This window comes from Quercus robur, chromosome 4, assembly GCF_932294415.1.
Source record: "Quercus robur chromosome 4, dhQueRobu3.1, whole genome shotgun sequence".
NCBI lineage: Eukaryota > Viridiplantae > Streptophyta > Magnoliopsida > Fagales > Fagaceae > Quercus > Quercus robur.
The window spans coordinates 17,538,854-17,610,942 of NC_065537.1; the positions used below are offsets into that span (position 1 = coordinate 17,538,854).

The following is a 72,089-nucleotide window of genomic DNA, read 5'->3' on the forward strand; positions in this document are numbered from 1 at the left end:
CTATATGTTCACCATGTCCAAAAGAATAGATGGAAAATGTGATTGTTGAGATCCTGAATGGCAAGATGAGAAAGGTCAAGAAAATAGAATTTGAAATTTGTGAGAAACTCATCTGGAATTTCAGGTCATGTGCAAAGAAGACCCTTGATTTCACCTGTAACGAGTGTGACAAGGAAAGGAGAAGGCACAGAGACAGAGTAGTGTGTCTTTAGGTGGTGAGAAAAACGTTGTGAATGTTAACATTAATATTTTAGACAATTTTATCAATTCAAATTAATATATTAGATAGCTTTATCTTCCATTCAAGGGTAGTTAGTTTTGCTGTGTAAAGTGTACTTTCTAAAAACTATCATTCGTCTATTGTTGTTACCATAAACTGGTCACTTAGTTGCAAATTTCGTGTGCGTTTGGCTCCAAATTAAAAAGCCAATTTTTTTTACTATTCAGTTTATTTTTGTTACTATTTATGCGTCTCATTACACTTTTTGGTACTATTTATGGGTCTAACTGTACTATTTCAATTAACTTTTACCTTTATCTACAGTTCTTTCAGCAAAAAGTTTTCAATTTCAACAAAATAAGTGGATATTCCAAGCAGATTCATACAAATATCATAGTAGGATGTGCTACCTAATGAAATTTGGTTTGGGGCTGGTTTGATATTACTTCCATCTTTTCCTTATCTAAAATCCACTATTTTGGAACAAGATGGTTAATTTTACCGTTTCTTGTACTGCCACATACAGTTTCTGCAGTTCCTACATCATTTATTTAAAGTTCCAGTCAAATATTTTTCCTTTTCTTATGTTTTCCTGGCAACTAAATAAAGATTAACCATATCTTCAAGTAATTGTCTAAACAATTGCGTAACTCATCTTTAGACCAATATGAGATAAGCAATTGTGTAGAAAAGTGCAGTGTTCTAGTTGGAGTGATGTGTTGATCCTGTATCTTGTGCAGCACAGTTCCTCCCAAGTCATGCTCTCCAAAATTAAAGCAAAGACAACAACACTTTCATAGTGCTAACTCAAGAAAGGCAATAAGAAGAAATTGCAATATTCAGGCATCACGACTATGATAGTGGTACCGCATAAAATATAGTTTCTAGAACATGAAGAAATTGCAATATTCAAACACGAAGTCTGATGCATTTGCAACACTGGAAAGGCAACTAACAAAGCTTGCCAGATTCCTCAAAGATAATTTCATACAATTACTATCTTTTACTTTTAACAATAAATCCTATTCTAGGATATCTTAGGCCACAAGGATACAAATACTGCCTTGGAAAAATTATCTCCAAGATAAAAATAAATAAAAGAGAGACTCCATTTGCACTAAACTCCAACAAGTTAGCCATATTCATTACTTTTGTCAGTTTGTGAGACATTTAACAATATTGGACAGATTGAATTTTGATGAACAAAAAAATTTAATTCAACAGGACAAAGTTTAATGATTACATGAGCAGCAAATATAGAAACAAGCCTTGTATTCAGACTAAACCCAGCAAAATATGACAATGCAGCCAAACCAAAGAATAAGTTTCAAAAATAGAAAGCACAAGATCATATCTGTAGAAAGTGAAAGCTCGAAAATGTGTTGAAAACACAAGAGGTGTTTAGACCCCTAAATCAAAGTTACAACTCGATAGATTTTACACTAACTTAATTCTAAGTGCGGAATAGTGTAAATGCGAGCGGATAAACAAACAAGCTACTCTAACACATATTCATATAAACACAATAGTAAAATGAAATGTAAAAGAGTAGGGAAGAAGAATGCAAACATAGATAACACGCCAATGTGTTATCGAAGAGGAAACCGAAGAACTTTGCGAAAAACCTCTCCGCCGCCCTCCAAGCAGTAATCGATCCACTAGACAATCAGTTGGGATACATGGGTTAGCAAGAGACCCTCCAAGCCTAATCTACCCATTGTACCTAAGCCCTCCAAGCTCCTAGTACAACAAGGTTTCTTGGAACCGTGTCTTGTCTAGCTCTCCGAATCCCGCAACAAGCTCCATATTGCATCTGTCATCCTTAGCTTCTTCCAATGCTTCCCAGTAGCACCAAAACCTCATTTGAAACTTTGAAAGGGTGTGATAAGTGTTTGGGCTATCAACCTCTCAATGGAATGGAAATGGAGAGGTAGGAGTTGAGGAAATCCACAAGCTTATGTGTAGAGATATATGGGTATGATAATCTCTAACTCTCAACGTGTTTAGCTAGGGTTTTCTCTCAGAAGCACTCCATAACATTTGTGGGTAATGAGGGTATAAAAAGTGTGGGTACAGATAGTGTGTATCAGATAGTACAGTCTGGCAGAACAGAATGTTTCGCGGGTGTCTCGCGGGAAGGCCTTACCCGCGAGCTACTCGCGAAACACAACTATCTCCATCTGTACTGACTCTTTGAATTCCAGTCATGTGCAAGGCGCATGCTTTACTTCGCGGGATGCTTAGTAACGAGCTACCCGCGAGAAATCTTCTGGCTTTAATTGCTTGAATCTTCACACTCTTTCTCTCTCTATCACATAACCCTTACAATCAAATCCCACAATAAATACAGGGTACAAAAGATTGAATAAACTTACAATCAAATTTGGCACAGAATAAAGGCCAACAAAATACATATTTGTAAATCATAACTTTACAATCTCCTCCTTTGGCTATTCCGTGACAAAACCCCTAAAATGGACTCTAGACTTAAACGTGAGTTTGGGAACAATGGCAAAACTCACTCACATCTAATCTAGAAACTGTGAAGCACTTGCACGTTTATACCTATAACTTGAAACACTCGCACACAAACAAAATTTTCATTAAGCTTATGACAAGTTGAATACAAGGTATGAACATGAGCAAGCATAGTGCGATCAAGTATGTAAACATCAGATATCATGTGAACAAAGACTTGATCAAACAAGTTCAGTCATTAAAGAATGACTACAATGAACGTTTAGCAAGTAAGCGTTCATCTGGACATGCAAACAAAGAGTAATCACTTATGATCACTTGTATGTCCAACACACAACCAAAGCAAAATACGAGAAGTATATGCATCTAGGAACAAGATCCTACTAGGGCACAAGTGTAAAGTACTCAAGACATATTGGCAATATCTTAAAAGCACAAAAAAGTGCTACAAAGCATTGAGATAATCACAAACTGAAATTAAAAACAGATTATACTGAAGTTTTAAATGAAAACAGTAAAAGCGTAAACATAAACCAGCAGTTATAGAAGCTAAAAGTAAATAGAAGTAAGCCGTCCGTGAACCAATAACCAATGTTTCTAAGCCTATACCTATGCTCCCCTTAACACTGTGCAAGCTCTTCCTCAGCTCCCCCTCAAAATTTTCTCCCCCTTTTTGACCAAAATGGCCAAAAAGGCTAGAACTGATCAGACTCTAAATCTGATCCTTGCGCCGTGGACAAGTCCTGGATCTGTGAAGACAATGCAGTGATCTGTCCCTGGATGTATGCAAACTGGGTTGTGGTGTGCTGCATATGGGAGTCTAGTATGGTGAACATCTGATCCATTCTAGCTAGAAGGCGATTAAGTCTGTCTAGTCCTCATGCTGGCACAAAATAGGATGGCTATGCTGAAGTCTCTGGAGCAAAAGTAAATCTATCAATCTCTTCCTCTATATCTCCACCCTCATCCTCAACACGTGCTTGAGGTATGGTATGCACATCTGTCTTGGAACCCTTGATGTGAACTGTACTCCTAGTCACTATGTGTGCACCAATGGGATAATCCCTCTGAACTATTGTTAGACCACTTGAGAGTTTGAGCCTTTTCTTCGCAATTAGGCCCATAATCAGTGAAGGAAAAGGGAAAACTGTTTATGAATTTTGCTTCTCAATGCTTTTCTTCAACAGATGGAAGATATGTCCACATATATCAATCTCCTTATGAGTAAAGAGATCGTACAGAAACTTTGTCCTTGGAGCTGACAGTGTAGTGAGGTTGGTGACCGGATACAAGTTATAGATCATCACATATGCCAAAGCCCTCATCTCTGGTGAAAATGGGATTATATTCATGGATGACTTCTTTGATGTAACACCAAGAATTTCCACCATCTCCTCAGTTAATTCCAATCTATCTTCATATTGAACTGAGATTGGTTGAGAGGGAGGACGAATTTCCAAAAATTCTTGAATATTATCCTTTGTAATCACAAATTCTTTATGCCTCACCCAGCAGTCTATATGGTCTCCTTCCATAATAGCGTTTGAGAAAAATTCTAGTATGATCTCTGAGTAGACAACCCCAACTGAGTTCAACAGTTTGGTCCAAGTCCTTTCTTTGAACACCTTAGGGATGAAGGTGTCTTCAAGGGTTTCTAGCTGGACCACCCTCTCCATAATAATGGTTGCTCTTTTGTAGCAGTCATTGTATTTCATATCAGCCTCAGCAGACTTGAAATTGTCAGAATCAGTGCGAGAGCGTTTTGTGGATTTCTTGGTCGCAGAATGTTTGGTAGGAGACATCTGCACAAATATCACAGAGAGCAGAGCACAAAAACAAGTGCACAGACACAAGACAAAAACATAAAACATGATTAGAAACATGTTAGTTTAAAACAGAGTAAATAAACTCAAATAGCATGCTAAAGGAGTTAAAACAAGTAAACATAAGCACAATGCATGAATTAAGTAATTGTGTCTGTGTGTGTCTAGACAGTGCATATGCTAGTGCATGTGTGTGCATCATGAGATGCATGAGGTGTGCCTAGAGGGCCCTAGTGTGTGCTTGATGTGTGCATGGCATGGTATTAAGGCAAAAAAAAAAAAAAAAAAAAAAAAAAAAAACACACACACAGTGAAAACACACAAACAATGACCAAAACATGTCTAGCATGTTTAATCAAAAGACAAAAAAGCAGATATTGAAACTCATTTGATTTCAAATCAACACAAACATGTCACTAGAACATTTTGACAAACACCTATCGTGCAACAATGCATATCAACAATAAATAATGCATGAACATGATGAAATATGTCTCAATACATGCTAAGAATGCCACAAAGGGCCAACATAGATGCAAATACATCAAATGGGACTCAGCCCAATCAAAATTTTGGAAAACTTTTCACAAAATTGAGAAACCCAACCCATTTTCAAAAAAATCCCCAATTTTGAAAACCCTAAGCTAAAATCTGCAAAATTGAAAGGAAAAATAGAAAGCAATGTTTAGAAAAACATACCTTGAAGTGATTTTGCAGAGGTTTTTGCTTGAAAATGATGGGGTTTGAGTAAAAATGATTTTGGGTTGAGAAGGGTTCGAAGAGAGGTTTAGCGAGGGAAATGAGAGTGTTTGAAAACCTGTCACATCTGGTACATAAAAAACTGAAAACACGCGTTTTTTGCGGGTTAGAGAGTAGCGACGCAATTGCGAGAAAGTCACGAGACAGACTGAAGCTTTCGCGAGAAGCCCTTAGTCGCGACACAGGCGCGAGACAGTCGCAATAGCCTTTGTATGAACTTGAGAAAAACTTTAGTTTTTGCCTAAAAACATTTCGCAAGAAGAATTTAGTCGCGAAATACTCGCGAGGCAATAGCGAGACTCTCTATATGAAAATGTGACTTTTTAATTTCCCTCACATTTTGCGGGAAGCTCTAAGTCGCGAGCTTCTCGTGAAACCACCTCTGAACCAGTTTTTGAGGAAAAACACAAAAATGCATTTTGGACAAAAACTAAAAGCACGAAAGTATAAAATCACTTTCAAAACATATAAAACACTCAAAAATCTTTTTGGGTTTGATCAACAAGTATTTGAGCATACACATCACATTTGAAAATGTACAATCACACAAATGAGATAAGCATTATCTGAACAACGTCTTGTGTGTTGTGTGTGAGTATCAAATGTGGAATAGCCAATAGACCAGAGTAAAGCTTCAATGATCAATTCAATCAAGTCATACACAACTGATACAAAATCAAGTGGTCAATCTCAATTATAGAAATGAATATATATGATCTTCCACAAGAGAATGATTACAAAACTTAGAAACTTTTCATTTGGCTTCTACATAAATCATAACAATTGATCCTTTTTGGATTATACATCTCTTTTTGAGATCAATGCTTGAAATTTTTGATATTTTAACATGTAGAGTTAGCCTTTGGCTTTTTTAGCACCATACATTTTAATACAAAAGTCACTTTCCCTTTTTCCTAGTCAAATACTAGTATGTGCGACAGGCTTTTGCAACTCATTATCTCTTTTTATTTGGAGATTTACATTTGGAGAGCTCTATAGCAAAAACATAAAAATAATGTGGGAAGTGATATAAGCACAAGTCTATGCAAGTATCAAGACCATCAAGACTATTGACCGATCATTCATGACAAGCTTGAAGATCTATTTAAAACAGTCACACATAAATTTCCAGATTTCTCCCATAAAGATAAATGTGCATACAGAACAAGCTAGGCTCATAAATGCACTATGTCATTAGTACGAAGGTACTAGGCCAAACTCACATGTGATACACACAAAAACAAGTGATCAAACTTTTTGAAGATTTTTCAATTTTTATGGGTTTTTGAATTTTTGAACACACTCAAAAGCAGAATAAGAAAAGTAAGATCAATAACAACAAGAAAAAAACTTGAAAAAGAAACATGCTATAAACAGAAAGCAATGCATGGTATGATGCATGAACCTATGATCCTAAGCATTGGAAGTATTGATGCATGGACATAGGAGATAATCATGCATGAGTACCCCTCTTCACCCACACATCACGTGTGTTTGGAGTGATATCCCTATAGGATTGGGTATGTGAATTGTGACCTTCAAACTTGCTGTTGAAGTTTGCCAAACATGTGGTGAATGCCTCAATCATCTTCATTACATCCATCACACTGTAATCTCCATTTTGACTTCTTGGTTGCCCAACAGCCCAATTCCTCTTGTCATCTCTTGGTCCTCTTGACCTTTGATCCCTAGCATTATTCAATGCTCTCAGCTTATGACAATTAGGTCTGGTGTGTCCTTGAAGTCCACAATGATGGCATACATGGTTTGTTCTCGAACCTCTTTGTGATTTTGAAGGTGATCCCCTTTTGGCTTCAGAACTGACCGTCGATTGGTTGCGAGGCTTGTTTAACACCCTTTGATTAGCCACATTCTTCTTTTTCTCAACCTCTGCCTTCTCCACAGTAGGGGCAACTACAACTGGCTCTTTGGCCTTCGCAAACTTCGCTTCTTTGGAGACATTCACAGCTGAGCTACATTCTCCTGTGTATCCCAATCCAGTTTTATCAGAGAAAGGTTTTTGATGAGAAAGGACTTCATCGAGCTTCTTGGAGGAGACTTGCTCTACTTTAGCATTGGCTTGAACCACTTCAAGCTCAAGAAATTTCACCTTTGTGTAAGCCTCGGTTAACTCATCATTCAACGTCTCAATCTCACACTTGGCCTCCTTATATCTTACTAGGAGACTTCTATAGTCCTCCTCTGCTTTCTTCATCTTCTTCACAACTGCCTTGACCACCTTTGCATACTCTCCTGACTTCACAAGTGGAGAGTTGTAATTCTCTCGAAGACCAGCTGTATCTTCATCTACTTCAACATCCAATTCTTCTACAATTCCCATGGATTCCTCATCACTATGCTCCCTAAGTTCTTGCACAAGCAAATTCAAGTTCTTTGAAGATTCAACATGAGCAATAGTCATAAATGCTGAGAAATTCTCTTCTTCATCACAGCTATCCTCTGAATTTGAATTGGAAGAATCAAAATCACTGAGAGTTGTGGCATATGCCTTGCCCTTCATTCTCAAATAATTAGGACATTCCCTCTTAACATGTCCATGTCCATTGCACTCGAAGCAAGTGATTCCTTGAGTAGATTGAGGCTCCTTCTTGTCTTTCTTCCTGAATTCTTTCCCATCACCCTTGTGAGATGAAAACTTCCCTTTGTTGAAAGGCTTCCCACCGTTTTTCATCTTCAGAAATTTCCGAAAGTTCTTAGCAAGGAATGATACTTCCTTCTCCACATCATTCTCTTCGAAGGAGTTGTCCATTCTCTCGATGATGGTTTTAAGGGCAAGTGATTTGCTCGATTTATGAAAAGGCAGTCCCAACTCATATGTTTGGAGAGATCCAATCAGCTCTTGGATTTTAATCTCATCCAAGTCTTTACTCTCTTCTATTGCAATGAATTTTGCTCGGAAACTTTCCGGTAAAGACCTCAAAATCTTTCTCACCACCTTAGAATCTTCAATCTTCTCTCCGAGATTGAGTTTGGCAATTACAATTTCATTGAGCTTTCCATAGAAAGAGTCGAAAGTCTCATCATCTCCCATCTTAAGTTCTTCAAATCTGGTGGTAAGCATTTGAAGCTTCATGTCCTTGACTTTCTTGGTACCCTCATATGTTGTTTCAAGGATCGTCCAAGCTTCCTTAGCTATCTTCACGTGCGATATCCTGTGAAACTCATTAGGGAACACACCACAGAATGTAGCATTAATGGCCTTACTATTGCATTAGCTAATGCAAGAGCTGCCTTGTCCCATTCGGACTTGGCAGTATTGGGTTTAACATACCCATTCTCAACAAAGTCCCACACGGACCCATCTATAGCACATAAGAAAGCCCTCGTTCAGACCTTCCAAAAAGCATAGTTTCCTCCATCAAAGAATGGTGGGGCATTAAGAGATTGTGACCAGTCCATCACAAAGGGTCAAGGAACACACTCAGGTATTTGAACTACAGCGAGTGTACCCGTTCTGATACCAATTGAAAGCTCAAAAATGTGTTGAAAACATAAGAGCTGTTTAGACCCCCAAATCAAAGTTATGGCTCGATAGATTTTACACTAACTTAATTCTAAGTGCGGAATAGTGTAAATGCGAGTGGATAAACAAACAAGCTACTCCAACACATATTCATATAAACACAGCAGTAAAATGAAATGTAAAAGAGTAGGGAAGAAGAATGCAAACACAGATAACACGCCGATGTGTTATCGAAGAGGAAATCGAAGAACTCGACAAAAAACCTCTCCGCCACCCTCCAAGCGGTAATCGATCCACTAGACAATCAGTTGGGATAAATGGGTTAGCAAGAGACCCTCCAAGCCTAATCTACCCACTGTACCTAAGCCCTCCAAGCTCCTACAAAGCTTCTTGGAATCGTGTGTTGTCTAGCTCTCTGGATTCCGCAACAAGCTCCATGTTGCATCTGTCATCCTTGGCTTCTTCCAATACTTCCCAGTAGCACGAAAATCTCACTTGACATTTTGAAAGGGTGTGGTAAGTGTTTGGACTATCAACCTCTCAATGGTATGGAAATGGAGAAGTAGGAGGTGAGGAAATCCACAAGCTTATGTGTAGAGATATATGGGTATGATAATCTCTAACTTTTGGTAAGTGTTTGACTAAGGTTTTCTCTTAGAAGCACTCTATAACATTTGTGGGTACAAAAAGTGTGTATCAAATAGTACAGTCTAGCAGAATAGAATGTTCCGCGGGTGTCTCACGGGAAGGCTTTTCCCGCGAGCTACTCACGAAACACAGCTGTCTCCATCTGTACTGACTCTTCACATTCCAGTCATGTGCAAGGCACATGCTTCACTTCGCGGGATGCTTAGTCGCGAGTTATCCGCGAGAAATCTTCTGGCTTCAATTGCTTGAGTGTTCACACTCTCTCTCTCTCTATCACACAACCCTTATAATCAAATCCCACAATAAATACAAGGTACAAAATATTGAATAAACTTAGAATCAAATTTGACACGGAATAAAAGCCTACAAAATACATATTTGTAAATTACAACTTTACATAAAGTTTTGGAAATTTTCAAGTGCCATGCACAAAATGAATAGTTACTAACAGATTGATGCCTTCTGTGAGGTATTTTCCTGCTATTCAATGGTTACCGTTGCTCAAGTTGCTCAAGTCAGTTCCATTGGATAGCCCATTTCAATCAGAAATGAAGCATTCAATACAATTGTTGTGTGCTAGACAGCAACGCAAAATGAAGGTATACATTTTTTTTTATATTATAGAAAATTTTAGTATTCCTGATATTCAAAAATGAGAAAACAAATTATTATATGACAGTAATAGTAGTAAGAAAGTAATGAAATATGGGTGACATTATTTGGTAAAAAGAAGAACATTGGAAGTATGAAGTTCGGTGCAATGGCTTTTCTTTTCCCCTATCGTGGTGCACTAAGGAACCGAAAGAAAGTACAAAGGCCATACCTACTTCGTGGCAGACGGTGGAATCCAATTGCTTTAATATCAATATCATGTGCTGGATCATTAAATTCGTATTGTAGTAATACCTCCCAAAGCTCATATTTCATTATGTGCAGTAAATTGAAAATGCAGTAGAAATTCTTGTACAAGTATTAATTGAATAAGTTCCCTTACAATTCTTCGTTGCCAGTAACAGGTACTTTCTCGTATTTAACTGCCTCTAAACCACTTGGGTAACATGCAGCGGTCTCTAAATAGCACACCTAATAGCAGACCACCAAAACAATCACAACCATGGTAATCCCCAAATTCATTTTCCTGATGGATTCCCTAGCTTGGGTAGTGGTCATTGAATTTGAAGACAGTTGAAGACGTTCAAAGTAAAGAGGATCTGTCTTTGATCGCCTGCTTTCAATAGTTCCCTTAGCAATTTCAGCCTTTCTGCATGCAGTGGAGGGAATTGAATATTAATCCCAGTTTCACAGTCCAATGAACCATTTTTAATCAAATTTCGACCAAGTGATTTAAAATCAAGATACCGACATCCTATCATGCACAGGAGACCAATATCCCTATCATATATTCCTTAAGCAAAAATAATGACTAATTTAGGTAAAGCATCAGCTACATACTTGAAGCCCATCCTGAAACTCATGTTCAGCATTCTGCTATGATTACTTTTCAGCTCATCCTGATATACATAAAGCACATCTCCCACAAATTGTGGCCTTAAGAAACCCGACGTTACCTTTCCTCAATCTCAGTATACTCATATCTAAGACCTTGGGGGTCAATCGGTCTTCCCCAACTCTGAAACCCAATTCTTCCAAAGTAACCTGAATCCTTCACATCTTTCTTGCTCCAAATTTCCCCCACAATACTACTCGAATTCCTTAATGAAATAACTGCCGGAAATCTCAAACTAAACCCAATAGAGCAATCTCCAACAGAAGCATTAGCCAAAATTCTGCACACAACACCACAAAACTTATTCTCTTTCTCATCCCAAGCACCCTCAGCAATCAATGTTAGGACTATTAAAATTCAGATTCCTTAGCAATAAACCTATGAAAACCCAACAACAACTGTACCTTTCTGCTGCGCTGGTCACACCTAACCCCACGATAAGCAAACCTAGAAGGCAAATACTCAATACTCCCACGTAAAGGATTACAATTCACACTACCACAATCACTCCAATAGTGCAAATCATAGTCACTAGTCTCTCCTCTGAAAACGGAACAAACACCATGGTCCAATTTGCTTGGAGACAAATTAATATCTCCACCACCTTCCTGTGCACTCAAACAATCAATCTTATCAACCAAAGCATATTCATAATCTGGATTCTGGGACAACCCCAATATCACAATCGGTTCAAAGTAATTATAATCACTTTTCATATGCAAACATTCTAACGTTCCTCCAATCAAACTACCATAAATGCAATTATTTTTTGAACAGTAAGCTTAAGAACAACGTCTGGATAATTTGAACTAAACGAACCAACATTACTCTTCCCTGATCCGACCATACAAAGCTTCCCAGAAGATTCTGACCAATACCCATTAACCAAAAACACCGAATCGTCTTTCCGATAACTAATTCTTCCCAAACGTCGCTGACCGAAAACAGAGTACTTCCATGGGTCTCGAATGTTCAGGGTGGCTTTGACCTTGTGAACTCCATGGGAGGTGGTGTTTTTGATATATGAGGGGTTGAAGGAGAGAGATATCCCGGACTCAGAGGTTCAGTTGAAGATTCCAATGCTGCCAGAGAAAAATGCGAATTGGAAGCTAAGGAAATCGTTGGAGTGGGAAACAGGGACATTGTCGGAGGATAAAGGGGGCTCGGGATCGACGTCATTGCAGTGCTGGGAGTAAGAGATTTTGGGTTTCCGAAATGGCTTTCGGAAAAAAGCTGTGGCAGTGGGGAAGTTGAGGAATAAGAATAAGAAGCAGAGGAGGAGACTGAGTGTGAATTTCAATTTCTTAGGATTTGGAGAAGAAGAAGAAGAAGAACATGAATTCGAGCCCATTGGCGCGGTGAAAGTGAAAGAGTTTACACACAAAGCCTAAATAAGAGAAGGAAAACTGAAAAGATTGAATTGTTTTTCACATTGATGTGAATTGAAGATTACAAGAATGAAAGATAAAATAAAAAAGAGACTTTTATTTTCAGTTTTAATAACAGAGTGCGGAGAAAAATTGGCGGGAGAAATAACTACTTTAACAACCTATTAAATAAGGTGATTACAAGTGTTTAATTTGTTTCTCTAATTGTGAGTTTGAGCTGACATCGTTTGGACTCTTGCAATAAGTGGTGGAGGCTTCTTACAATAGAGTTTGGTTGGTTCTAAATATTTAGGTTAAATGTTTAGACTCTAAATTTATGTATGTTGCCAAACCGAAAACAAAAACATGTCTAGATTACGTGTTAGACATTGCTCAAATGTGTACAAATCAAGATTCAAGAACAGTAAAGCTGCAGAAAGAAAAGTTCAAAATCTATGAAACTCAACCGATCGAAAGAAAGACTCCACCGATTGAATGTCGTATTTTGTAGATTTTAAATCAGGCCTAAAGTCCGCGAAAACATTTAGGGTTTATGTCCTACACTATCTAGTATAAAAGAAAAACCATAAATATGTTTTAGAAGTTCTTAGAAGTCTTGTGAGTTACTCTTGTGAGATTTGTGAGGTCTTTATAGCTTTCTAACTCAGTAAGCATCTATTGAAAGCTAGATCTACAATCAAGAACTGGTGGAGAAAAGTTGTTGCATAAGAATCAACTACTAACGGTGATCTAAAATCTTTGAGTGGGATCTCAAAGTCACAAACGTGGGTGTTTGTGCTCACAGATTCAATTAGAAGAGTCCATGGATTTGGAGTTGCATGTGGTCGTACGAGTAAGTACAACAAGAGGTAGCTTTAGATTTTAGGGAGAAAATCTATTATAAAACTTTCATTATATCAATAGTGAATTTGTTTACCTTAAGAATAGTTAGGTTAAATCATCCTCAGGTTTTTTACCATGAAATTGTTGGTTTCATTAGTTTGCCTAGGTCATTATATCACTATCTTCTATATATTTCCGCACTTTGTGATATGATTGCTTGAGTTTAACCTAGATCTTAATAATTAACCTAAGTAACTACTTGGCTAATTAATTAGGTTAAACAATTTGAGTTTACAAGGGTCTAAACAAACTAATAGAGTTTTTGTTCCCAAGGAGATTTGTGTTGAACAAAAATAATGGAAATGTTAACAAATTTCCTAAGAGCATTTGTTAATAAACTATGTTAAGAAAGTTTTTATGGGGAAAAAAAAAAATCATTAGTTTTCCTAGGTCATCATATCACTATCTTCTATATATTTTTGCACTTTGTGATATGATTGCTTGAGTTTAACCTAGATCTTAAAAGTTAACCTAAGTAACTATTTGACTAATTAATTAGGTTAAACAATTTGAGTTTACAAGAGTCTAAACAAACTAATAGAGTTGTTGTTCCCAAGGAGATTTGTATTGAACAAAAATAATGGAAATGTTAACCAATGTCCTAAGAGCATTTGTTAATAAACCATTTTAAGAAAGTTTTTATAGGAAAAAAAAAATCATCAGTTTTCCTAGGACATCATATCACTATCTTGTATATATTTCCACACTTTATGATATGATTGCTTGAGTTTAGCCTAGATCTTAATAATTAATCTAAGTAACTACTTGGCTAATTAATTAGGTTAAACAATTTGAGTTTACAAGGTCTAAACAAACTAATAGAGTTGTTGTTCCCAAGGAGATTTGTATTGAAAAAAATAATAGAAATGTTAACAAATGTCCTAAGAGCATTTGTTGATAAACCATTTTAAGAAAGTTTTTATGGGAAAAAAAAAAAATCATTAGTTTTCCTAGGTCATCATATCACTATCTTCTATATATTTCCGCACTTTGTGATATGATTGCTTGAGTTTAACCTAGATCTTAATAATTAACCTAAGTAACTACTTGACTAATTAATTAAGTTAAACAATTTGAGTTTATAAGGGTCTAAACAAACTAACAGAGTTGTTGTTCCCAAGGAGATTTGTATTGAACAAAAATAATAGAAATGCTAACAAATGTCCTAAGAGCATTTGTTAATAAACTATTTTAAGAAAGTTTTAATAAAAAAAAATTATTATTTTGACAGCCTTTTCAATTTCTTATAAAAGTGCTATAAAAACTTTCATAAAATGATTTATTAACCATGACCCTAATTAAAAATAAAAAATAAAATAAATAAAATAAAAAATAAATAAAAAGAGAGGAGGTAATCTTTTTATTGGGCAATGGTGAAAGCATAGGACTAATAATAAGACTCATGTTTTTTTCTTAGAAACACCGTCTTGTTGCGGAACATGAGGACATGACTGTAAGATTTAAACTCGGTGTCAGTATATTTACCTACCACCAATTCTTAGAATTTGGATTTTAGCAGAGAATTGAGTTTCAATTAGAGTTTTAAAAATGCACAAAGACAAAAAAGACGTCATACTTTTGTTTCGACAAGAATATCCATGAAATTCTAGTAAAATCATCTACAAATTAATATCACATAATACCTAAAACCAAGTAGAGTAGCAATGGGTTCATGACACCAAACATCACTGTGAATCAATTGAAAGGGAAAGGTTGATGATATTTCATCTTTGTTCAATGGGGTTCTGTGCATCTTTGCACTTATACAAAATTTACTAGAGGAACAAACAACATCAACTTGAGACAAAGACACAGATTCATGTACATTGATCAAAGCAAAATGCAAAATCCTAGAACTAGGATATATGACCAAAATCAATTGTGCCACAATTTGATTTGATCTGGAGTAGCAGAATTACAAATTTAATGCTTAGGTGAGGTATTGTAAGTGGAATATGCAATAAAAGAGTTCAAAGTAGTTGAAAGGAATGACTAGACTCCGTCCTTACTCGGACCTTTGTAAATGATTCTCCCAGAAGGTAAATCCAGAATTGAGAACTAGTTACCAACGAAATAGTAGAATGCATTATTTTGATTGCACAACTTATTAACAGTCAAAAGATTAGAAGCTAAATGAGGTAAGTTAAGTATGTTTTTCAAGAGAAACTAATGAGTATGAAACTCACCATTGCCTCATGAGTAATAGGAAGCTCCTAGCCATTTCCCACAATGACCGTCATAGTTCCATTAGTTGGTTGCTGCTGTAGAGACAAAGTAGAAAAATTGGGTGTGAAGTGGTCAGATGCACTTGTGTCCAATAAGCCAACAAGTATTCCCTAGAGATTGAGAGGAATTTGCAGCCATAACTGCAAGCGAAGGTGGATATTTGCCTTCATAGGAAAAGTACATTATAAGATAACAATTTAGTGTTATCTGGCCATTCATGCCACCGACTTGGCAAGTTGGTTGTTGGTCGTTGGAATTGTTGACCGGGTGGCTTAGATTGAGAATTTGGGGAATTCCAAATTCGATTGAGGCTTGATCCATAAGTATTTGAAATTTGGAATTATCTTTGAAACCCCATATATAACGAGGCCATGAAACCCCATACTTTTTTTCTTTTTTTTTTTTTCCAAACACTCCAACAATAGGTAAAAATAAAACCCATTCAATTTTTTTAAAGAGTTGGCACATTCAAAAACAAAGCTTTGGCCTCCCCACCTCCAACACAATGGCCAAATTTGGCTCCCAAAATCCCAACTTTGCACTTGTCTTGTACTTTTCCATTCGTCAACATTTCACATCTTTGTTTCAAAAAAAAAAAAAAAGAGGCACTTTTGTAAATAAATAAAAATAATGTGTAATGGCATTTATAAACATACCTATCTTCCACATGAATGTTTGCCCATTTATAGCTCCAATATATATATATATATATATATTTCTCGATGATACTAGTATCACACATTTCTCACACATTTTGTCTAAAGTTTCATACATGATAGACTATGAATAGTAGAGAAAAAATGGTAATCCATGTAATAGTAACAGACAGCCAATCATAATCTATCACATAGAACAATTATGAGAAGAGACAGTCAATCATAGTTTGCCACATACGATAATTGTGGAAAAGTGTGGTACATCATTATTGTTTTTTTTTTTTTTAATTCTTTTTCCTTTTCTCAATTCTCAATACAATTTTTTCTCTTCTATAACATTACTTCTCTTTCTCCACTTCATCTTCCCCCCCCCCCCTTTTTTTTCTCTTTTACAATGCACTCTCTTTAACTTTCGCATCTCATCTTTCTCATCTTCTTTTTATTTTTATTTTTATTTTACTGCTCCCCTCTAACCTTTTCCTCCTGCTTCCTTTTTTTTTTCTTCTTTTTTCCCCCCCTCTTTTACAATGCACTCTCTTTAACTTTCGCATCTCATCTTTCTCATCTTCTTTTTATTTTTATTTCATTGCTCCTCTCTAACCTTTTCATCCTTCTTTATTTGCACTCATCATTTTCTAACTTCTTTCTAAATCCGTCTCTTTTCTATAGTACTTGCTATTAACAAAACCCACTTTTTATTTGGCTCGGAATCAATATGATAGTTTTATCTTGACCCCTCCAAACACAAATTTATAGCTCCGCCCTAAACACCAAACATAAATTCCTAACTTCCCCTAAACACCATGTTCAATTTTGGTAGGTTGTGAGAAATACTACTATGTTAGGGCATTCTTAGGTCAAAGTCCAATTAAGACATCTTGCATGCATTTTCAGTGTCGGCGTGTACTGCCACTTAATGCACGTAATTTGTAACATCATGTTAAATAATAATTAAGTTGTTGCCTCTCTCTCTCTCTCTCTCTCTCTCTCTCTCTCTCTCTCTCTCTCTCTCTCTCATACGCCAAGTTCTATAATTTAATCATCAAGAACCAATGAGTTCAAGTTAGCTCAACTAGTAAAATCTCTAATGGTTGAATAAGAGATCTAGGATTCAATCCTCACCTATATCAAAAATTGATTGGTATCTTGGTCTGATAATAATAACTATCATCAGGAGCAAATGTCATAGGTTGAAACTCTCTAAAAAAAATCATCAAGAACCAAAATCCCTTATCAAGGGACACTAATCCTAAGTGTGTTCCTAACATCAAATACAAAGTAAGGGTTAGTCTAATAAATTTATGAACATATCCAATCGGGTCAAACCCAAACCCGTTTGACCCAAACAGTTTGCCAATTCTAGTTTACGGGCAGTTTCCTCCAAAACACCTTCTTTTTTTAAAATAAAAAAAAAAAATAAAATAAAATAAAAAATAAAAAAAAAAAAAAAAAAAAACTAACGTTGGTCTCCAATGCTTTTTAAGCAACTAACTATTCCATCGTGTGCGTGTGTCTTTTAGTCCCTTGTCCTACACCCAACAATATAACAATAAGGAATCCCTAAGGTTGGTTTCAAGATAATGTTTCTAATAAAAAATTCATGAAAACTATGAGACTGTATGAATCATCAGAAACAACTCCTTATTTCTTTAGAGTTTCTCTCCAACACATTTGTTTAGGGATGTTTTCTCGAGTTACTTGCTTACATCTAGTTGTAGGCTTGTAGCCTCTTTGGCTTCCTAGTGTGTCCATCCTAATTTATGCGCATCATTGCAAGTGTCACATTACAACCAGGAAGTGGGGACCAGGTGAAATATTGCCATCACAATCTTTTCGACTTTCATTTCTTTCATTTATTTATAACAAAATTTTAATTCTCTTCTAATACACATAAATTTTTTTATCAATTTTTATTTATAATTAAAACCCAATTTTATCTCTATCAAAAAAAAAATAAAAAATTTAACGCGATTAATTTTTTTTGAAATTCCGTAAGAAATACTTATCCAGAACAATGATAAAAAGTAAATACAAATTAAGAAATCATAAAAACGAAATACTGTCAAAGTAGTAGGTTTTTTTTTTTTTTTTTTTTTACTTTCTACATTTTTTATAAAAAATTTAAATTGAAGTTGCTCCATCTTTTGTTCATTGAGGCCTACAGAAAATGTTGATCTTGTATATCCCCTCTGAAATGCAACAACTAACGTAATTATCCTGTACAACAACAAAATTAATGAGATTGAAGAATAGATTTAAAATTAAAATCATACTATGATTAATTAAAAAGGAAACAAAAGACAGTAAATACTATATATATATATATATATATATAAATATATATATATATATATATGAGTTGGGTTCAAGTTACATATTACACCACCTAATAATTTGTTACAGAATTCATATTTTGAAAATCTCACCGTTCAATTACATGTTCTATATATACTTAACATTCATGCCAATTTTGGTGTCAATTGGATATTATTTACCATTCAATCCATAAACTCATCTTTTATGCATTATTTTAAACTACAAAAACTTGAAGTTAAACAATTTATTGATGACATGATTATTAATCTTTGATTACCTTGAAATTTTACAAGTATCGAGAATATATAAAGATAATGTAATCTAACGGTGGATTTGTCAAAATTCACATTCAATTAAAAAATATTGAGTGGTGTATTATTACTTAAAATTATACTAGGTATAACTTAAATCCAACTTTTATATATATAGTGTCAAGAACAAAGCACGGGTGTTAAACAAAGAAGGTAACTTATAAATAAATAAAAAAAATTGAATTAAAAGAACATTCAGTAACTTTCATAATTGATCCCCCAGAATAAGGTTGATTAACCAGTTACAGCATAGGGTTGTATTCAAAAATAGATTGCATAATTAATTCCCAGCATAGGATTCATGTTATATAAGTATTTGTTTAATTTGTTTAATAAGGCCATGAAACCTCATGCTAATTTTTTTTTTCAAAACACTCCAACAATAGATAAAAATAGAACCACTCAATTTTTTTAAAGAGTTGGCACCTTCGAAAACAAAGCTTTGGCCTCCCTACTTCCAACGCGATTGCCAAATTTGGCTCCCAAAATCCCAACTTTGCACTTGTTTTGTACTTTTCCATTCGTCAACATTTCATATCAATGTTTCTAAAAAATAAAAATAAAAATGAGGCACTTTTGTAAATAAATAAATAAATAAATGTGTAAAACAAAGAAGGTAACTTATAAATAAAAAAATTTTGAATTAAAAGAACATTCAATAACTTGCATAATTGATCCCCCAGCATAAGGTTGATTAACCAGTTACAGCATAGGGTTGTATTAAAAAATAAATTGCATAATTGATTCCCCAGCATAGGGTTCATGTTATATAAGTATTTGTTTAATTTGTTTAATGAGGCCATGAAACCCCCATACTATTTTTATTTTTTTTCAAAATACTCCAACAATAGTTAAAAATAAAACCCACTCAATTTTTTTAAAGAGTCGGCACCTTTGAAAACAAAGCTTTGGCCTCCCCACTTCCAACATGATTGCCAAATTTGGCTCCCAAAATCCTAAATTTGCACTTGTTTTTTACTTTTCCATTCGTCAACATTTCATATTTGTTTCCAAAAAATAAAAATAAAAATGAGGCACTTTTGTAAATAAATAAAAAATGTGTAATGGCCATAATTGTCAGTATCATACAATATATATTGTATCATGTGTAAAAAGTTTTGTATCATATCAGCGTATCGTAAGTGCTTATAAATCGTACGATACAATGTGCGTATCATATGGATCGTATTGTATCGTAAAATCGTACGTATCGTATGATACATAGACAAATGCTTTAAAATGAGATTTTTTTATTAAAATTTGTACTTTTATTTGAATCTAATAAGTTGTTAGACTTGTTTTTAACACAAAATTATTAGTTTACTTAATTAAGCCTACTAAAATAACATATTCATAAGTTTTTTTTTTTTTTTCATCTCTTTCCTACAATTGGATTACATAGTACACACTTACCCTTTACTTTGATATTTACAAATTTATTTTATATACCACGAATAAAATAAAATTTGACAATATATTTTTTTTAATCATTATTGTTATAAGTCCAAGAAACTAGAATGCCAAAAAAAAAAAACAAGATTTAAAAAAAAAATTATTAAAATAAAAAGAGCAAGAAGAGATAGTATATGTTAATGATGAATGACGATGGAGAAATTTTTAATGAAGAAATAAGTTTGCAAAATTATAAACATGATAATAGTATTGACTTAAATGAGGTTCATTTGGCAATTTGATGAATATGATGAAAATAAATTATTATTTTTGAGTCATTTGTAATATATTATCACTTTTGAATTTAACAAATTTGATTTATTTAGTTAGCTTATTAAATATTATTACATAAGTGATGAATAAAATAGTCATTAGTTGAATATATTCAAAATTTATAATGAATATATCCTTTATATATGTATATTTATAATTTTTTATAAATTTTATTCAGTGTTTGTATATCTTACGATACACAATACGATACGATACACGATACGAAAAAATGAAAAATTAATTCACGATACGATTCACGTTTTGATAATTATGGTAATGACATTTATAAGCATATCTACCTTCCACATGAATGTCTGCCCCTTTGGAGCTCCAATATATATAAATATATATATATATATATATATTTCTCATTGATACTAGTACCACACATTTCTCACACATTTTGTCAAAATTTCCATACGTGACAAACCATGAATAATAGAGCAAAAATGATGATCCATGTGATAGTAATAAACAGCCAATCATAGTCTATTATATAGGACAATTATGGGAACAAATAGTCAATCATAGTCTCTCTGTCTCTCTCTCTGTCTCTCTCTCTCTCTCTCTCTCTCTCTCTCTCTCTCTCTCTCTCTCTCTCTCTATATATATATATATATATATATATATATAGAGAGAGAGAGAGAGAGAGAGATAAGTTCAAGTTACACCTGGTGTAATTTAACAAAAGTTACACCTTTTATACACCGTAGATTGATGAGAAGCCTAATGGTTAGAAAGAGTTAACTACCATATCATTTAACTTAATTTAAGAGCATTTGTTTTCTCTCTCCTCATTCGTTTTCTTTTATATATATATATATATATATATATCATAGAATTTCAATTTATGATTTTTTTAACAAAAATTTATGATGTTTACTCTTTAATGATTGTTCTTTATCATTGGGTTAATACACCAATCAGTCTTTTATGTAATTGAGATTCAAACTCCCAATCTTTTATTCAACGACTAAAAATTTTACTAAATATGCTAACCGAAACCCATTAGAATTTTACTTTACGTTCTATCAATTATAACTTATCATTTTCTTTTTCTCTCTCTATTAAATAACTATAGTTTACAAATCAAACAAGAAGAAACTCGTGGGTAAGAGGATTTTTTATTCCAGAGAGAGAGAGAGAGAGAGAGAGAGAGAGAGAGAGAGAGAACTTTTCACTTTCCATTACAATTCGTATTTCCATTTTCATTTTCCTATAGAGAGCAGTTTCACTTTCCAAATGAAAAACATCTTACTGAATACTAATTTAACTAGCCCATTTCTAAAATGGGGAAAAAAGTTGTCCATTTCTCATTCATTATTAGTTTAATTATTTCTAAAAGCAAAAATAAAAATGGTCCATTTCTCATTTATTATTGGTTTAATTATTTCTAAAGGCAAAAAAATAAAATTTGAAAAGTTCATTTCTCATTCATTATTGGTTTAATTTCGTTCCATCAATTCATATTGTAATTATTTAGGATTCTCAAAAAAAAAAATTGTAATTATTTATAGATAAAAGCAAAAGCAATGCAAACAAGGGAGATACGTGGCTACAGTGATGTGTGAGGTTTCCTAATTGGACTATTCATATGTGAACGTAGTGTGCGTACATGGTCATTTTCAAGAAACTACGGAGACCATATATCCTTTTTGTTTTTTGAGAATGGAGACCATATATCCTTGTCTACATTACCAGCTAATAGCTGAATAGTCAGCTACTTTTATAGACTACTCAAAAAATTCTCCCACAAAAAAATAATGCTTACTACAAATAAATAGATAATTGAATTATAGTTGCTTTTATAGCTGGGGGATTAATAAGGGTCATGTTAATAGGTGTCATTTTAGGGTAATAGTTCTTAAATCAATGCCCTTGCGGCATTCATTAACATTTCCCATGTAAGTATACTAATTTTAGCAATGTCGGGGCCAACTATCTAGAAAGTAATATTAATACTATATGAATTGGGCCTTTCGCCCAATCTGAGGATATCAATCAATCCGAGGATGGTTAAATAAGATTATAATGGGAATGGTATAAGAAGAAGAAATAAAGGTTGTATATGGTAGTCCAAAATACGTCCGAGGAGAAAATTCATCTCGGAAACGGAGATCCGAGGTCAGTAAAAATATCTTATCATCCCAGGCACCCCTCAAGGTTGCATCACAACTAAGAGTCAGGCATTGGATAAGGGATGAGCAAAGGGTGGCAACAAATATCTTTAAAAGTTGCTACCTCCAAATTAAATGCCTCCCAACCAACTCTCTAGTTGTATTAAAGTGGAGGTGATACCTGAATAGTGATCAAGCAGCCTTACAGGTACTAGTTGATGGTTCTGGGAAGTGTTGGATGGGACAAGAAGGAGTTCCCAGAATCCAACCTACATGTGTATGGTAGGGATGATACCAAGATTGTGATATATAGCTTAGGAAGGTCACCTAAGAGGGGGGATCGGAAAAAAATCAAGAAATCTTGGTAATAACATTGTGAATTCTTGTAACTGTGTTCATCAACAAGATATTATAACATAAGCTCCTCAGGTCGTGCCGAGGATAGATTTTCTTATTTTACTTGTACTTCACAGTCTTAATTCAACAACTTTTATTGTCTATCTTTTGGAGTAGAACTAGTTCTTTCACCCACGCTCTATAAATTCATTGTTTGGGCTTGTTGGGCTTAAACCCAATCCTATACTGGGTCCAATCCAAATTCGGTCCTTACAATTGGTGTCGTCTGTGAGGAGAGCTTGATCTATTCTAAAAGAGATTCGGGTGCACCATCTAAGATAGAAAAAGCAGGTCCACACCAGGCAGCGATAGGTCCACACCAGGTGGATGCTAATTTACACCAAGCAGAATCAAGGGGATCCCAACATAGCAATCCACGTAAGAGCCTCGAACGGAGAGGAGATCATGAGAGAAGTGTGCACACAACTCATACCAGTAAAGGTCAGTCTCGAGGGAAGAGCCGTGTTTCCCATGCAAAGAATGATAGAGACATGCAACGTGAAATCGATGAATTGAAGAAGGAATTACGTCACACTTGGCGAAGACATTCATCGCCCAACTCCAAGCTGTCCTCTAAAGAGACAGATGGCGCTAGTTATAGACGAAGATCCAGAACTCCGCCCAGCGAGACTTTCTCCTACGACGAGGAGTACCACCATAGATGTAGGTACAAGAGCCCGCCTCGCAAAGGCCTGGGGAATGATGCCATGAAAAAGGCGCTGAGTCAGGTTTCTAAATCACCCTTCACATGAAACATAGAAGGTGCGAGTCTTCCTCGGCGATTCCATCAACCCACGTTCACCATTTATAATGGTCGAATAGATCCAGTGGAGCATGTCAGCCATTTCAGTCAAAGGATGGCTGTTCACTATAAAGATGAGGCCTTGATGTGTAAGGTCTTTCCATCTAACTTGGGCCCAGTGGCGATGAGGTGGTTCAATGGTTTAAAATCGAACTCTATTAACTCCTTTAAGAAACTCACCCGGGCCTTTGGTGCTCGCTTTATCACTTGTAACAGGGTTCCTCGACCTTTGGGATTCTTATTATCTATGTCCATGCGGGAGGGCGAGACTCTGAAAGCCTACTCAAATAGATACTGGGAAATGTTTAATGAAATAGAAGGAGAGTACGATGATGTGGCTATTAGCACTTTTAAGGCTAGCCTCCTAGCCAAGCATGATTTGAGGAAATCTTTGACTGGTAAGCCTGTTACTAGTATACGTCAACTGATGGATCAGATTGACTAGTACAGGAAGGTAGAAGAAGACCAACTGTAGGGGAAAGGAAAGGCTAAGGTGATTTTTCAGGAGAGGAGGGATTTTAGGTCGGACCGGTACAATAATAACCGACCTTAGAAAGACTTTGTTGGGCAGCCAGGATCTACCAACACCCAGGTAGTTAATGCTATGTTTCAAGAACCAGTACAGTAGGTGCTGGAGAAGATTAAAAATGAGCCGTTCTTCAAATGGCCACACAAGATGGTAGGAGATCCTATGAGGCATAATCAAAACCTTTATTGCCAATATCATCAAGACCATGGACACACCATCGAGGATTGCAAAAATTTATGGGACCATTTGGACCAGCTGGTCCGGGAAGGGAAGTTAAAGCAACTCCTGCATCATTCCAATGGACGTGGAAGCCAAACGGGTTCGGAATTTTGAGGAGATGCTTCTTCAAGACTCCTTTCGGCACAATAAATGTCATATTTGTTGCTCCAGGGAGGACCGGATCTTATCCCTCCAGAATAATGTCGGTATCCCATTACCCAGCCGAGGAGTCTAGTTTAATGCCGAAGAAAGTCAAGGTAAGCAACCCACTAGTGTTAGGTTTTTCGGATGAGAACAAGTTTGGAACCATACAACCCCATGATGATGCTTTGGTGGTTGCACTTAAAATTAGAGGGTACGACGTAAAAAGGGTGATGATTGACCAAGGCAACGGAGCTGAAATAATGTATCCTGACCTATATAAGAGGCTAAATTTGAAACCTAAGAACCTAACAGCCTATAGTTCTCCTCTGGTAAGTTTTGAAGCTAAAATGGTTATTCCGAAAGGTCAGATCAGATTACCCATGCAAACCGGCTCAGATGTGGTAGAGGTGTACTTTATTGTTATAGATGCTTTCTCTCCATATACGGCCATTATGGGCAGACCCTGGCTTCATACCCTAGGAGCTGTCTCCTCCACTCTTCACCAAAAGGTGAAATATCCTTCGGGAGGCCAAGTTTTGGAAATTGTAGGAAGTCAGTCCATAGCCAGACAATGCCTAGTAGCGGCCATCCAACATCGGCCTGAGACAGAAATCTCGGCCACTGCTGAGAGCGACTTATAGCAATCAGAAGCTCCGGCGTTGCCCTCTAATAAACTAGCCAACGAAGCGAAATGTGAAGATCTGAAAAAGGTAGTTGTTGGCAATGATTCGAAGAAATTCTTTTAGGTTTGGGCTCAACTACCTCCACAGGAAAGGGAACAGTTGGTTGGATTCCTTAGAAAAAATGTTGATGTGCTCGCATGGAGCACGTATGAAGCCTCGGGTGTAGACCCAAGTTTTATTTTTCATCATTTAAATGTTAACCCTTCTATCACCTCGAAGAGACAATCATCTCGACGCCCATCCAAAGAGCACGACGAAACTGTTAGAAATGAGGTAACAAAACTCAAACAGGCAGGGGCTATCAAGGAAGTTTTCTATCCTCAGTGGTTAGCTAACACGGTGGTGATGAAAAAGAAAACTGGGAAATGGCGTGTGTGTGTGGACTTCATAGACCTCAATAAGGTTTGTCCCAAAGATCCTTTCCCTATGCTTCGGATAGATCAGTTAGTGGATGCAACGGTAGGCCATCCTCAGATGAGTTTTTTCGATGCCTATATCACCAAATACCACTAGCGTTGGACGATCAGGAAAAGACAGCTTTCGTTACTCCCATTGGAAACTATCACTACAAAGTGATGCCCTTTGATTTGAAAAATGCAGGGTCTACTTATCAACGGATGATGACTAAAATGTTCGAGCCTCAATTGGGCAGGAGCATTGAAGTTTATATCGATGATATGGTTGTAAAGAGCAAGGTGGTGTCTGAGCATGTAGGAGATCTTGCGAACATTTTTGGAATCCTGAGAAAGCACAAGTTACGCCTAAATGCTTCTAAGTGTTCATTTGGTGTAGGCTCGAGAAAGTTCTTGGGCTACATGGTGACTCACAAGGGAATTGAGATGAACCCAAATCATATTAAGGCCATTAACAGCTTGCAAGCACCTCGGAACCCCAAGGAAGTCTGTAAACTAATAGGGATGACTGCTGCTTTAAATCGATTTATTTCCAAGTCAGCAAATAGGTGCAGACCTTTCTTCCTTTTGTTGCATAAATGGAAAGGATTTGAATGGACCGAAGAGTGTGCTGTAGAATTTCAACAGCTTAAAGAGTACCTATCTCGGCCACCCATCATGTCTAGTCCTAAAGTGGACGAGGTTCTGTTTGCCTACCTGGCGGTAGCCTCTCCTGCGGTAGGCTTTGTTTTGATACGAGTAGACAGTGGCATCCAAAGACCAGTCTATTACGTAAGCAAGTCACTTCATGAAGCCAAGGTGCGGTATTTATCACTAGAGAAGGCCATCTTAACAGTAGTGCATGCTACACGAAAACTCCCCCACTATTTCTAGATGCACACCATGGTTGTTCTAACTCAATTACCACTCAAATCAATACTTCGGAGCATAAATTACACTGGGAGAATTGCTAAATGGGGCACGATTCTAGGGGCTTTTGACATCAAGTATATGCCTCGCACCTTTGTAAAAAGCCAGGTCCTCGCCGATTTAGTAGCTGAGTTTGCTGAGTTTCTCGAGGAAATAGATGTGATACAACATGCCATGGATGAAAAATCAGTTGGCCTAGTCTCCACACAATATCCCTCACCTTAGAAAGTATATGTGGACGGAACAACCAACCAGCGGGGATCAGGAGTGGAACTGGTCCTGGTATCCCCTGAAAAGATCACCATTGAAAAGTCCTTAGGGTTGGGGTTCTCGGCTACAAACAACGAAACAGAATATGAAGCTTTGTTGATGGGAATGGCGATGGTCCTGAAAATGGGTGGAAAGACAGTGAAAGTGTTCTCAGATTCAAGACTGGTCGTAGGCCAGTAAAGGGGGAACTGGAAACTTGGGATACAAGAATGCAAGAATATTTGGGTTAAGTTAGGCATATACTAACGAAATTTGAATTCTTTGACTTATCGCATATCCCCAGAAGTGGAAATATCCATGCAAACTCTTTGGCTACCCTTGCCACTTCCTCGGCACAAGATTTGCCCCAAGTGATACTTGTCGAAGACTTATGCACCCCTATCCCAACCAAGAAAGACTTGCTCCAAGTCCATCAAATCAAGTTAGGGCCGAGCTGGATGGATCCTATATTGCTATTCCTTGAAAGGGATATATTGCCTGAAGAAAAGTCAGAAGTTGAGAAAATACGAAGGAAAACTCCTCGGTTTTGGTTATCCGAGGATAAAAAGTTGTATAAACATTCTTTTTCTGGACCATATCTGCTTTGTGTACATCCCGAGACATCAGAATTACTCCTAGAAGAGCTACATGAAGGTATCTATGGAAGTCAGACAGGGGGAAGATCCTTATCTCACCAGGCCATTATTCAAGGATACTGGTGGCCAAGCATGCAAAGAGAAGCACAAGAATATGTTAGAAAATGTGATTAGTGTCAGAGATTTGCACCAAACATTCACCAGCCTGGAGGAGTCCTCAATCCTTTTTCCAGCCCTTGGCCTTTTACTCAATGGGGTTTGGATATTGTAGGTCCTTTCCCTAAAGCACTAGGAAATGAAAAGTACCTGCTGGTCGGCACAGATTATTTTATCAAGTAGGTCGAAGCTAAACCTTTGGCTAATATCAGAGATGTGGATGTCAAAAGGTTTTTCTGGAAGAACATCGTTACTCGATTTGGGGTTCCCCATACCCTCATCTCGGATAATGGCCTTCAATTTGATAGCAAAGCCTTCAAGCAGTACTGTTCTGATCTGGAGATAAAGAATATATATTCCACTCCAGCCTATCCTTAAGGAAATGGGCAAGCTGAAGCTGTCAACAAGGTTATAGTGAATGGACTTAAAAAGAGGTTGGACGATGCAAAGGGAAAATGGATGGAGGAACTACCACATGTCCTTTAGACGTATCGAACAATGCCTCAACGGTCAACAGGAGAGACCCCTTTCTCATTGACATATGGGGCCGAGGCTGTAATCCCTCTGGAAACAGGTTTTCTGACGTTGAGAACAAATGCATTTACAACGGACAGCAATGATGGGTTGCTGGAAAAAAGTCTAGACTTGATTGAAGACCGAAGAGAGAATGCAATGGTCTAACTAGCCTACTACCAGCATAAGCTCAAGCAAGGTTATGATACCAATGTAAAGCTAAGACCATTGGCCCTAGGAGATTTGGTGTTGAGAAAAGTTTTGGGGACTACCAAGAATCCAACTTGGGGAAAATTAGGGCCTAACTGGAAAGGATCGTACCGTATCACTTCGGTGGTAGGAATAGGTGCATACTATCTGGAAGATCTGGATGAGAAAACTGTACTCCATCCTTGGAATGTAAACAACCTAAAGAGGTATTAATATTAATGAAAATAGTCATGTTTAGTTTCTCTTTAATTCATTCCAATCATGTATCATGTGTTTCCCCATCTATTGAAGTGTTAAACAGAAACTAAGTTATGTCAGGTTTCTCGGACCATAAACTCAGTGGAAATTAATACCCTTTGACATCTATTGAAGTGTTAAACAGAAACTAAGCTATGTCAGGTTCCTCAGACCACAAACTTAGTGGAAATTAATACCCTTTAACATCTATTGATGTATTAAACAGAAACTAAGTTATGTCAAGTTCCTCGGACCACAATCTTAGTGAAAATTAATACCCTTTGACATCTATTGAAGTATTAAACAGAAACTAAGTTATGTCAGGTTCCTCGGGCCACAAACTTAGTGGAAATTAATACCCTTTGACATCTATTGAACTATTAAACAGAAACTAAGTTATGTCAAGTTCCTCAGACCACAAACTTAGTGGAAATTAATACCCTTTGACATCTATTGAAGTATTAAATAGAAACTAAGTTATGTCAGGTTCCTCAGACCAAAAACTTAGTGAAAATTAATACCCCTTGAACTGAGTTATGACCAAATTTATAAGCCAAAGTAAAGTCCATGAGCATCACTTAAAGCATTTTAAGGTACCCCAGACTTGGCTATTATTTAAACAAATGGATATTTTCTCAGAGTTGGAAATTTATTAGAATTGATAGATTAAAAATATGTCTTGATAGTACTGTGGATTTAATAGTCATAATCTACTCGGAGTCTCAGTTAAAATATGTAAAACTGTGTTTTCCCTCGTGTCAGCAACTTCGCTCTTTTATGGCATTTGGTTATGTACGAACAAAGAACAATCAAAGTGAAAGTGCATAAATAAAAGATAAAATAATAATAACTCATGTAAATTTGGAAAGGTAAAGTGTACATCTCATTAAAACCTGTTCTAAAGAAAGGGAATTTCATTACACCAATTGCAACTACCCTACAAAAACAAAGAGTTATGGTTTTAATTTTATCTGGAGCTTATTCTTGGAAGCCTTGTCAGCTGCTTCAGGAGGAATCACTTTCACTTTTTCCTTGGGGACTTCTCCACAGGTATGGTAGTTAAAGCTAAAACCTGCTCGAAACTTTGGAAAGTTGCCCTATCCTGTGGAACCTCCGCGGCCTTGTCCGAGGATGTATCTTTTAAAGCTTTAGTTTCTTTTGATTACTCCTGCTGGTTGGGAGGAAGAGGATCCTGAGGCTGGGCTTCCTCGGTCGAGTCAGCAACTATAGAGGCTACCTCACCTTAAGTGGAAGGAAGGTTCGAGGCTCGAATGGCTGGTGGGAAGTAGACGTTTTCCAGCCTTCTCAGGTCGGAGGAAGCCTTAACCCGGGTTCGATTGAGTGCTTTCTTCCAAGTCTGGGCACAATAAGTTCGACAAACAGTAGGGACCTCTGCCCAAAGGGTATCCTCGGTCTTGGCTACGCCGACGTCGGAGCCATGCTATTCAGCCTCTTCCCTAGCCTTCTCGGCCTCTATCTTTGCCTTCTCGACCTCAGCTTTGGATTTTTCAACCTAATCTTTAAGCTTCTAGGCTTCATCCAGTTTCTTCCTAAGGGCAGCCACTTGTTCCCTAGAAGCAGCCAGCTAATCATTGGCATCACACAGGCGCTTCCTTTGATCCTCGGCTTGTCTTTGCACGCTCTCCAGAGCCGAATTAGCACTCCTCCTGACTTTTTCCTCCTTAACCAGCTTATTTCTTAAGTCTTTATTACTCTGATTAGCAATGTTGAACGACTACACGGCTGCTACGCACCTTTTCTTCTCGTCGTCCAACTGCTAATAGCAGTTATTGGTTATCTCTTCAACCCTAAAAGTGGCTTGAACAGCCTAAAAGAAAAGGGTTAGTAGCCTAACAAATGGCAATAATAAAAAATATATATAAAAATTTAAAAATTTAAAAAAAATAGAAAAAGATTACATCATACCATGCCCAAATATCTTTTGAGGTTAAGGAAAACCTCATTCATCCTAAGATTCCGTAGCTCGCCCATATCCTTAGGAAGCAACAGAGCCCCCTCCACGGCTGAGGCGACGTGGCATCCAATACCCCTGTTGAAATCCCTGAGTGATGCATCATCTCTCAAGGGTTCATCGTCGAGCATAAGTGTAGGAGGCCAAGCCTGAGGCTCTGGAGGCTGATTATCCCCCCTTTCCACGCCTCGCTGTGACGCCTAGCTAACCTTTTGCTGCTTCACAGCTCGTTGGGTCTCATCTTCGTGAGTAGGATGAGACCTTCCGGTCTCCACCACGCCTTTGCCTCTCTGCTCTCTTTTCCTCTTCAGATCAATAGGTTCAGGTCTGGAAGGCAGAGATGGCTAAGGAGGAGGAAAAGGAGATTTGGCAGGAGAAGGAGGAAGTTTGGGCTGGGTTGATCTCCCCGGTGCACCTCTTCCAGGTTGATCTTCTATTAATTCCATCAAACTCTTTTGGGGTTTCCTCTGGATACCCATTTCGTCTGATATACTCTCGGGGGATGAAGGCTGGTTGAACACTTCAAATTCGTCCAAGGAGTCTGATAAGTCTACAACCCCCTTTGAATTTTCTTCTTCTTATTTTTCTTCTTCCTCTTCCTCAAGAATGAGTTGGGATGAGGATGCTCCTATTGAAAGAGCGGCCACAAAGAGTGGTTGAGTACGGGGAGTACCTTCAGGAATGGGAATACCCTCTAGAACAACGAACTCCTTGTAGGCAACACTAATACGGTAGAGCCAAGAATCGTTGGCTTTTATCACGTACTTAGGGGCTTGAAATATGAGAAAAATGGGTGTGTACCCGAGAATCAGATGCGCCATTCGTAGTTGACTGTCGGCTTCATTTACGTATATTTCAAACCGTAAAATTCTATCTAAGCTCTCTTTGTTGACTAAGCTGAGCTGGGGATTAGTAGAATGCTTATCTGCAAAATCATTAAAATGGAAGAAATTTTGTCAGAAATAGAGATAAGGGAAAACAAAAGTGAAATGCAAGCTCAGACACATAAATCTACAGCTATACCCCCACCTGGTTTTCCCTCCTTAGTCGGAGAGGGTAAGCCATCGTGCCATTCCCTAGAAAAGATTAAGAAATCCTCCTTTAAGTTTTTGTTTGATGTAGGGAAGCACTAGATTAACCTTACTGCGAGATACCTTGACTTAAGGTAATATCCCTGACCCTTCAGATGGTGTAAGTTGTATACCCAATTCACATCATGATGGGTTAAATTTAGGTTCATTCTCTCGTTTAGAGCTTCTATACTTCCCAATACCCTAAACATATTTGGTGCGCACTGTGTGGGAGATAGTCTAAAGAACCTAAGGTAGTTCCTAGTAATGGTACCCATGGGGATGGTCATCCCTCCCTCTATGAAAGTGATCATAGGGATGACCACCTCTCCTATTTTCCTAGCGTCTACCCATTCCCCCTGGGCAACGTACCTCATGCCCACTGTTGGTGGTATCCCGTACTTAGCCCTAAACTTTTCCATACCCTCCTTGGGCTCAACTAAACGCTTAAACTTACCCATTTTTCTAGGAAGTTTTGAAGAAAAATTAACAAGTTTGAAACAAAAACAAAGAGGTTTCAAGGAAACTTATAGGTTTGAAAAGAAGGTCCTCGGACAAATTTTTAGTATTTGTAGACGCACAAGGAAGTGAGAGAAAATGACAGGCTCAATTTATGAGCTCTAGGATTGTGTGATTGCTGAAAGTAGGAAAAAGAATTGATTTGAAAAGCTATTTATAGTGGCGTAGAAGTTACAAGCGGGAAAATTCCCACTCACAAACCTAGGAAAATCCTCCACCTTTGGATTTACATCCAGCTGTTAAAAGTGGGGGACAAGGGAGTTGGGAAAATTTAATGATGGCACGCTCTGGATGCCGAAGCGTGAGCGTGCCTTGAGCAGGTAAAAAGGCATTTGGGAGCTCGGCTGGGCATAACCATAAGCAAGATGGGTTGAGGATATCAAAATCCTCCTTTCCTCCCGAGAAGCCGGAAAGCAAGATTTTAAGGGGCTATTGTGGGGGCCAACTATCTAGAAAGTAATATTAATACTGTATGAATTGGGCCTTTAGCCCAATCTGAGGATATCAATCAATCCGAGGATGGTTAAACAAGGGTATAATGGGAAAGGTATAAGAAGAAGAAATAAAGGTTGTATGTGGTAGTCCAAAATACGTTCGAGGAGAAAATTCATCTCGAAAACGGAGATCCGAGGTCAGTAAGAATGTCTTATCATCCCAGGCACCCCTTAAGGTTGCATCACAACTAAGAGTCGGGCATTGGATAAAGGATGAGCAAAGGGTGGCAACAAATATCTTTAAAAGTTGCTGCCTCCACATTAAATACCTCCCAACCAACTCTCTGGCCGCATTAATGTGGAGGTGATACCTGAACAGTGATCAAGCAGCCTTACAGTTACTAGTTGATGGTTCTGGGAAGTGTTGGATAGGACAAGAAGGAGTTCCCAGAATCCAACCTACACGTGTATGGTAGGGATGATACCAAGATTGTGATATATAGCTTGGGAAGGTGACCTAAAAGGGGGGATCGAAAAAAAATCAAGAAATCTTGGTAATAACATTGTAAATTCTTGTAACTGTGTTCATCAATAAGATATTATAACATAAGCTCCTCAGGTCGTGCCAAGGACAGATTTTCTTATTTTACTTGTACTTCACAGTCTTAATTCAACAACTTTTATTGTCTATCTTCTGGAGTAGAACTAGTTCTTTCATCCACGCTCTATAAATTCATTGTTTGGGCTTGTTAGGCTTAAACCCAATCCTATACTGGGTCCAATCCAAATTTGGTCCTTACAAGCAATTTGATTCAATAAACTTACACTTGTAATGACATTTTGATCCTTTTAAAAGACATCAAAAAAATAAAATTATAGATTTAAAATATAAAAGAAAATTAATAAGACCAAAAAATTAGCACAACAACAAAAATTACAAATAGTGAAGCTTAAAAAAAAAAAATTTAAATCCAATCAATCAACTTAACTCAAACCAAAATCCAGCCCTTCCAAAAAATTTAAACAAAATAGTTTTGTCTTTACCAAACAGGTGTACACATCACACACAGTTTTGTCTTTACCAAACATATGTACCCTAGTCTTTTTTAAATTAGTCATGTAGGTTGGCTGGAGGCAATTTCAATAGAAGATTTATTCATAAAAATCTCCCTTTAATAGGAGTACAATACTTTTCTTATGTAAGAGTTAAAATTTAGTTCTAATTGATATAAGAAACTCAATTTATTTTATAACAAAAATAACCTTGAATTATAATAAAAATAATAATATATCTTATCAAATACTAGGGCTAAAAACTTGAAGAAATTCTAACAGAGAGAATCTAACAGTGTTTAGCAAGATTGAAGAACAACAATTGCAAAGAGAGAAGAAAATAGAGACAGAGAGATCAAAGTGAAATTGTATTTTGATCTTGCTTAATTACATTCTGGTGCTAGATACAGTATTTATACAAGTAAATCTCCCTAACTAAATAAAAATAACCCTTGGAAGTGCAAGTTAGGTCCGTAAAAGGTGGAGTTGGTTGATCACAGCTTCCTAACTGAAAAGCCTGCCAATCAAGGGAGTTAATATCGTATCGGAGGTTGTTTCGGTTTAGACATAGAAATGATATATTTTGGTACCAGTTAATACTAGTCGTTTCAAAGTTACCCCAAAATTTTATAAATATATATATATTTATATATATATAATTATTAACATTTAAAATAAATAAATTTAGTATCCTTTTAATAATTTTTTTACTAGTATATAATTTTCAAATGAAAGAATCAAGAAACAATAAATACATCTCCTATTTTCTTATCTTTTCACTCATTGGTACTGTTGCTTTTTAAATTTTTCCATTCCATGCATTTCTCTCTCTTACAGTCACTGGTTTTCACATCTTTCAATAAAAAAAATTACTGATATACTCTTTTACACTTTCTTCTCCACTTTCAAATTTCCAACGATTTTAGCTCTCTCTTCTTAGTTTTGTCTTTTGAGCTTTCAGTTTTGTCTCGTCTCTCTCAGTTTTGTAGTTTTGATTCTGAGTTCATTTTGCTACTTGTGTCGCTGTCCATCAATACTCAAGATTCAGTGAGAGGCCGCTGACTTTAGTGAAAAAAGATACAGTGAGTGCATAAGGGCTGAATCCATTTTTGGGTTACAGGTCAGTACTAGACTAGTATTTATTAACAGGCCGAAATCTGGTATTTTTCCCAGTATGGCCGAAACAACTCCAGTATTGCTAGTATTTATTCTAGAACGAAATTGATGTGTTTTGATACCGGCCAAGCTACTGGTGTGGAAAATACCAATGGTACCAGCTAGATACGTAATTCACTCCCTTGCGACCAATACCAACTGATTCTTGAACCTTCAATATGACTCCATTTAAGCAATACCAATACATTAGCTACTTGCTTTAATGAAATGCGTTTGATTGCCTTTGGTCTTCAAATTTAATGAAACAGAGTGTTTAGCTTTATCATCTTCAACATCCCCCCTCAAATGAAAGGGGGAAGAAATCACCATGAGTTTACGTTGCTGAGCTTGAAATAAAGGGGCAGTCAAGGGCTTAGTGAAGACATCAGCCAAGTTGTCCTTGCTAGAGACAAAACGAAAACACATATCCTTTTGAAGAAGCTTTCCACGGACATAGTGATAATCCACTTCAATAGGGTTTTTTTTTTTTTTCAAAATAACACCATTTTGAAAACAATTTTGTTAGTTAGCAGCGTTTTCAAACTATTTAGCAAACTAACATCTCAAGTCTGTGAGACTCAATTTCCCAGTACCAACTCAAGTTTGAGAGACTCGAGTTCCATGTATTGGCAATGCTGAGGTAGAAAATTATCCAAGTGGAACTCGAGTTTTAAACACTCGATTTGCCTCATCCACACCATTCTTTAACAGACCCAAAGACATACCCATAGACACAGACTCAGAGAGAAATAATGAAATCACCCCAAAGACCCACAACAAACAACAAACCCATTTCAACTTCAAGCAAACCTAGAGATCCATAATGAACAACAAACCCATTTCAACTTCAACAGCAAGTAAATACACACAGAGAGACAAAGAGCCATGATGCACCTGATCGAAGCCATGATTGCGACTTGGATGCTAATAACCAATGGCGTGGTGGTTCATCTATGCCGAGATCTCTTGCTTCCTTGTCCTCTTCATCAGAGTGTATTTTTTTTTTTAATTTTGGGTTTGGGTTTCCAATTCGATTATTTTTTGTTTTGAATTTTATTCTTAGGTTTTTTGGGGCTTTGGAAGTTTGAGAAAGGAGAGCGGGAGAAGAAGAGAACGAGAGGAAGATGGGGAAAGAATGACTTTTGTTTGTTTTGTTGTAGAATAAGAAGAAGAAGGACATCCTGGGTCTGGGTCTAGGTCTAGGTCTGGGTACTAGTACCACTCCGACCAAAAACAGAAGGAAAATAGGTATAGGGATATAAAATAAAGAACAAGGAAAGCACATGGAACTCAAGTCTTTAAGACTCGAGTTCCACATGGATTATAAAATCCAGCTCGGTCTTGCCAACTCATGGAAATTGAGTCTCTCAGACTCGATTTGCTATTGCAAACTCGAGTTTAAAAGACTTGAGATGTTAGTTTGCTAAATAATTTGAAAATGTTGCTAACTAAAAAAAAAATGTTTTCAAAATGGTGTTATTTTGTAAAAAAAAATGTTTTCAAAATGGTGTTATTTTGAAAAAAAAAATCCCACTTCAATATGTTTGGTGTGCGAATGAAAAACCAGATTTGCAGATAGTGCAATAGCAGACATGTTATCACACCATAGCACAGGAACATGATAAAGGAATAATCGAAGTTCTTTAAAAAGAATACAAAGCCAAGTTAATTCAATAGCAGTGGTGGCCAATGCTATATATTTTGCCTCAGTGGAGGAACAGGAAACAGTAGACTGTTTCTTTGAGGACCATGAGACAAGATTGGACCCAAGGAAAACTATGAACCCAGTAGTAGAATGACAATCAGTCGAGTCACCGGCCCAATCTGCATTAGCAAAGGCTAATAAAGTCAAGGGACCTGGTGAGAAGTGAATGCCATGATTCAAAGTACCCTTAACGCAAAACACGTTTGGCAGGTTCATAGTGAGTGGTAGTGGGATGATGCATAAATTGACATAGCTAGTGAACACTGAAAGCTAAGTCAGGTCTTGTAAATGTCAAATATTTAAGAGACCCCATCATACGTCTATAATCAGTTGGATTAGAAAGAGTAGTACCCTTACGTGGCAACAATCTAATACAAGGGCAACAAGGAGTTTTTATGGGCTTGGCATTCTCCATTTTGAATCTATGAAGCACATCTGAGGCATATTTGGTTTGAGTCAAGGTAAGATCAAACTTAGTAGGAGTAATCTAAATTCCTTAGGAAGTAATTAAGAAAGCCCAAGTCCTTAAGTTCAAAGGTGTGACTGAGGGCAAATATGAGACTAGAGATCTGTAAAGAACTGTTGCCCATGATAATTATGTCATCAACATATAAGAGAAGATATATGATTGTACTTGAAGCTTGGAAAATGAAGATAGAGCTATCTACAAAGGAAGCAATGAACCCTAGATGAAGAATATTAAAGGTAAACCTCCCAAACCAAGCTTAAGGGGCTTGTTTGAGACCATAGAAAGACTTCTTCAATTTACACACATAGTCAGGATGTTGAGAATATACATATCCTAGGGGTTGGTGCATATAGACCTCTTCTTTCAAGAAACCATGTAAAAAGACATTAGAGACATCAAGTTGTCTCAAAGGCCAGTTGAAGCTAATTGCAATGGCCAGAACCAACCTCATTGTAGCAGGCTTAATCATAGGACTAAAGGTCTCAGTGTAATCCAATCCAGCCTACTGATGAAACCCTTTAGCCACCAATCTTGCCTTATACCTGGCTATAGAACCATCACGAAGACCGTTTTTACCTACCGTTTGGTTGGGTGAAATTTGAGCTTAAACACCCACTTGAAACCAACCAAATTTACATTAGGAGGAGGTGGAACCAATGACCAAGTTTCTTGCTTTTGAAGAGCTTGAAATTTAGCATCCATAGCATCACACCACTTAGGATATTGAGAGGTAATTTCGTAAGTGGGAGGTTTTTTGTAAGAGTAGTCAAAAACAGCTTTGTAGCACATTTTTGGTTTGGTAATACCACTTTAGATCTAGTCTGCATAGGATGTTGATTTTGGATAGTGTTGATGGATGAGGAAATAGGAATAAGGTCAAGAGTAGAGGTAGATGTAGGTACTGTAGGGTTGGGGATTGCAGAATCTGTTATTGTAGAATCTAGTACTGCAAAATTTGGTACAGTAGAAGTGGGATTGTCATGTGGGTGAGAGTTAGGAAAAGGAATAGTGGGAAGCTCAGTAATGGTAGGAAGAGAAGTGAGATCAGGTTGGGTAAAGGTAGTGGAAGGAGTATAAGATTCTAAAAGAGAAGGTTGATTAGTGGAATGGAGATAAGGGAGATTAGACAATGACAAGGGGTCAGAAATTGAGAATAAGAATGAAGATGGGGACACAAAGTTGTAGGAAGGAATGGTGGAAAAGGGGAATTTGGACTCATTAAAGAGCACATGTCTAGAAGTGTATAGGTGCTTAGTAACAAGGTCAAGATAGTGATAACCTTAAGAGACTATGGAATAACCCAGAAAAAAGGCATTCTTTAGATCTAGGTTCTAGTTTATGAGAATTATAGGACCTGAGATAGGGATAACAGGCACAACCAAATACTTTGAGTTGAGATAAATCAAGTTAAGAGTAATACAATTTTTTCCAAGGAGAATGAAAACTTAAGACATAAGTGGGAAGTAAATTGATTAAGGAGATTGTTGTTTGAACAGTATAAGACCAATAGGCCATTGAAATGGAAGCTTGAGACAAAAATGTGATTGTAGTCTTAATAAGATGCCTGTGCTTCCTTTCAACTAAGTTATTTTGTTGAGGAGTGTAAAGGCATGAAATTTATGTATGATACCATTTTGAGATAGGGAAGACCTAAAATGTTAGATGTGTATTTGCCACCTCCATCAGACCTGAAGATCTTAATCTTGATAAAAAAACTGATTTTCAATCAAAATTTTGAAATGGACAAACTTATCAATGACCTCAGATTTACTTTGAAGCAAATAAAGCCAAGTTAATCTAGTAAAAATGATCGATGAAAAGAACATAGTATTTAAAGCCATTAACAAATGTAACAGGAGCTAGACCCTATAAATCAGGGTGAACAAGTTCAAAAGGACTAGATGCAGTAAAATGAGACTTGGGATAAGGAAGTTTATGCATTTTTCCATATAAATAGTGTGTAAAGGAGTAATTAGGATTGGTACACTTATTTAATACAAATTTGAATTTTGGAAAAAGAATACGAAGAACTTGATCATGTGGATGTCAAAGTCTCATGTGCTAAAGGGTTTTTATTTAAAGTAGAAGACAAAGCAACACTGTTGCAATGTTTTGAAGCAAGTGAAAGCTTTAAAGCTTTGTGAGGATAGATGGGATAGACACCATCTTTACTCTTGCCCTAGTAGAGAACATTCCCCATGGCCAAAGCCTGAATAAAGAGTATGTTTTCATCAAAATAACACCAACAATTATTATCATGACAAATTTTATGCACAGATGCAAGATTAGAAGTAATGGAAGGAACCCTAAGGACATTTTTAAGGTGAAGAGCAGAATAAGATGAAGGAATAGTGGAATTACCAACATGAGTGATAGGTAAATTTTGTCCATTTCCAACTGTGAGATGATTTTGGCCATTATAGGGCTTAGGAAAGTTGAGATGATTAAGGCTTGAGGTCACATGGTCTGTGGCTACATTGTCAGCAAGCTAGAGCTGTTCTTGAGCAAGATATACATTAGAGTCAGTAGCCATAGTGGCAATATTGGTAGGTGGATGCTTACCTTGATAAGCATAGTCCATCTGATGATAGCAATCTATTGCCAAATGTCCAACTTTACCATAGAGTTGGCAAGTAGCCCTCACTAATTTTGCACTAGAAAATTAATTGTGTGAGAATTGGTTGAACTGATTCTATGGATTGTTGGAAATTCTTTCTCCTTGACCTTCTCTATTGTTGTAGTTACCTCTGCCCCTTCCTCTATTGTTATAAGACTAATTGTAGGACTAACTATAGCCACTATTGCTGTTTGGCCTTGAGTTTGAAGCAGCTGCCATAGTAAAGATAGGATCTTTAACTTCCTATCCTTCATTCAAGGACTCTTCTTCTACATTAAGCATTGTAGCAAGCCCATCAAAGCTAAGTTGAGTGCTTCTAGTCCTTATAGCAAACCTAAAGGCATTATATTCCTTAGATAGCCCCTTGATTGCTATATGAAGCAATTCTTCATCATCAAGAATTACACCAACAATCAAAAGTTTGTCCCTAACCACTTTAATTTTCTTCAAGTAAACATCCACAGAATCAGTGCCTTTCTTGATGTTATGCAACTCTCCTTTGAGATTCATCACATGAGACCTAGAAATATATGAAAAGCTATTCTCTAGAACCTTCCACATCTCCATTACAGTGGTACATCAAACTGTTAAAGCCAGAATAGAAGGGGAAAGTGTGGAACTCATAAAGGTAAGGAAAGCCTTTTCTTTTGATCTCCAATTCACCTAATATAGATTCAGAATAGTTATGAATGAACTAGAAAGATCCTTAAGGAACTTCTCTGGAATTAACTAAGGTTCCTCCAAGAGCTCAAACATCAAGTAGGTTTCTAAGACAATAGTGATCTGGTGCTTCCACAAAATGTAGTTTGTGTTGTCTAGCTTAATAGTCATCATGTTAGCCATGTTTGATAACAACAGTAGAGGTTGATTGATTGCACGTACAGTGGAACTTGAAGGAGCTGTAGAGGAAGAAGCCATAGCTGAGGTTGATGCTACCACGGTTGAATTATTCACAAAGAACAACTGCTTTGATACCATGAAGAAATTCTAACAGAGAGAATCTAACAGTGTTTAGCAAGATTGAAGAACAACAAACAATTGCAGAGAGAGAAGAAAAGAGAGAAAGATAGAGAGAGAGAGAGAGAGAGAGAGAGAGAGAGTTGTCAAAGAGAAATTGTATTTTGATCTTGCTTAATTACATTCTGGTGCTAGATACAGTATTTATACAAGTAAATCTCACTAACTAAATAAACAAAACCCCTGGAAGTACGGATTAGATTAGTGAAAGGTAAAGTTGGTTGATCATTGCTTCCTAACTAAAAAGCTCACCAATATCAACTAATTCTTGAACCTTCAATATGACACCATTTGAGCAATACCAATACATTAGCTATTTGCTTTAATACAACTATAAGGGACTTGGGCCAGGTGATCGATACAAGCCCACCAAACATAAGCCCAAATACGCAAGGCCAAAACTAGTCTATGGGATGGGAGCTGAACCGAATCCTATGGGGATGGGCCCGGCCCAACAAGAAGTGTATTAGGATCTAGAGAGCAATGTTCGATGAACTCGTTAAGTGTTTGGTCACATCTCAACCCACTACGAACTGTCAAGACAATACAAAATTAATGAGGAAGTAGAGAAGTTCAGAGATTCACCGAGCACTAGAAGTGCTTTTAGGAAGCTTTTGTTAAGCACTGTTTGGCATCTGGAACAAGTTTCAAAAGACTCCTTAAAAGACGTGATAATTCCTTGGGATTCTAGGTGACAATGGGATTGCATAGAATTTGGCGAAACGGTAATAATTTAAACCCCACTTAAAGGAGATTATATAAGGGGAGTGAGCGGCTCAAAAAGGGGGTTAAGTGTAAGAAGTAGGTAAGAAGTAAGTAAGAAGTGGGAGAGAAGATTAGAGAAGAGTAAACACAAGAAGGGTGGACGAAAAAATTGAGAGAGATATACGAGAGATGATAAGAGGCAAAGTCTAAGACGAAGAAGGTTTTTTGGGCTAAAAATCGCAAAAGTACTTGTCGTTAGGCTATCTAGGCTTTGCTTGAGGCTAAACTTGTAGGACTATGAGGAATCCCACCAACAAATAGATTTGTAGCCCAAATTCACACCCATACTTATCTATGTTAGCAGGGTTGGGGCACCATAATTGGCACCATCTGTGGGGATCCTACTCAACCAGAGGTTTTGAGCTAGCTTAACATCATCTAGCTATGGAGGGTTCGCATGTTGGAGAAGGCTCTACTATAGGAAATCATTCGAGGGCTTCCTTAAAGGGTCGTAGGAGGTTGGAAAGGAAGCATAGAAGAGAACAGCAGCATATGCTGGAAGGATATCAAACTAAATAGGATTCAGACAAGGGCTCTTCGCAAGGGGAATGAATCGTGTCTTATATCCCCGAGCGATCTCGTTGAAGCGATCAGGAGTGAAAGCTAGAGAATTTACAAAAGCAAGTTAAGGACTTGGGGATTGAACTAAGAGGTTGACGCTGTAGAAGGGACCAAGATGATTCATCTAACGACCTCGATTACACAGGGTGAACAACATCTCATGGTGGCAATTCACGTCAATCAAGAGACAGATCTCATGAAACCATGGAGCGTTGGCATGAATCCCCCCATTGTGATAGGCACAGGAGTCATAATGCCATGTTGGATGCCATGAGCTAGGGTGCTGAGGAGAGCTATTTGATCACCATTTTTCGAAAAAATTAAGCGTACAAAAAACCGATTTGGTGGAACATGTAAGTCACTATATTTAGATGATGTCACTTTATTCTCAGAATGATGGTTTGATGTGCAATTTTGGGGAGTTGATGCAGATGTTCAGGGCAAGATTCATAACATGTAGCAAGGTTCCTCAATTGTTCAACGCATTGTTATCCATGAGGATGAGGAGTGGGGAGACCCTCTGATCTTATGTGAATAGGTATTTGGGAGTTATATAATGAGATAGCAAGAGAAAATGAGTGGGTAGCCACCAGTACCTTCCAGCTTAGGCTCCCTTAGCAGTCGGAACTGAGGGACTCTCTAACTATGCGTCCCACTGAGGACATGCATCAACTTATGAGAAGGATTAAGGAGTATAAGAGATTGGAAGATGACCGGCTACAGGGCATGGCAAAGCCACAGCCTCTTCACAATATAACAAAGATTATCATCTTGAAAGATTTTATCCGAAAACTAGGAATGAGCCAAGAGTCTCGAGTAAAGGGTTGACATAGCGGGCCAAGGGAGTTAATGTGACATTTAAGAAGCCTGTCTGTAAGATCCTTAAGTGCATTAAGAATGAGCCTTACTTTCGATCGCCGGGGAAGATAGGTGGGGACCCAGCTAGAAGGAATTAGAGCTTATATTGTACTTACCACAATGAGAAAGGTCATACTGTCGAGTAGTGCCGCGTGTTGAAGGACCACTTGGAGCAGCTTGTAAAAGTGGGGCATTTGAAGGAATTTTTGGTCGGCTAAGAAGGGGTAAGCATAGGCCAAGGATCGGGAAACCGAAGTAACAATGCACTTCCCCCTCCCTTGGGAATTATTGAGGTCACTCATGCAACATCCATGGGAGTATGTTTTAGCTATCGAAGAGGCATATTGAGTGTAGTGACCTTACCTGAAGCAGATGCTACATACCGACTTGAAAAGAGGCCCAGGAAAATTTCGATCCCAATCACTTTTGGTGAAGCAAATTTGGAAGGAACGTCCCAACCATATGATGACACCTTAGTCGTGACTTCTCAGATTGGCAAATTCTTGGTAAAGAGAGTCATGGTAGATTAAGGGAGTGGGACTGAGATCATGTACCCTAATCTATATAAGGGGCTGGGGTTGAAGCCCAAGGATTTGAGTAAATATCATGCACCGCTAATAAGGTTTGATAGGAAGGTTGTAATGCCCGAGGGGTAGATAAAGCTCTCAGTGGTGACTAAAGGAAAAGAAATTGAGGTAAATTTTCTTGTGGTTAATGCCTTTTCGCTGTACAAAGCAATTTTGGGACGGCCTTGGATTCATGGTATGGGGGCAGTACCATCTACATTACATTAAAAAATCAAATTTCCTACTGAAGATAGGGTCGCAGTAGTTCAGGCCAATCAAAAAGTAGCAAGGCAGTGCTTGGTGGTAGCAATAAACCATGAGATTTAGCAAAAGGAACAAGTTGACCGAGAGTAGTTATAGCAATTACAGCTTACCGAGGGTTTGACAGGGGTAGATAGTACAGAAGAATTGGTTCAAATACGAATTATGCCATACTCCAAAGGTATTTCCAATAGGAAAGAGCTTGCCGGTAGAAGATTGGGTGGAGATTCTTTTGTCGTTAGTACAAAATTTGGACGTGTTTGCATGGAAACTATATGAGGTTCTCGGAGTTGACCTGACTTTTATTATGCACAAGTTAAACATAGACCATCTGGTCCTACCAAAGAAGCAGAGATCGAGAAGGTTGGCAAAGCCTCACATGGAGTCAGTAAAGGAGGAAGTGGAGAAATTAAAACAGGCGTGGGCCATTAATAAAGTGTTTTTCCCCAAATGGTTAGCTAATACAGTGGTGGTGAAGAAGACGAATGGGAATTGAAGAGTTTGCGTTGACTTTACTGACCTAAATCGAGCATGTTCGAAGGACCCGTTCCTTGTACCGAAAATAGATTAGTTGATGGATGCAATGGACGGACACCAAAGAATGAGCCTTTTAGATGCCTTTCAAGGTTATTATCAAATCGCTTTGGCACTTGAGGATCAGAAGAAAATTTCTTTTATTACACCTGAGGGAAATTACCATTACACAATGATGCCTTTTAGGCTAAAGAATGATGGGTGACATATCAACGAATGGTTACTCGGATGTTCAAGGATTAGATTAGGAAAATTGTAGAAGTTTACATTGGTGACATGGCAGTGAAGAGTAGGAAGAGTGAAGGGCATGTGCGTGACCTGGTTGAGGTCTTTGAGATACTGAGGCAGCACAAGTTACACCTTAATGAAGACAAATGTGCCTTCGGAGTGGGATCAGGCAAGATCTTGGGTTATATGGTAACCACACAAGGCATAGACGTTAACCCTGACCAGATTACAGTAATTCAATAGCTACACCCACCCGGCAATCCTAAAGAAGTGTAAAGACTTACTGGGATGATGTCTGCCTTGAATAGGTTTGTCTTAAGATCGGCAGATAGGTGTAGACCATTCTATCAATTGTTGAAGAAATGGAAGTGTTTTCAATGGATGGAGGAATGTGACATGGCATTTAGAGACTTAAAATCATATTTAGCAAGTCCACCTATTTTATCCCGACTCAAGCCCGAAGAAGATTTATATATGCACTTGGCGGTATTCGACCATGCTGTCAGTTTGGTGTTACTCAAACAACAAAAGAGGATCCAAAGATCAGTATATTATCTCAGTAAAATGTTGGCCAATGCAGAGACTTGGTATTTGCCTTTAGAGAAAATGGCACTGGCAATGGTGCATGCTATAAGGAAACTGCCGCATTATTTCTAAGCATGTACGGTATGGGTATTGACCAGGTACCCATTGAAGTTGCTTTTAAGGAGGTTGGATTTCACTAGGAGGATAATTAAATGGGAACAAGGCTAGGAACATTTGATATACGGTATAAGCGAAGGAATTCCATTAAGGGTCAAGTGTTGGCAGACTTTGTGGCTGAATTAGCTCTTGCACCAGGAGCCTCTGTTGGAATATGCCAAGTTAGGCTTAAACAGTGGCAAGTGTATATGGCTAGTGTGTCTAACATGAAGGGTTTGGGAGTCAGGATTATAATGGTGTCTATTGAGGGATTGATATTGGAAAAGTCACTTAGATTGGATTTTTACGCTTCGAATAATGAAGCTGAATATAAAGCACTCATTCCCGGACTCCGAGTAATGCAGAGGCTCAGTGCTGAGGAAGTAGAGGTGTTCTTACATTCAAGATTAGTGGTGAGTCAAATAGAGGGGAGCTTTGTGGCAAAGGACTACCGCATGTCACAATATTTAAAGTTGTTCGAATCCATATGAGCGAACTTCCAAAAATTCAGCTTGGTTAAAATGGAGAAGTCATAATAGTCATGTCGATTCATTGGCCACTTTGACTTTGTCTTCAGATGAATGCATTCCCCGAATGATCTTTGTGGAGCTATTAGGGCAACCAAGCATAAAGCAACGGGCAGTTGTAGCAGCTGCTTCGGTAGTGGAGCCTAGTTGGTTGGATCCTTATATTGTTTTTTTATCTGATGGGTCTTTGCCAACTGATGTAAAAGAGGCAAAGAAGGTGCGGAGAACGTCAGCTCGTTTTTGGTTATCCAAGGATAAAAAGTTGTATTGGCATTCGTTTGAAGGTCCATATTTATTATATCTCCACCCAAGCAAGACTGTCTACTAGCTGAGTTGCATGAAGGGATATATGAAGGGCACTTAGGGGGAAGATCGCTAGCCCACCGAGCCATAACTCAAGAATTTTGGCGATCGAATATGCAATGAGAAGCAGTTGATTACGTAAAAAAGTGTGATCAATGCCAAAGACATGCTCCAATCATGCATTAACCAGGTGGAAATTTGAACCCAATCATCAGCCCTTGGCCCTTCGCTCAATAGGGGCTAGATATAATTGGATCATTCCCTTATGTGCCGAGGAACATGAGATATGTATTGGTCGCGACTAATTACTTTACCAAATGGGTAGAAGCCAAAGTCTTGGAAAACATTAGGGATGTAGATGTGAAGAAATTCGTATGGAAAAATATCATTACGAGGTTCAGGGTTCCCAGGGTGTTGATATCGAATAATGGGCTTCAGTTTGACAGTAAGGCCTTTCAAGAGTATTGTAGTAGTCTTGGGATAACCAATATATACTCATCACTGGCGTACCCTCAGAGTAATGGGCAGGCGGAAGCAATGAACAAAACAATAGTTAATGGTTTGAAGAAGAGATTGGAAGGGGTGACAGGAAATTGGGTTGAGGAGTTGTCAAACATCTTGTGGGCCTACCGAACAACACCTAAAAGATCAACGGGTGAAACCCCCTTGTCCTTGATGCACGGAGCAAAGGCAGTCATACCAATTGAGGTTGGCTTGTCAAGCATGAAGGTAGCTAATTTTGCATGAAGTAATAATGACATGAAAATGGTTGGGAATGTAGATGGCTTGGAAGAAAGACAAGATATGGAATCCATTCGACTTGCGAATTATCAGCAAAAGTTGGCTCGAGGATATAACAGGAAGGTGAGGCCTTGGGAGTTTATGGTAGGAGACCTCGTTTTGCAAAAAGCAGTAGGAAGTATGAAGGATCAGAGTGCAGGTAAGTTGGCTCTAAATTGGGAAGGACCTATAAAGTGACAGCAACAGCCAGAGAATGAGCATATTACTTGGAAGATATGGAAGAAAGACCTTTACCCCGACCATGGAACATTTGTAATCTAAAAAAGTATTATCCATAAATGTAGTGTGAGATGTGAAAGATATGTCTAAGGTTGTAGATAAACTTGAACAACGAGTGTGGAAGGAATTCAGTTATTTTGCGTTGAGTTATTTATAAGCATTAATAAATTTCTCTAAGGACAAAAACTTGGCCTCAACTTTTCTTTGGTCACCAACCAGGTGGAAACCTTAGTAGGCTTTTCTAAGGATAGAAACCTGGTCTCGATCTGACTTTGGTCACCAACTAGGTGGAAACCTTAACAAATTTTCCTAAGGTTAGTCGACCTAACTCTAGTCACCGACTAGGTGGAAACCTTAACAAATTTCTTCAAGGACAAAGACTTGGTCATGGCTCGTCTCCAGTCATCGACTAGGTGGAAACTTCAACAAACTCCCCCAAGGAGAGGAACTTGTTCTTAACATAAACCTATTCACTGATTAGTCTAATAAGCAGATTGTAACGGTTCTTTCTTAAGAAATGGGGGTTATCTTAATAGAAAGGCCTTAGTTGTGTTAATTAAATATCAAATCCTTTGGTCCAAGAGTGTGTATTAAATCAATCATTCGGTTGGGAACATGAATACATTGCATGTGTTACCGAATGTTTATACTTAGAATTTTTTTGGGGTGCAATGGTGCAATTTTCCTTTAAAATAGTAAAAATGCCTATGTGCAAGGGGCTCGGTCATGCAATCACATTATAAGGAAATAAAATAAAGAATTTGACCAAAGAAACTTAAACCATTAATATTAAGTAAACTTAATGGAATTTAATACACAAAATATTGTTCCAATTAGTTAGATATAGAAAATTTTGGCAAAGCTAAAATAAAAATGAACAAAGAAAATAATAAAAATAAAAATAAAATACAAAGGGGGGAAATACATAGTTAAATGGCTTAACAAAATAAAGTGTTCGAATTATTGGATGCACGGGGCTTGTCAAAGGAACTTCACTAGCAATAGGAGGGGCTGAGCCGAGAATTGGTTGGGCAGCACCTTGCATCTCCGTGGGAGTGGCAGTTGCTGGGTTATCCTTATCAAGTACCACCACGAGGGAGTCAATTTGTTGAGACAAGTCCCTCATTTCGGGGCTTTTTGCCCCCTCCTTCCCTTCACCGCCGTCCTCGAATTGTTCTTGAGCTTGGGCTTCAATCTGTGGGTTCTCGGGAAGTGGAATTTGGTTGGCACTCCTGAACGGGGAGGTGTCAGGAAGACCGATAACATTCACCGCGACCATCCAACCCTCCACTAACTTGAACTTCTGAGTGTGAAAGATCACTAGTCCAATCGAGTTCCCAGCGTCTTTAAATCCCATATTGTAGTAGACTTGTTCACAAGTCTTCAATGTCTCCTTCAAGTCAAAGAGTTCTTTGTCATGAGCGAAGACAAGGCTTGCAGCCTTGGCAAGTCTAATTTCAGCCTCGCCTAACTTACCTTGAAGATCCTCTACTTTCTGCTCAGCTAATTCCCATGCCTTTTCAGTGGTAATTGCTCGCCGCTCCACTACATTTAGCTCCAAGGTCTTTTCATTCAAGCTCACCTTAACTACTTGTTTTAAGGCTTTATCCTTATTAGCCTCTTCCATCATGCCCTTTAGCCAGCCCTCTACAATATGAGTCATTTGGGCGGCCTAAAACAATGGTAGAAGTGATCAAGGGTCAGTACAATCTAAGCACCAACACTTAAAGAAAATGAGAGATAAAAAAATATACATACATAGAAATGGATAACAAATAAAAACAATGAAAGATAAAAAATAATATTAATAATAAAATACTCATTGCTATGGTATGATATTTCAGTTTAAGGATGAGATCCTCATCCCGACAGCTTGAGTAGTGCTCCAGATCGACAAGCAATAATAAAGCCTGCCTGAGGCTGTCAGATACCTGTCCTCCAAGTCCGAACATAGGAGTCGGATGGCAAGACTTTGTCCCCCAAATGGAACGTACATTCCCATCTTGTAAAGGGATTTGAAGAGGTATAGGCCACCTGAGAACCAATGATGATCGGTTGAGTCGTGGGCCTCGTCTTTTGGGGGGTCCTGCTGGGCAGTTGAGTCACCACCCACCCAAAAATGGAGTAGAGGGCTGGTCAGCAGGAAGGGTATCAGATTCAGTTGAGGCGTCATCAGTGCCCCTCTGTCTCTTCCTTCATTGATTGGGGGGGAGGGGGGGGAAAGGGCATTTGTCTATTGAGGGGTTGGTTAAGGAGCAGCCTGGCTTCTAATGGGCTGTGCAACCAAGAATCAGTGGTCTAAAGCCATTGTACACCTTTGAACCATCCCTACAATCGGATTGATGGGAGCAGGGGCTTCTGCAACAAGGGCTTCTAAATTGGGGGCTTCTACTAGAATATGCCAGGCTTGGCCCTGAAAAACGATGTCAGCCGAATCATCACGTACAAGTTTGAGTGAACCTTGTCTGACTCTTGTAGGTCCTTGGTGTCTCACCTTGCCACTAGTAAGTCTGTTCAGCGGAAATTCGGGTAACCGAATGTCAAGGTAGGACAAAAGTGGGCTGCCAACCATCAAAGCTCCCAAGGAATCTTGGTAGCTGATGTAAGAGGGCACGCAACCAAGGATTAGATGGGACACTCTCAATTGCCCATAGTAATGTACAAATATTTCCGAACGCAGAATGAAGTTGAGTTCCTGAGTCCGTACCACACTTAGATCCAGTTGAATTTTTCTAGAAATTACAGTGAGGAATAATGAACGAGTCAAATGAAAAATGTATATGAGAACAATAATAAGAACATACTAAATGTTCAAAAAAAAAATAAAGTGAAAAGTATGCACGGTAGGGTTATGTTAAGAAGTCAGAAAAGAAAGTACTGACCTATCTGATGAGGAGAGGTCGAGCAGGTAAGTTCGCCATTCAGCCAATTCTTGCTCACTCTCACAAACTCCCCCGCAAAATTCCTATTGGAGTCGGGAAGATAGGATATCAACCTAACCATAGTGTTTCAGGTTTGAAGGTATTACCTGTGCTTCAGGCTCCCCTAAATAGCATACAGGAAGTTAATATCATGATGGGTAAGATTGAGGCCATCTAGTCAGTTAAGATGCCTCACACAACTAACTACCCTATAAAAGTTGGGTAAACATTGGTTGGGGCTAAGCTTGTAAAAACTAAGGGTTGTAGGCAACAAAGGATTTACTAAAAATCTAACCCCGCCCTCTAATATAGACATTATAGGAAAAAAGACTACATGGGTAACCTTTGGTCTTCTATGTTTCCCTCGTGATAGTATGATATGTTCACATTACGAGGGATATCAAACCTAGCTTTGAAGGATTCTATGTCTATGTCAGTTCTTAAAAGATATGAAAACCCATTTTTTCCTATCAAGTTTACTAACATATAGACAATAGGAAGAGGACTTATTGAGTAACTTCTTGATGATAAGAATAGTCTTGGAATGAATTTAAGGACTCGAGAAGAAGGAAGAAATAAGGCTATGAACTTGAAAAGAACTAAAGAAAAGAATAACGAAAACTGTGTTAGTATTTATAGGAGTAAATGTCATTTAATGCAACTGCCATAAATTAATTAATACAAACTGTCATTTCTTTTCACACGCGTCTCGGCAATCGAAGCATTAGTTCATCACGACTGTTTGATATAATGAATACTGCCACGTGTACCCCAAAGGTGAGCTATCATGTCCGCTGTATTGATTAACTGACGCTTGATCTTCCCGAGACATAACAGTCATTTTTTAAAAAATCCAACTGATCACAAAAGGAATAATCCCTGATCCTATCTCCACTTCGTGAAAATAGGATCGTGGGGGGCTATTGTAGGGGACTTGGGCCAAGTGATTGGTACAAGCCCACTAAACTTAAGCCCAAATACGCAAGCCAAAACTAGCCTAGGGGATGGGAGCCAGCCTGAATCCTGTGGGGATGGGCCTAGCCCAACAATAAGTGTATCAAGATCTAGAGAGCAATGTTTGGTGAACTCGTTAAGTGTTCGGTCAAATCTTGGCCCACTATTAACCGTCAAGGCAGTACAAAATTAACAAGGAAGTAGAGAAGTTCAGATATTCACCGAGCACTAGAAGTGCTTTTAGGAAGTCCTTGCCAAGCACTATTTGGCATTTAGAAAAAATTTCAAGACAATTCTCAAAAGATGTGATAATTCCTTAGGATTCTAGGTGATAGTGGGATTGCATGGAATTTGGCGAAATGTTAATGATTTGAACCCCACTTAGAGGAGATTATATAAGGGGAGTGAGTGGCTTAAAAAGGGGGTGGACCGCAAGAAGTAGGTAAGAAGTAAGTAAGAAGTGAGAGAGAAGATTGAAGAAGAGTAAACACAAGGAGAGTGGACAAAAGAACTAAAAGAGATATACGAGAGATGGTAAGAGGCAAAATTTGAGACAGAGAGGGTTTTTTGGGCTAGAAATCACAAAAGTACTTGTAGTTGGGCTATTTAGGCTTTGTTTAAGGCTAAACCCGTAGGACTGTGAGGAATTCTACCAACAAATAGATTTGGAGCCCAAATTCACCCCTATACTTATCTACGTTAGCAGAGTTGGGGCACTAGAGAAACGATACGTTTGACTGCCTTTGTTCTTCAAACTTAATGAAACAGAGTGTTTAGCTTTATCATCTTCAAAAAACTAATATACAAATGTGTTGAAAAATTAAATAGTACTTGTGGACGCACCATTCTAAGACATGGTTGCTCGAGCATATGCCATCATTTGAGTGGGTCAAGGAGAAGAATTGGTAGTCACCATCTGTTTAGGTTCAAAGTCCAACATTGACCTCTATACAAAGGTCTAATTAACCAAACTATCAGTTTTGAGTTAGTATATAAGCTTCGGAAGGTATTACGCACCCAAACTTGCCCGATCGAGTGGGTTGGCATCCATTTGTCTTATCATACCATTTTAAATAAGGTGATTATTAAGGAAGCCCTATACTAATCATACATTTATCTAAATCAAATAAAACGCACACAAGGAAACATGAAATCACATCGTGAAGCAAAAGGAAACAAAATGATATCCAAATTCAAATAAAAAATAATGTCAAACAAAATCAAAGGACACAATGATAAGGGCATATTTTATGTCAAAGTCATATTTAAAGCTTGATTATAGTTGAATCTTGATTGGATTATAATGCAACAATCATGAAGACTTGAACCCCGACCCTTACCCCCCACACTCCACAAGCACTTATACCTGTGAAGTGACCATCACACCAAGGGTGTGCGGTGGTGCAACAATCATGAATTGACACAAGTGAGGATAATTAATACTTAAATAGTTCAAATTAACTATCAAATTATCGGAAAAAAGAAGAAGAAGAAAGCTAGGATTTTAAAATTAAATGTTGACAATATCTCAAGCCATTGTCATTAAAATATCTCGTCAATAAAAAAAATAAATAAAAAAATAAAAATAAAAAACTTGTCATTTAATAAGGTGTGTGTGATTTCTTTTATTTCTTTTTTTAGGTTTCAAAATTACTTTTTTATATTCTAGGGAAAGAAACAAAAACTACGAAAACTCATTTTCCTAAAGAGATAAAAGAAAGTGAAATTTAGTGAACAGTGAGAACAAGTGCACAGGCCATACTCACTTTTTTTTTTTAATCATCAATACCAACTTGCTTGAATAGAGAGCACCAACAAAAATTTGCAAGAGATAGTGGGCTTTGCATAGACCGAAGCTCTCTTTCTCTCTCTCCTATTGAGTAGATTAAATTGGTTAGTTTTCAGTAGGGAATTTCACACACATATATACTCTAATTTTAAGATATATTTAATTTAGGCATTCTGTCCAATTTCCTTTAAAATTTTCCGTTAATTTTGCCATTAAATAATCAAAAAATAGTTTTTGAAAAAAATATTATCATTTAAAAATTTTTAAAATATTTTATTAATTTAATAGATTTTTTTCATGTGAGAAAATTATTTTTTTAATGGCAATTTTTTAACGAAATTAGGTGAAAGGCTTGAATTGAATAAATTTTAAATTTAGAATACTCAATTGAATGAAAGTAGAGTTAAAGGATTGAAATGAATTTTAGTCAAACTTAGAGAATATAATTTACATTTTAGCCTAAATATATAATGGCAATTTTGGATTTATGAAGAAGTGATAGATAAGCCCAAAACCCATTGAAATTAAAGATCCGTTTATTTTCCACTACATGTTTGGTAGAAGATGCAAAGCCTTGTTTTCCAATAGCTCCGTAGTGAAGCTAAACCACGTGCATTAAGGAAAATTTGTAGATTTTGGCAAAAGACATTGTAAATTTCAGACACTATAGTTGGAAACATTGTCATTTGGGGTCTATTATGGGAGTTGGGCAATGAAATCTCATTGGTCTTTTCCTTTTTCATCTTTTTAAAAGTGGGTGCTGTTAACCATCACACACCATTGGCATATATATAAAGAAAGAGAGAAAATGCTAATGGATGCCGTTAGGATAATGGTTAATAATCCATTTAAAGAAAATTTGTACAGGAAAAGAAAAAAACAATTAATATTTTGATAGCTTTTTCTATTTCCCAAAAAGTAATGTCAAAACTTTCTCGAAATAAATTGTTAACCATTGTCCTAAGTGCATCTGTTAGCATGACCCAAGAAAGAGTAGGTGCTATTAGAACAATAGTATTGGTGGTGCTAAATAGCTATATAGCTATTTTAATCAACACCACCAATTCTAAAAGGTGAGCTACAATGGTGGAACTAAACTTAAAAATTTTAGCTCCTCATTTACAATGCATAGCTATAAATGGTCGTGCATTGTAGAAAGAAGCTAAAACAAAAAAAAACAAAAAAAAAAATATATATATATATATATATATATTATTAAAATTTTCTCTCCTCTCATTAAAAAAATATTTTCTCTTTTTCTTTCTTTCTCTCTCTCTTCGTCTTCTCTCCTTTCTTCTTTTTTTCCTTCTCATTTTTTTTTTCTCGAGCGCCTCCCTCATCTTCTCTCTGCTTCACCAACCAACTCACCGACCCATCTCCCCAAACTCATCTCGCCGACCCATAGATCCATCTCCCCGAGACCCCACCTCCCCAAACCCATCTTGTCAAGACCCCATCTTCCTAGCCCCATTGCCGATCTGTTACCCAAGCCCTATCGCCGTCGAGTTTGTGCTAGATTTGTATTTGTGTGCTAAGTTTGTGTTTGTGTTTGTGCTGGGTTTTTGTCGAGTTTGTGCTGGATTTCTGTTTGTGTGCTGAGTTTGTGCTGGGTTTGTGCTAATTTAAGGCTGTTGGGTGCTGAGTTTCACACTGGTGGTGTAGGTGGTGCCTGGAGATAGTGATGAAGACAATGAAGAATATGGAAAAAATAATAAATAAATAAATTTTTTAATGTAATAAATATATTATTTTATTGTGTTGTTTATATTATTTTATTGTGTTGAAATCTAAAATAAAACCATTGATGTCGGATGTTTTGTAAAGTGAGAAGGTAAAATAGATAAAGTAGTTTTTTATGATGGCAAATAGCTAAAAAAAATAGCTCCACCAATGTGGATGCTCTTAATGACGTTGATTTGTGCTATTTGGTTTTTTAATGTAGTTTTTTTTTTTTTTTTTTTGAGTATGTGATATTTTATTTTATGTTGGTAGGTACTATACAAATGAGTGAACATGCACAAAATTTATAGCACATATTTTTAATTATTATAAAATTAAAAGAAAAATCTGTACATGGACTTAGAATAATTCTAAATGATTCCACTATTGTCTTCAGTGGAGTTGTCAAGCTCATAAACAATGCTAATAATGATAGAATTTTGTAAGTGTGACTAGTTACCTAACGCTTAAATTTATTTTATTACGAACTCGGGATTAACATCGTACGAGATCTCCTATATTAAATCAAGTAGTAATAGAATACACAATCCATTAAAATAGTTACGAGGTCTATATGATGAGTAGGTAAGAGGCTAGGCACCTTACAATATTTGATTAACAACGATTACCCAATACAAATCATTTTAACTATTCTATTTTTTTTTTTTTTTTTTTTTTTTTTTTTTTGCTAAGCAACTATTCTAATTTATTATGTAAGGATGATGGGATCAAGTAAATATAAGTTTAGATTTAGCTGGAGCTGCCTCTAACCGAGTTAGGGTTCAAAGTCAAAAAAGGATGTAAAGTATACACTTAATTAAATGGAGGGCTCTAAGAGAAGGTTGCTAGTTTCATACCTAATTGGTATAATTTTTTATAATAAATTGAGAAACTCTAATTAAATAATTATTACACCACATATAGGACTTCTTGTGCCTTTTGTTGAATTCATATTATATTTACTTTACTTTTACATGGTTTTTCATTTTATTGGATCACTTCTTTCTCAACACATTATTATTGGTTAAATTTATTTATGTTAAAAAATTATGCTTTTACGTTATTAATGTAAATGTGCAATTTATATTAAAAATTATTTTATTTGAATTTTTGCTAAACACATTTTTTTTATGCTCGTTTATACTTTATTATTTTTTAAACGAAATTTATAAAAATTATGAAAATTCATTTGAAAGTTTTTAAATTGCTTGGAATATTTATTTTCATTATTTATTTTCTATTTCTTTAAATTTAATATATCTATATTATTTTAATTAATTATGACATTATCACAATTCAACCTTAATTAGTTTAATCTTAGTTCGACTTCAAAAATCTTGAACCTCTTCCTTTTTTAGTTCATTGAACAACTCAGTTTTTAAAACTATTAATACAATTATGATACAACTATGTGTTTAAATTTTATTGAAAATTCAAACTAAATTTTACCCTAAATAAAATGGAATAGGACAACATAATTATTGTATACATATGCTCTGCCGGTGTCATAGGTAATATTCTACCTTGCACAATTAGGCTAAATTCATTTACCTCCAGCAGATACTAACACCATACCCAAAAAAACATACTAACACCATTCCAAAAAAACATAATAACACTAATGATAGGTTTGGTATTTTACAGGGAATGCAAAAGACCAATTTAATTAATCATCCAAATCCAATAGTCAGAGATTTATCATTTAATAAGATACATATATACCAAGACTTACATTGAATCTTCGTCTCTAGCACGTGGAACAATGTTGATGCTCATTTTGGGAAACCCAGCAAAAAGAAGAAGCCCAACAACATGGACAGAAAAGAGTTAGTAAGTGGATAGAAAAACCATTAAGCTCAAACGGTAGGAATAATGGATCACAGGGCCATGACATAAACAAATGGGCCTTGAGGAAGCAAATGGGCCTAAAGGAGCTCGGAGAAAGAGAAGTAACAAACCCATGGACAGTATGTGATGTAGAAAAGTGAGAATGAGCTACAGTAAGCCCGAAGTAATGCAAGCAAAGAAAGTAAGGGGCTGAGGGCAAGCCCACGAGCCCCAAGGATAAAGGATAAGGTAATTAGGTCAAGGAAGCCTAAAGAAGTTAGTGGATAAGGTAATTAGGCCAGGGAAGCCCAAAGGAATTAGTAAAAACCTATGAGAACGCAGAGTTAGGAAAAGGGTCAAGGAAGCCCAAGAAAAGAAAATGAGCCAAGGATGTCCAAGAGGAAATAAATGGGACACAAGAGCCCACAAGTAATGTAGTAAAAAGCCCAATGACCAAGAATAAGTAGTAGTCCCAAAGAGGCCCAGCAGCCTGGAGTCAAATAACATCACAGCAGGAATGGCAGAATGGAATGGTAGAAAATGGAAGCAAAACTGCAAAAAGGGGAAAAAGGGTAGGCTGAAAGAAGAAAACCCCACAATCAAGCAAAGCCCAGCCCCTAAAGGGAGTGGGCCATAGAGAATGAGGAATCAGAAAGTAGCTCACACCATAAGAAGTTAAGGATGGGTGGCAGAATATGCAGAGGAGCCTCCAGACCACGGCAAATACAGCGAGCAAGTTTTGGACACACGCAGAAGTCGAGCATGCGCAAGGCCCATACTTCACCAGCTTGTATCTAACCAATACAGGAGGTGGTGGGTCATGGGTCAAAGATAAAAGGGTATGGTCTAGCGGTGGGGAGATGGGAAAACCTATTTTGGGGTTCCTACTTAGACTCTTTTGGGGGAAATGTCCTACTGGGATGATATACTGCCTGAAATAAGTAATGATGAGTTAGAACCACTAGGTGCATGCCATGAGGGATGGAGAGAGAGAGAGAGCACCCACACCATAGCAAGTAAGAATGCCATGGTAAACAAACGAACAAAGTAGTCCTCTTTGTCTGGTGATAGAGAGTGGCACAGCTAGCACAAGTAAGTAGTGCTGGCTAAGTGGCTGACAGACCAGTGGTGGTTGGTAAGGACACCCAGACCAGATAAAGGTAGTTAAAGGCTAAAATGGTAAAAGCCAATTACGACAGGCATTATATAAAGGGACCCTTGCCGAGCACAAGAGGGGAGATTGGGGTAATAATAATCTTTAAGAAGAAATCACAACACGAAAGCAAAAACACTTAGAAAAAGAAGAGAAAAGGAAAAAGAAAAGAAAATTAGAAACAACAAAAGAAAACAAAGAGATAAAATGGCAGGCATGCACTAATAGGTTGATCCCCTCTTTCCCTCTACGAGCCCTGCCCTCTACCAAAGGCAAAGGATTCTTTTAGGCACAAACCATTCAGGTCCGCTTCCCTCAAAGTGATTAATTTCTATGGCAAGATTTTCACTGGGAGATTATTCACGTTGAGGAGAACAGTTCCCTCCTTGGTCTTGGTCCTACGACATAACTTGGCATAGCAGATTGATCTTTCTCTTTCTTTCTTTTTTTAACTCATGTCTTATCTACTTATTTCTACCATTTTCTTTACAAGGCTTTTCTTGTCATTGTGATTATCATTCTAATTAGGGATTATTTATTCACTTTGTCTAAAGGCAAAAGTACTTTCTTTTATTATTATTAGTATTATCATGTCTACTTGCCATAACTCATCCAAAGTAGCTCTGCCTACCATGGGCATGTTCTTGGTAAACGAGGCATAATTTGTGCACAAGTCAGATTAAAGTAAGTTGCAATTGAACCGGTCTCTACTCCCTAATCCAGAATAATTAGGTCCAATGCGGCAGGAGGCAGCCTTGCCTAACATTGCAAAAAGGCCCACCATTAACAATCACCCTGGAAAAACGTGTTTTTGCTAAGATTTTGTTTGCATATATGATTTTGCTCATATGATTTTGAAACTTTTTTAAATTGCTTTGAATATTTTTTTCATTATTTTTTTTCTATTTCTTTAAATTTAATATATTTCTATTATTTTAATTAATTATGACATTATCATGGTTCAACCTTAATTAGTTTAATCTTAGTTCAACTTCAAAAATCTTGAATCTCTTCCTTTTTTAGTTCATTGAACAACTCAGTTTTTAAAACTATTAATACAATTATGATACAACTATGTGTTTAAATTTTATTGAAAATTCAAACTAAATTTTACCCTAAATAAAATGGAATAGGACAACATAATTATTGAATACATATGCTCTGCTGGTGTCATAGGTAATATTCTACCTTGCACAATTAGGCTAAATTCATTTACCTCAAGCAGATACTAACATCATACCCAAAAACATTCCAAAAAAACATACTAACACTAATGATAGGTTTGGTATTTTACAGGGAATGCAAAAGATCAACTTAATTAATCATCCAAATCCGACGGTCAGAGATTTATCCTTTAATAAGATACAAATATACCAAGACTTATGTTGAATCTTCGTCTCTAGCACGTGGAACAGTCACCCTGGAAAGACGTGTTTTTGCTAAGATTTTGTTTGCTTATATGATTTTGCTGGGAATCTTACCGGACACTGAGTCAGTCGCAGAGGGAGACTAGGGCCCCCATTTCAACTGCCGCTCCAAATTGCCAAAGCTCAATTATTATTGAACGAAGTTTATCTTCAAACTAGTTTAGAGATAAACTTTTCAAACTTCTCCTATATCTTTTTTTTTAGTGTGAATTTTTAAAATCCAACCATTGAATTTCATATTCCTTATATTCGTAACATGCATATCAAATTTCGTTCAAATTGAATATTATTTACTATTCGATCAAAAAACTTATTTTTTATACACAATTTTAGATCATAAAAATTTGAAATTTTAATATTTATTTGATGAAATAGCAATTGATTTTTTATTTTCTTGAAATTTTACATACATGAAGAATATAATAACAACATGCAATCTAATGGTTAAATTTTCAAAATTCATATTCAATATAGAGATATATGAGGAGTTTGTAGAGTTTCTCTCCAAATTATTTTGGAGAGAAACTTTGTTTATTATTATTTGGTCCCCTTAAAAGAAAACAACAACAACAGTAATGGTATAATAAAAAAGAAAAAACTAAAGTTTAAATTTTTATAATAAAAAAAAAAAACAAAATGGTATTGCCAAACCTTTTATGAACTCCATTTTTATTATTTAGTTTCACAATTAAAATACAAATATATTTCATGAAATGTGAAAGTGATTTATTAAAATTTTCGTGAACGAAATTATTTGTGTCAATGATATTTTTTATATTTTAATGTGGCGATGCTCAAGATGGTAGAATTGTCAAGATGGACTACTCAATAAATTGCCAACCATATACTTTCCTTTCAATGAAGAATATAGCTTTCGGCCTTTGGCCTCTCTGAAAATGTTTTCTAGTTTCACCACTCACTACAGTTTTGGACGTGTCATTTCAAGTATGGTTATAAATGAACCAAGATGTTTATAGAAAAAACCTATTCATTATTGTTTGTTTATAAACGAGCCGAATAAGGGTGGAAAAATTGGACACGACCCGTGAACCTAACACGGCACAACACAACACGAAATTAGCAAATTATGGGTTGAGACTTAATAAGTTCATGTCATATTCGAGTTAACACAACTAACTTGTTTAATAAAAAAATTGGATTAGTGTTCAACTTATGAAACCCGTTTGACCTGTTTAATTAAATGACATTTTACTAATATACCCTTCAAACTCTAAGTCTATAAATTTATTAGTTGTTGTGGTTTATTTTATTTGACATATTGTGGTTGATTAACTTGTGATATTGAGCTATACTTTAGTTTTGGATGATTATTTGTGATGCAGTTACTTGTTAGTTCTAAATTTTATATTAAAAATATTTATGTGCTTGTTTTTTCATAAATATATATATATTTTTTCATTTTGATAAAATCTAATAAACAGGTCAATACAACTGATCCGTTTAATAAATGAGTTGTGTTAGGGTTGAAGAATCTTGACCCGTTTAATAAACATGTCCGATTAGTGTTGACCTATATAGTTGGATATTCATGAGTTGACATAATACAAACCTAACACGCGAACACGAATTGCCACCCCTAAAGCCAAACTTTAGCCTTAATTTTAGACTTATTTAAAAATGAGCATATATAGCACACGCAAAAAAATAAAATAAAATTCATGAATAGGCTTGTGGACAATAGGGCTTAGTAAAAAACAAGCCAAACTTAGGTTGATTTATGAGCTTGATAATAATAAGATTGATATAAACTTGAAAAATAAACTAATATCTTACTAAAATTTTAATTAATTGGGAATTGAGGACCACATGCCTAAATCAATAGATTTGATTGTATGCCTATTATAAGCATAATAATCTACTTGTATAATGTCTTTAGCTCAAAAGCTTGATATTGAGTCTGAGCTTGATTTGACTAATAAATCATGTTAGGCCAAGCCGAGCTCAAGTTCTTCGACTATTTGACAAATTTAGGCTTAAATATAATTTATAGGCATAGTTCAAGTTTAAGAAAAGTCTGAACATTTTATATTAGTTGTCTAGTCAAGTTTAAACATCTAAAACTCAGCTTGAATGCTTTTAAAAACTCAACAGAAACTCTAAGATACAAATTGAAAGGCACGTATCAAAAAGAAATTATTATTATTATTTTGTTTTTATGGTAGGCAGGCTTTATACTATATTATATATACACACTGTTTCTTTTCAGAGTTTTTTAGTATTAGACTGCTGTGATCCTACTTGGTATGAGGACTATTAGAGTTATAAGGATTATTTGGTACGACATTTTAAACAATAATTTTTAATTTTTAAACAATATTATATATATTTTCATGTATTTTTTAATACACATTAACTTTTAAAAAATACAAATAATATTACTAAAACAATTTTCCCAAACAACACTGTTTGTTAAGGCTGTTAAGTTCTGGACCGCGAGCACCAGGTTGTTCCCAATAAATAGGAAAGTTTTTTTTGTCTTTTGTGCAGAGGGGCAAATAAGACATTTCAATTCAATATACTATCATTTCAATTCAATTCAACGTGTACACACACGTGTCCAAAACAAGCCAGCCCAAACTATCTAGAAGAACAATGTTACAATAAATTTCACAAATATTATATTGGTATATTATTAGTATTAATTTTATACGAACCCAACGCTAATATTACTTTATTATTCATTCTTAACAACTTGCAATACAAATATATACCAACAACAATTAACTTACAATTTCTAGTGTGGCTAAATTGTCCTTGTTGTCAAACGGAAAACAACTAAAACCATACTTATTTGAAGTTCTCTATGAGGAGAGAAAAATAACATCAACAACGTATAATGAAACCAAGCCCTAATTTAAAGTAGAATTTGCATCTCCATCACCTCATGAAGCATTGAGGACTTTATTTTTTGGGTATTAAGAAAATTTTTTATCTTTTCTAAATGGAAAATTATCCATTAGAGGAATTCATCATGAAGACCAGAAGATGTATAGTTTAACCCTTCAAGTGTCTCCCTCTTTGTGGTTACTTTTGCTGATGGTTGGTATAAAATTACATTATGGAGCAAGAAGGTGTGTCATATCTGGGAATCTCATAGCATGCGTATGGATACAAACCATAACTAGGAGGCTCAACCATGTACTGTATCTTCAGTTCATCTTTTTTCTCTTCTTTCTTCTCTTCTGCAACGCTTACTATGCTTGCTTTCCCTACTTTCTTCGTTAGTAACGTTGCAAGTTTAACGGTATCGATCCCCTTGCCTTTTACCTCTATTTGGTCCTTGTCTTGCCCTTTTATAGCTGCTGATTCCACTCCTGCAAGTGTCACATGCATCAACAAATTAATTAACAGCTATAATAAATAGGTTCAAGTGGTGTTAATATGTAGTGTTACAAATTTTGTAATACAATACAACGTGGGTTTTGTTACCTGAGAGGCCAACTGCAATCCTCATGGCTTTTTTGCGAGCGTGGTCGCCTTTCATAATGCGGAAACAACACCTCTGCCCATCCATGGTAACCTTGAGGACCACCTTTTGCTGAAGAAACAAAACAATAATAATCACAAATGATGCAACTTTGAATTATAAGAAAGTATATTTATTTTTTAATAGCATAGACATCTTGCATACCGTCATGGTTTTGGTTTTTTAGAAATGATAATATATGGGGATGGACCAAAAGCCTCACACCTTGTGGGATAGAATAGTATTTGAAGATGGGAGAGAAAGAGAACTCTTGTTGTTTTGAGGTTTTCGGAGCAAGAGATGATACTACTATTTATAGATCTGTTATCAAATTACTTTATTAGTCTGTTGAGAGATAATACTGTTATCGCCAAAGGCTTTGTAACTGAATTGATATATTTCCATGCACAAATAGCTGGGGAGAGTCTAAGGGATAAAGGGTTCGAACTGTAGGGCTAGTAACATGTTATAATTATCTCTAGAAATTATAAAAAAAAAATTAAAAAAAAAGATGATATTGTTATCAAATTAAATATTAACAACAAAATAGTATCAAATTAAATAATAGTTATGATCTTCAAAACTACCATTTTTTATTTTTTATTTAAAAATTGACACATCTTCAAAACTTTTTTTTTTTCCTTTTTGTTGAGAAACAAACTAATTGTTAATGATATACACACACTTTAATTACACTCTCTCACCAAACTCAAACACATTACTTATTAGTAAAATAAAATTTATAATAATTGTAATATTACTAAAAAAAGGTTGATATTTGATTCATATACTTTCAAATTATGACCACTTTTCACTTAAAATTTCCGTACTCCAAATTATGTGCACATAGTTAATGTAGTACATTAAATCCAAAGTCATGAATGGAACCAAAATTCTTTTTATTTTTTTATATAAAATAGAAATTCTATTCAAACATAATCTAAGTATATATGTATGTGAAATTCCCTCCTAGAGACTTGAACCCTGACCCTTACCCCTACACCCTATAAACACTTATACTTATGGAGTGACTATTGCACTAAAAGTATACAACGATGAATAAAACCAAACTTAAACCTAATATTTAATCACAACTTTTCATATGTTTTTATTTTCTTTCCATACTAATAACTAAATTTAAAATTTTTTTAAAATAACAAACTCATAGTATTATGTAATTGGTGGAATATAAAGTTAAATACCCAAAATGAGACAAATGATTTTTATGTCTCGTATTAAGAGTTTTTGTATGTCTATGTATGTGTGAGATTAAGCATTAATTAATTAATTAAGACAAAAAGAGAGAGAGAGAGAGAGAGAGAGAGAATATTCACTTTCCAAAAAAAATTGATTTCCATTTTTGAAATAAACATGATTGTCATCATCATTATTATTATTATTATTTGAAAATATAACCACTGGTACTTATAAGACCATCTATAAGATAAATTTCTAATCTCTTAGCTATTTTATATATATTAGTGTGTAACTCCATGCATATGCACAGATACAATTAAAAACAATTATAATTATACAATTCAAATTATACATTTTTTAAGAAGAGGTTCAAATTAATGGTTTCTCATTATCTATATATATATATATATATATATATATATAATTTAATTAATTTTAGACTCTTCGATTTTTATACTCAATAATTCATTTGCAATAAAAATTAAAAATTTAAATGAACACGAGGCTGAAAATTGGACTCAAATTAAAATTCAATTTAGAATCTAATTGAATTTGGACTATTCGATTTTTACACTCAATAATTCATTTGGTACAAAATTAAAAATTAAATTACACGTGGCACAAAATTGAAAATCCAATTAAAATCTAATTGGATTTTTTTCTAAGTTTTGACTATATATATAGCACAAGTCATCATCATCCATGCACCATCACAAAATATAGCTTCCTCACTTTATAATTGATTTTGCATTTCTTTAAAATGTTTTACTGGTTCTCAGCTAGGCATATAACTAATATCACTTTATTATTTACTATTAATAATATTTGCCTTTTATATTTTTTATAAAAAGTATTTTGTAAATTTTTTTGAGACTATAGAATTATTATACTTACTTTTGTTCTAAACTTGTCATTGATTGAACCGGTACTAACAAAATTTAAAATATACAATGGGCCGGGTGTGATAGAAAATGAAAAACATCCTGCTGAATACTATTTTTTTATTTTTGAGAAAATACTGAATACTAATTTAAGTAGTCCATGTCTCAACCAAAAAAAGAAAAGCAAAGAAATATAAAAGTTGTCAATATTGGTTTAATTTCGTTCCATCAATTCGTATTGTAATTGATTCTCAAAACAAAAACAAAAAAATCGCATTGTAATTATATAAATTTAAAGATAAAAGCAAGGCAAACGAGGGAGACACGTGGCTGACGTGTGAGTTTGTGACTGCTTTCCTACTTGGAGTATTAAATTCATATCTGAATGTCGGTCGTGAGCTGAATAGTCCGCTGACTCGTGAGTTGACTGACTTGTAGGCTGGGTTGGGATTCACGTTTTAAGTTTTACGTTTGTGTTTTACTTTTTTTTTTTAAGTCGCGTTTCAGTGGGCATGTACAGGTATGAACAGTAACTACAACTTTTAATTCAATCTGATGTAAACAGTACATCCGTGTACTGTTTATGAATTCACAAACTTCATTTTTTAGTCACTTTTTCATTAAAAATGAGTTTTATAGTACTATTCATACATTTAAAATTATTTTATTACAATGTTTTCAGTTTTCAATTTTCAATTTCAACAAAATAAGTTCTATCTAAACGTGCCCTAAATTAAAAACACAAAACAAAATGCCATTATGGTCCAATTTGGCTGCAAGCAAAAAAATAGAGAAAAAGAAAGACACGTTTTCTCGCAGCACCAAGGTAAATGCATTTTCAAAAACGCCTCACGTCTCTATTGCTGATTTCCACACAGAACTGTTTTATTACGTACCAGCGATGACATAGCTCAGGTTGGCAGATACAGGCATTTTCCGGGAAAAAAAATTACTGGATAGCATTTCTATCTAAAATGGGTGGTGCTAAGATCACAAACTTTGTCACACTTTGTCATGACTATTTTATGGGAGAAAATTGGTCTCTGTCTCTTTTGCGCAAACTTTCCAGTAAAATGACCATGTTCTGAAACTATTTAGAGAAATGCCCCTATTTTGAAATTCGATTTTTTAAAACTCGAGTTTCAATGAAAAACTCAATTTGCCCAAAATCAAGTTACTTGAAAAAATTTACATAGAACTCGAGTTCCATTCAATAAACTCAAGTTCCATGTAAATGTTTTCAAGTTTTTGCCTATAACTCAATTTTGGGCGAATCAAGTTTTTCATTGAAACTCAAGTTTAAAACAGGGGCATATTCCTAAATAATTTCATAACAGGGGCATTATACTGGAAAGTTTGTGCAAAAGGGATATTTTGCCATTTTGGCCCTATTTTATGAAATATACTATGATAGACTGTTTCTCACTTTTTTATGAATTTATAACTTTTTCTCGACTACTCATATTTATCCATGTAAGATAATTTTGACAAAAGTTGTAACTTAATTTGTAATTCTAGATTTATTGATATGGAATTTGGAAAAAGTATGAGCCATGGTGATGAAAGAGAGAACCTGGTGGGTTGAGAAGGAAGGGGAGCCACCAAGGGCATGAAAGAGAGAAAGTGAGGAGTGGGTTAAAAAAAAAAAATTGAAACGAGAGATACTACACATTTTATTATATAACATTTACAAATTTTATAATCAAAGAAAGCCTTTTTATATATTAATTTAATAATTAAATAATTATAACAATGGAGAAAGGGAGATTCAAATTATGGTTCTCCTGTTAAAGAAGAGAATATCATGCCACTAAATGACATGATTCTTAATGGATGAAAGACATTACTAATTAGTATCATATGATCAAACTGGGTAAATAAATAATTATATGTAAAATAAAGTACATACTTCAATTATATAACTAAAATAAAATAATAGATAGAAAGATGAAAGGGAAAAAAAACTACTTAAAAACTTTGTGGAAAAAGCATATTGGTGTATGATTGCATATTTGTAAAAGCTAGAAATCATAATAGATTATTAATATGATTTAAAATAAATAACTAAAATTCATCTATATTTTTGAAAATTTTGGAATTAGAATGCTAATGGAGTACTACTTTCAAGCTCTTTGAAATTTCTATAATAGAGTTTCACATAGAGTAAATTATGTTAGTACATACTAAAAGCATTGTTTTGAAACCCGGACCAGATCAGGCGATTTGACTAGAAAAACCGAAAACCGGACTAAAATACAGTTTTTAAAGCATAAAGAACCGGGTATACATGAGTTCTGAGAGAATTGGATGAACCGGGGTTCAACCGGTCATGGAATAGGGAAAAAATAAAGAAAAATGCGGCTGCCAAGATCCGAACCTACGCTCTCACACCTTGTAAGCAAGATTGAAGCCATGACCAACGGACCAAGTGCTCTTCTTGGGAGCTAATATGCAATATTATTAAATTTATATTAAATTTACATGGTTTATAGTTTCTAAAATTCTGTCATCTTTCTCAACATATTAAATATTACTAAATTAACATTTTACTTAAGAATAATACCTATGCAATTTATGAATTTATTTTAATAGTCATTTTTAGTTAATTGAAATGATTTCTCTTAAAGGATTATTATAAAAATTTCTTTTTATGCCTATTTATGTTGTACTATTTTTTATTAACCTTATAATGTACTATTTTATGTATTTTGTTTCAATTTTTAAGATATTTTTGGTAAATTTTGCTAATATTTACAAATTTAATATATTTATTTATATTTAAATAATTATTAAATTAATTATGACGTCATCACGGTTCGACCCCGGTTCAACCTTGGTTCGACATTAAAAATCTTGAACCTCTTCCTTTTACAATTCAATAAACGGTCCGGGTTTCGAAACCTTGACTAAAAGGAGAGAGAGAGAGAGTATGTTGTAGTTATTATAATCAAACCATAACTTAACCTCTTGACCTATTATAAGCTTTGGGGTACCGATATTGAGTTACCGAATGAACTGTATATTAATAACATTTTAAATAAAAATTATTTTTAATAACATTTTAAATAAAAATTTTGTATATTCAATAAAAATATTTATAAAACATGAAAAATAATTGAAATTATTTTTAAAAAAAACAATTAACAAAAAATATCTAAAAACATGAAGAAAAAAAAATTGGTAGATCATTTTAAAAAAATAAAAAGACAATTTCATAAAATTTTAAAATATAAAATATAAGCATGTAACAAAATATACAGTATTAATTATTTAGCATTTTTTTTTTTGTATTAGTTAATATAAAGAGCTCAACAATTTTTTCTACAAAAGTTTGAAATGATCAAAATTTTTATAAAAACTAGAAAAATCATTTATACTAAATAGTTTTTTAATTTTTTTTATATAAAATTTCTTGCTATTGATGAGGGTAATTTCTATCTTCAACTTGTGATCATGAAGAAGATGCAATGACCAAAAACCTATTATAATATAGCACATCAAGGGAAATAAATATTAAAACAACCAAAGATATAAACATACTAAGGACTCATATAAACAAAAACAGAACTTTAACTAAAGTGTTTGATTACCATAGACAATGTGGCTTAAGTCACAGCAAACCCTAAAATGTAAATTGAAAAAAAAAAAAAAGACATAGACACTATACGAACCAATTGCACGAACTACCTAAGTAAAATTGATCAATTTTTTTCCTTTAAAATGCATGCATGATAATTTTATAACTCAATAAATATTTTTGGTTGAATTATTATATAAAACAATCACAATATAAGCAAGAAAAACTGATAATTTGAGAAAACCCAAGTAAGATATGCTAAGTATCCTCTATCATTGTTGCATGAAAGCAAGCTTCTTCATGTGTCCTAATTACATAGCATTTTATATGTGAATGTCTATCTATCTACATCTATATGTGCATGAAAATTATGCCAGATTCATTGCCTAGAACATAAATCATAATCAATGGTTACTAAAGCAAGCTGCTAACAATATTTTAATATTAAAAATCTCTAATTGGTGAAATTCACTTGCTGCATCATTGCAGTATTTTTACTTTCTTCCTTTAATTGCAAATATACTCAATTATCACCTTTAAAAAAAAAAAAAAAAAAAAAAAACAGAATTTGTCACTTCTAAAATATGATTTTAGAGAATCAACATGGTGACATGAATATACACCTTTGTATGATCTAGAGGACAAATGATATAAGACTCATTACAAAATCATTCCCAACTACCATATATGCAAGAAGAGGCACTCATCACCACCAAAAAAAAAGAAGGGAAAGCTCAGTGGAGCTCAAAAGAGTACAATACTACCATTCAAATAAACCTCATCAAGGAACAAAAAATACCCATATCATTTTCTAATTGGATACATATGCTTTAAAGTAAAAAAGTCACATGCTTCTTAATACTCCCAAATTTTATTAAGGCACAATCCTAGAAGCAAATATAGAATATAGAATAATGTTTGAGACCCACCAATTAAATTGCAAAAAAAAAAAAAAAAAAAAAAAAAAAAAACCAATGGGGCTCAAAAATTAGACTATATTATATGCATTAAGTTACCTGGGTTGCAAAATGGAATTATTAAATGATCATCCCAACAACGTTGTGAAGACAAACAAAGAAAACATATTGAAACCTTAACTATTATAATAAATAACTAACTATTATCTGGTAATCATCCTAAAGAGTAACACATACCCAAACCTAAGCCTAAATCAAAAGCAATTCAATTGAAATACCAAAACCTAAAACATATTTTGTCAACAAATTTTAAAATCATAACTGAAAACTTTATCGACATTGTTTATAGGAGCTATAATGGTGACTCGAAGGCGGAATTTGGAGAGAGAGATCGGCTTGATAAAGTCTCTCAAATTTCCCTATCTCTCTCTCACTCTCTTCGGCTCTTATTAGTTCCCAACTACAGTGGTGGGCTTTTTTAACATTGTAAAGGTTCAGTAATTCTATCGAACCCAACGATCCCTTAAAAAGTACTGAAACAGATTGGTCAATATTGGGCCAAACGAATCGTTATTTATTTTTATTTTTTTTTGGTTTTGTTTTGTGAATGGATAAGAGATGGTGGTTTTGGCCTTCGGGACGTTGAAGATGCAGAGGAAGGATTTGTGAGAGGATTTCTATAGGTTTTAAAAGAACGCTTGAAGCAGTAAAAGTTAAAACTTATAGGGCATGTTTGTTAGACTGTAACGGTAATTACATAACAATAAGAATAAGTATTACAAGGAATATAAGATGCTGTAATGTAATATTTAGTACTAGTCATTTGTTTAGTGACACATAAATAATAGAATCCTAAAGACAATGAAATGAAAGCATTTTAAATCAAACTTAAAATATAGACAAAAATGCACTTTTGGTCCCTACATTTTGGGTCAATTCCCATTTTGGTCCCAAAATTGATTTCGTTACTAATATAGTCCCTAAAAAATGAAAATCATTTTTAAAATGGCCTCTGTCGTCAATCCACTAATGGAAACCTCCTACATGGCAGACGGAGTGCCCTGATTGCTGACGTGACATTGACGTGGCCATTAAAATATTATTAAAAATAATTATTTTGCATTTTTAAATACCATATCAGCATTTTAATTAATAAAAAAAATAAAAAGCCAGATTTCTCAATTTTAATTTTAATTAAAAAAATAAAAAATAGACAAAAAAAATTTACATTTTTTAAGCTGTAAAGATTGAAGCTCAAGCTCCATCATGTTCTCATTCAGCAAAAAAAAAAAAAAAAAAAAAAAAATGTTCTCATCTCTCACTCTTTCACACACACTGAACCCAAGCTCTCCCATCCATTCCTAACAAGAACACCTCTCTCAGTCTCAAGAGCCAAACAGCATGACCACTCAAAAATCAAAATCAAGATCAAGAGAACCCACAATCTCATGATCCCTAATCCGACAAACCCTAAACCTTTAAATGGAAGACCCACAAAACCCATCCCACGATCAAACCCTAGCAACCCAAGATGAATCAAGTCGGTTCATGTTAATCTCAACCGTGCCGATCTAGCTCAGGTGTTGAGGTTGCCTTTTCCGGTGAAGAAGAGCGTCACTGTTTTGGTGGTTTTGGTGAACTCGCTAGGGTCGGCGGAGGAGATTGGGTTTGTGAACGATTTGGAGATGGATTCTTCTCCACCACGCTCCACCGATCTGACCCCAAACTCTCTAATCTCAAAATATCATCTCCGCTCAAAACCTTACACCTAATATTGACCAACGGCGAGCAAATCAAGAGGCTGATCTTCGAGGTTTTGATCATGGAGACCATGGCATCTTGATGCCATGAAAATGGTGGGAAAAATTTGGAGTCTTGCATGTAGGTGTTGTGAACACGGATCAGTGGTTGGGTCTGCTAATGATTTTGGTTTGGGTTGTGATCTGGGTTTCGTTTGTGTTTGATCTCTATTTGTGATCTGAGTCTGTGTTTGTGTTTGATCTCTGTTTCTTTTTTTTCTTTTTTTTTTCGTTAGTGTTGTTGTGATCTGGGTCTGTGTTTGATCTCTATTTGTGATTTGGGTCTGTGTTTGTGTTTGATCTCTTCTTCTTCTTCTTTTTTTTCTTTTTTTTTTTGTTTATGTTGTTGTGATCTGGGTTTGAGTTATTGGTTGCTAGGTTTGATTGGGAAGAACACGAAGAACAAGTTGTAATGTTCTTATGAAAATTAATAATGATAAGTAATAATTTTTTTTAATTAAATTAGATTTAGGCTGTGTTTGGTTGGGAGGATTATAAGGAGGATGGAAAACTTTGGATGGAAAATGGGATGGAAAACAGTGTTTTCCACTGTTTGGGAAGCAAAGGAAAATTGGGTCGGATGGAAAATGGGATGGATTATTTTTCACCCGGACCCACAATTATTTTCCTCCCAAATCGGGAGGAAAACTGTGGAGAGAAAACGTTCTCACTGTGCAATTACTGGACTGCCCTCTCCCAACGTCTACAAATTCATCAACAACACACCCATATTCATCAACAGCACACCCATATCAAACCCAGAAAATCAACAGCACACCCATATTCATCAAACCCATATAAAAATTCATCAAACCCATATACAAATTCATATAAATAATCAATCCGAAATTGAAAAAGAAGAAGAAAGAAAGAAGAAGATGCTAAAGAAAATGCCAAAATCACCATTTTCTCCACCCAAAATTTTTGCTATCTCCACCCAAAATCACTGCCCTTAATCAAACCCAACCCAAAATCATCATCTATAATAAAAGCATAGAACTCAAATTGTAAAAGAAGAAGAGGAAAGAAAAAGATTCTCAAAAAAAAAAAAAAAAAAAAACAAAGAAAGAAGGAGAAGAAAGAGAGGCCGAGAATTGATAGAGATAAGAGAGTGTTATGAATCAGAAAAAAGGAGGAGGGGTTAGGTGGTGGTAGGTGGGAAATAAAAAAAGAGAAAAGAAATATTATTTTAATAAAGAAAGTGTGTATAATAGACAAATTGATGTGGGTGTTTTGTAAAAATTATGATGTAAAATAGAAAAAGTAAGTTTTACATTATAATAATAAAAATAATAACATAAATATATATATATATATATATATAATGTGGTAAATTTTATATTATTTAATAAGTACAAATAAATTTATTTCTTACCTATTATGTAATAAGGGTATAATAGTCAATTTATATAAATTATATTTTTCATCCTTCTCTTTTTCTCTCCAACCAAGCAAAAGAGTTTTTCACTCTCCCATTTTTCCACCCCTCCAACCAAACACACAAGAGGGAAAACTAAATATTTTCCATCC

At 35.7% G+C, this 72,089-nt stretch overlaps 2 protein-coding genes across 2 annotated transcripts; one reads left to right on the plus strand and one right to left on the minus strand.

The window, feature by feature from the left end:
- Window positions 1-24,686: 24,686 nt before the first annotated feature.
- LOC126721475 (uncharacterized) lies at window positions 24,687-25,271 on the plus strand. The gene has a single exon (XM_050424510.1). It carries the CDS (start codon window positions 24,687-24,689, stop codon window positions 25,269-25,271), a length of 585 nt encoding a protein of 194 aa, XP_050280467.1.
- A 36,182-nt stretch (window positions 25,272-61,453) lies between these two features.
- On the minus strand, window positions 61,454-62,462 carry LOC126724378 (disease resistance protein RGA5-like). Its single transcript, XM_050428940.1, has 3 exons — window positions 62,354-62,462; window positions 62,152-62,260; window positions 61,454-62,036 (listed from the first exon to the last, which is right to left on the minus strand). Exons 1-3 carry the CDS (start codon window positions 62,357-62,359, stop codon window positions 61,774-61,776), a joined length of 378 nt encoding a protein of 125 aa, XP_050284897.1. The 5' UTR covers window positions 62,360-62,462; the 3' UTR covers window positions 61,454-61,773.
- Window positions 62,463-72,089: the final 9,627 nt, after the last annotated feature.

Coding starts and splice junctions, on each gene's coding strand:
- LOC126721475 (XM_050424510.1), top strand. CDS start 24,687: ATGTCGGTATCCCATTACCCAGCCGAGGAGTCTAGTTTAATGCCGAAG.
- LOC126724378 (XM_050428940.1), bottom strand. Junction 62,037..62,151: donor GATTGCAGTTGGCCTCTCAG/GTAACAAAACCC, acceptor TGACACTTGCAG/GAGTGGAATCAGCAGCTATA.